This window comes from Phallusia mammillata, chromosome 3, assembly GCF_965637545.1.
Source record: "Phallusia mammillata chromosome 3, kaPhaMamm4.hap1.1, whole genome shotgun sequence".
Classification (NCBI taxonomy): Eukaryota; Metazoa; Chordata; class Ascidiacea; order Phlebobranchia; family Ascidiidae; genus Phallusia; species Phallusia mammillata.
The window spans coordinates 9,521,387-9,593,475 of NC_137254.1; the positions used below are offsets into that span (position 1 = coordinate 9,521,387).

Consider the following 72,089-nt stretch of genomic DNA (forward strand, 5'->3'; position numbering starts at 1 on the left):
TCACTTTCAAAAGTTTTCGTATTTATTTAATAATCACTAGAATAAACTCTCACTTTGTGATAAAACATAGGTCTAAGAAGCTTGATCTGTTCGGTTATCATACATAAAATATCTTGTTACAACAAACTGACACGCAACATCTACTATCGTGTTTGATGTTTTGACGTTCGTTTGCCCATGGGGTGCTGTGGCACGTTGAATTATCTTCGGTAGAATGACGTAAGTGACGTAATAAAGGTATTGTTTTGTATGGTGTGGTAATAATGGAAAAAGTGGGTTGAAATCAAGTTGTTTGACTGTTTTATTGCTTTTGTATGTTTTCAACATGTTATTGCTGATAAATATTTAATGTTAATCAAAAGGTTCCGCGACCCCCAGTAAAGCGGCAAAAGACGCCCACGGGATTCGCGACCTACGGGTTGAGAATCACTGTATTAAACAAACGTATTCAAAGAATGACCATTTGCGACCTTAACAACAGTGTTCACACGTACATTGAAAACTTTCCACAATTCTTCACTTGGGTCGTTTCGCAAAGACACTCATCGCTCTTGTCAGGACAGTCGATGACGTCATCACACACACTTGACGTTGAAATAATCGTGGGGTCGTTTATGCACTGGAAGCACAAACTGTGATTGAAGGTGACAGACGGGAAACCGCGAATATCTCTGCAAAAGAAAGAAAACCGTTAAAAATCCGGGTTAAATCACGTGGTTTTTCTATTATTTAAACATACCTGGGATCTTCCGTTAGTTTCTCGTCAACCGATGTGAAGCAGAAATCAGCTGAATCGTCGCAATCCTGAATGGTATCAAACAACAACTGCTGAGGCAACGTACACGTTTTGCCGTTTCTGACACATTTGAAGCCGTGTTCGTTTGCTCGGGGCAACGAAGGGCAGTTGTTACATGGATCGCCATCACACACTGATGAACGCTTCCAGCAAACCGATTCCGAACACCAAAAGTGGGAGGGGCAGAGATTCTCACAGAGGGAATTTCCATCACAGGGTACATATGCGGCACATGCGGCACTTTTTGTCAATGCACAGGAATTGTTGGTTGGATCCAGTATATTGTGACATACTCCATCAATATCGAAACAATCACATAGTATTTTTGAACTAAACAAATCGTATCTTTGCTACAAGAGTTTTCCGACAACAAATAAACAAACCTACCTCTTATGTTTTGATAGAAGTTGGAAGTTTTTACACATTTCCGGAACTTTTTCGTCACAACTACATTCATCGCTCATGTCAGGACAATCTTGGACGCCATTACACACACTTGATCTTGCAATGATCATTGAGTCATTTTCACATTGAAAGCAGAATTGATTGTTAAATGTGGCTAACGAAGATTGCCGAAAGTCTCTACAAACAGAGTAATAGTTATCCATTTCAACAAATGACCAATATATATTACAGAGATGTTTGCTTTTAAATTTGCTAAACGTGTGCAGATAAATGTGATGCGTAATTTGCTTCCAAAAAAAATTCACCTTGAAAACCAATGAATCTGCAGCTGTATATTATATATTGTACAAAGACAATTGTATTTCGCTATTATTAACATCATCAATGCCTGAAAACAATATAAAAAGGGATAAAACCCATAAATAAAAGCAAAAAATACAAAAATGCACATACACACGGACCAACCGCATAAAGCGTCCCTTTTGTCTTTCGTGACTGCATTTATGGCGCAGATAAACCACAAAAAAGGCGGGAGTAAGATTAGGAAACAAAACAAAAATAGCAAACGCGGTAATAAAAACGAAGCGATTGCAGTCATCGAACTGACAGAAGAACCATCGCATGATATTGATTGTGGCGCCCATCAAATTTAGCCATTTACTTTCAAAAACATCCAACTTTTCAGTGCGAGGTTTCTCTACAAAAACCACATTGTAACACTGTAAAATACACAACTTTGCTTTTGGAAAGTCGTAAATGTTTACTGTGGTAATGCTGAAGAAAGGCCGTTCTGTCACTCTTACACATAATTAAGACGTCCAGCAAACAGCTCGATGTGAGTTCCATCGGGTCGAAAGCTTATTTTTTGTTTGGCTGACATATTTCTGTTCCCAAGGACGTGGCAAAGTAGATGCCGTAGCTTCGACGTATATGCTGTAGCTTCCTTTTAGAAGGAACGTTTCGCTTCCCAAACTTGCGAATGCACACACCGGAACGAAAAACGAATTGTTTGGGTTACTTCCTTCGCCAACTGACAGGGAAAAGTTATTGAACCCTTTGGCGTGTATAGTGTACAAGCAACTCTTCACCATCGGCACTGCCTTGATGCGATACCAAAAGTTAGCGCACGACACAGAAGATTACGAAGCAGGTTCTTATATTGTTGCAAATGTGCCCGGAGCGTCACCACGCCAAAGCCAACAGAATAGTTTTTCCGGTGATGAACTTGCGATCGCAAGATTTCACTTACGTCAGCGACTTACGTTTTGAAGAAAACGCATATACGTTGCCACGTGTTTGGAATATTAAGACCAATATGTCATTCAAACAAAAAATTATTTTCGAACCGATGGAGCTTATATCAAGCTGTTTGGCGGACGTCTGACGTAAGTTTAGGGGCACTCCATCAGCACTACCACAATAAACATTTCCGAATTTTCACAAAAAGTTAGGTATTGCACAGTGTTACAATGTGGCTTTGTAGAGAAACCTCGCCCAGAAAGGTTGGGTGTTTTTGAAAATAAATGGTTAAATTCGACGGCGCCACAATCAATATTCGATGGTTCTTCCTGGAATTCGATGACTGCAATCGCTTTGTTTTTACTACCGCGTTGGCTTTTCTGTTTTGCGTCCTCATGACCTGGAATTGCACAGTTGCTTCACGTCAAAGCAAATTTTATTAATGTGAAAAGATTTACTGCGCAATTTGCTTATTATAGAATTCATGCGCTTAAGTAATAGTGGCGTGTATAGGATTTAGACCAAATTATAACAATGGTAGAACTCTGATTCGTATTTGTCTGTTTAAGCCAACCGTAAAATTTGCATTTAAACGATATAAGCATCTCGTATATATTTTTTATCAAAATTTGTGTGGAAAAAAATGTTAAACATACAATTGCCGTTTTTGACGATTTATAATGTACTAATTCGCTGAGCTGTTGACTCAAGTATATACGGTTATCACTTTAACAAATCTAATCGCTTGACGCTTCCTCGTATAGACAGTATGTTATTCGAAAGCGATACTAAACAAAACAAATATAGGACACAATTGACCTTACCTGGCTTCTCCATTTTCAGGAGTGAAACATAAATCAGAGCCATTATCGCAATCTTTTATTCCGTCCCACAGGAACATTTGCGGGAGTAAGCACATTCGGTTGTTTTTTACACATTTGAAGCCGTATCCGTTATTCCAGTGCTGAAACGCAGGACAGTCATTGCAGGGATCGCTATCACACACAGTCGAACGCTTCCAAGATGTTGAATTCGGACACTGGAAGGTTTGGCATATGCCGTCAGAAAGTGTTTTATTTCGACATGGAATGTCACCCTTGCAATATTCTTGTCTTCGTAGTGCGCACGCTTTACTTGCACTGTTAAGCGTGTTGTCGCAGCTGTAAAGAGAAATATTTTCAATTTAATGTGACAAATATCCAATTGTTGAATATGATTACTAACGAAATCCGTAACATTAATAAAAATGAATCTTAACATTGAATACAAATATAATCATCCTTATTCACTTCAAATATAACTGTTGTGCAGGATTGGTGTTTCATGAGTTATCGCAGCTTTTCAGAGTAGTGATTTAAAACACATGATGTGAAGATAATCATTAGATTTAGTGATAATTAACAAACAAAGTTTAGTTTTCTAATATCATTTAAAACTCTCCTTATTGGTTTACTTTCCACGTTATCGTCGCACTTGCAAATTGTATTTAGCAAAAGCTAAAAACTTGAAGATAATCAATAGATTTCAAAATGATTGACATAATAAATATGAAATAAAGCTTTTGTTGTTATGTCACTCCTATTTTCAAAACAAAAGAAGAAAATATTTTGTTTACCTGATGTAGGTTGATGTTAAGTTTTCAGGGTAGGTGGAAAATGTGACTTGTTTCTCGTCACTATTGTCATAGCATTGCCGATGTCCATTACAAAACCACTTTGCAAGTAAAGTTTCCCGACCATTTTCACATTCGAACACTGTAACAAACACAAACATTATCGCTGATTGTTGACATTGTGTTACATCACGGTGACAATAAACGTACTTTGAACCAGGCACCAAATTTCTAGCAAAAAATGTCCATAAGTAACTAGTAAGTAAGCATTTGATTTACTAGTTTCAAATTCAATGTTAATTTTTAAAACTGTTTTCATATAAAATGTCAGCACGTTGCGAAGAAACAGTTATATTGTTGTAAAGTAAATAAATCGAGTGCGTGTCAAGGAAAATGCACTGACATCATACCCCACGAGTGTCGATAATTTGCTTAACACTCTTTGTGGCACAAAGAGCACTTGGGTCTATTTAAAATATATTTCTGTAAAGATACTGAAGTTTAGGGCTGTTTGTTTTGTGATAGGGTTTTGTGCTAAAGAGTTAAAATCAAATGCAATTTCTTTTTTCATTTTTAACCTAAAACCTACTAAATTTGTTTCTAACACTAAACCTGTTTTACAGCTATTTTAATAATTTAACTCTTTGCGCTGCCTATCGGTATTTAGCAAAATTTCGGCTGATGTGAGTTCTGGTTGGGCGAAGGTGTTTGGCGGACTGTGGCAACTGTATAAACAACACTTTTATGATAGCATCTATAATAGCATGAGCAATATACATAATGTTTTCTATGGTATTATAAGAAATATTCCCACAATTATTACGCAGTATATGTGCATTGATCCACACACAAGCCAAGTTTTGAAATACGCATTTTACGAGAATTGCAAACAGCTGGACACAAAGGCAAAAAAAAGTAATTAAAATACACTTGGCCACAAAAATACTCCACGATTCGTTTTGTTCACTTCATCATGATGTTGGGATAATTTTTTTACAATGAAATACACAATATACGGATCAAGTTCAAGTTGTTCTGCAGACTAAGTTGATTTTATGTAAACTTACTTGGACTATGATTAAGTGATGTAGAGGGTGCGATGAACCATATCAGTATTGCAACAACAAACATCATGAAGAGATTTCTTAAGAAACAAACAAACATTAGCAGATGTTGTAAACATGTTATCTGTTTACTAGTCACTCAAATCACAGATTTTAATAACATGACTACATCATGCTGTCATCATGTTCAATAAGTCACTCACCTTCCTGTTGGCAGTGATGTTATTCTTGTTGATGTTTCAGTTACAAATCACCACACATTGTTTCCTAAAATGCTAAAAATAGCAGATAATTAATTAAAACAAAGTTTGTTGAAAATAGTTAAACTGTCAATTTATGTCGAGTTACGGATATTTTTAGTGTATTTGTTCTCATTTCTGCTACTCAATAAATGTTTTTATCTGTTTGTTGTAACACATTTGCGTAGTTTAAGATTTCGAAGGGCTTTAAATTATAAACAAATCAGTTCGTTAGTGGGCTGTTACAACTTTGTGGGTTGACTTATATTAGTTTAATTGTTTCAAAACCCGTTTACTTTCCTAAGATTATTATTGCTACTGCTTACGCAGAATATGTGTGAGACTGTGGTTGTTGCAGCGGCGATCATTGCAACAAGGTTTAGGCGGTTTGTTTTTTGAGGTATAGGCAAGACATTTTTCAATGTAACAAACCAACGTGTTAAGCTTAGCCTGGTCAGTTTTTTATTTTCAAATAGTGCGTAAACAATGTGGATTTTTTTTGTCTGTTACTATGACATCTCTTTCTTGCATGGAAAACTATACAAGGTTACACGGAAAAATCTAATTGAAATCTTTGAAGACCTAACTGACACTTAACGGCTCAAAAATAAATTGATTTCCAACAGATGGTGTAAAAATTTACGGAAATTTTGTCCACACATGAATTTGTGTAACCTGTACGCGTCTAAATCGACATAAACGTGTGTGTATAATCGCTAGTTGAGTTAAGGAGAAACAAACCAGTAAATGGATTCTCTAATACTTATATTGCTGATTCAGTACGACGAGTAATTTAAAACTGAGTTACGGTTTAGAATAAGATTAGAAAATTAAACTATTACAATGAGCACCATTTTAAAGACTTACATATTTTACAATAAATCGCCTGCATGAAAAATAGTCTGGAAAAAATTGTATATTACATTTGTTTTTCTTCACAACTTTTAAAACGTTGTTTAAAAACATTCATTAGCCTTGGTTTCACCATTTCTCAAATATATGTGCAATCAAGTCGTTTATCTAGACAGGATTCGTCTCGACACTTATTGGAAAAGCCGTCCGGGTTAAAAAATCGCTACTTATCTTGACGTTGATTCGAAACAACTGCCTTAAACTGTTATGACACTGCCAAAGCAATTAGCTCAAAGTAAACTATAAGCGACATTTTCCACAAATTTCACAAAACTGCGACATTGCAAAATACAACAGCTTACATCGGACAACGACTGCGGTTTCTGTGTAAATTATCTTAAGCTCTTTTTTATATCGCAAACGCTGAGGTATTTTGAAATCATATTTGCATATCTATTTAGCAATGTTTTTTATCGCCTAAAGTTTAAACCCTAAACGAACCACGATTGCTGCTGCATAGCATAGACAGGAAAGGACAATCAAAGGGCGAACGAAGGTGATCGTGATCAACGTTGCTTATTTCGCTCATAAAAGTACAATTAAGAAAATTACTCAAGTTTCTTTTGTGGTCAAATATAGCCGTCCTGACTTGCTTTCCAAGCGTTGTCGATACAACAAGAATCTTCTAAGAATTATATTATTGAATGTTCAGTAAAATTCACAAAAGAAAGCCACAACAGTACTCACTGCAAACACTTCCATCTTCTGCAGAAATTGTCAAGGATTTTTAGAATCATTTCAACAAGTTACGAGTCTTAGATGAGATTGAAATATGTTGGTCTAGCTTCTCCTTTTCAATGTAAAATAGGGATTTGTTTGTAAATATTTTTATAGATATTCATGACAATTTCAGAATTTGCTATAAATATCTTTGCTTTAAGCATTTGTCATTATGTATACTTATTGTGACATGTGTTGTTAATGAACATTTCGTTGCTTAATAATTGATTTAACCAACATTTACCAACTTATATACGTTTGATACTTTAAGATTCTTTTGTTTGTTTTTTTAAGGTTGTTAATTTTTTGAACATTATCATACAAGTTGGTCAATACAGTTCGAGATTTAAAAGACTTGTATGGACGTCGTATCATCTCAAGTAAGAGAGTTAGACTTCTATTACAACATTATAGCATTGCTTCAACACTTAGCACAGCGCAATTTAAAAGCTTAGTGTCAATAAATATGCTAATGAACGAAAGACCTCCGATTTACCGCATACTTATTTGCATATTGTTTTGGCGCAGCTTGGGACATAAATTAGGAACTACGAGAAGCTACTCACGCATACAGGAAACAATTATTAACGAGGCTGGGAAGGTGACATTGGTCACTGATGTTTACTGCTGTAACATTGTTCAAAATTCACTTGTTTCTGTTAAATTTGCCTTGTGAAGCGGAATGTCTTTTTGGCATTCTTGGTTAACTGTCGATTTCAATACAACTACCTAGAACTGTTTGTACAACATCATCTGCAATGACACTGCCTAAGCAATTAGCACAAAGTTAACTAAGAGCGACATTTTCCACAAATTTTACGAAACTACGACATTGCACAATGCAACAGCTTACATCGGAATAACGACTGCGGTTTTTGTGTAAAATGTCTCTTCCGTTCTTTCTTATGTCGCAAACGCTAAGGTATTTTAAAGTATATTTTTTTAGTACAAATTTGCATACCTTTTTGAGTACAAATTGAAATCGCCAATATTAACCACGATTGCTGTCCACAAACAGTAGATAACAATTAAAGGGCGAGCGAAGGTGATTATGGTCAATGTTCTTATATGTGTCTTAATATTACAATTGGAAAAAATAAGTCAAGAATTTTGTGTTGTCAAAACTTTCCTCCTCGTTATAGATATAGCCTTAGGGGTTGTCAATTTTTTCGTCTGGGAATCTTATATTTGTATTTACAGTAACATACATTTAAGAAAGACATAACATTACCCAAAGCCATGGTGGGATTCGAACTTTTGTCAGTCGATTCTATCACAAAAGTCATATTTTTGGCCGGTTTTGTTACAAAACGTCCATTGACAGTAACTAGTAATGCTAACCGGTTCGCTGATCTGATTAAAATACGTGAGACGGTTCTGTAGAACCGGTGCGAACCGACTGAATACCACCACTGCCCAAAGCCAAACAATTTCATCTTCTAAATATTATCAAGTATTATTAGAATCATTTCTAAATGTTACCAGTATTAGATGGGATAGAGATATGTTCGCATAGTTTGTATATTTGTCAACATTTGCTTTTAAGTATCATTTGTCATTGTATATCCTCAGTGTCGCACGTGAGGTTTATGTAACCGTTGTTTACTTCAACTTTTAAAATAAGTACAAGTCAGAAAAACGAATGTTCGTTTGGTCATTGGTCACTTCTCGTAACCAGAAGTTTAGTTTTCAGTGCTAAGTAACATTATTATATAAAATACACAACAGAACACAAATCGGACATTCTCAAATGCTTTGATTTATTTTTAATTGATGCATTATAACAAATTCTCTTCAGTGACAAACATAAAATAAAGTAGAAAATTACTCTTGTGATTCTGTAATTTACTTTCGGTCAGTGGTTCCCAACCTTTTTGTAGTCACGGACCCCTTTAATAAATTTTATAAGTCCGCGGACCCCCTAAGTAATTTAGTCTTGTTGTGTTTTTCGTTTCCTGCATTATATTTTCGCTTTTTAGGGCAGAATTTTAATCAACGGCCACAGTCCATCTCAATAACGTTCTGTACTGTTACAGTGGTGTAGCTAGGGAGGGGCCAAAGGGGACATAGCCCCTCCCAAATTTTTAAAGTTGTACATTGATAAACTTTAATTTAGTGTAGTTTCGTCCCTCATCATTGTGGTTTCGTCTCTCAACTATCAAAGAATATATTACCAAAAATGACTTTTGTCACCAAGTTGTAAGCCGAAACCCATGCTTTTTTATTTATTTACCGGTATGCAAACATGGAATAAATCAATAAAGCGTTTGGCTGTCCCGTCAAACCATAGTTTGGGAAGTCACGTTTTTGGTAAAAGCACGCCGAGCGTTAGCCAAAAGTTGTATTAAACCAGTGGTTCTCAACCAGGGCCCATGGCCCCCCATGCTGTGTTTCAGGGGGCCATGGGTGTAGATTCACCAGAAACACCTACTAAAAGTCATTTCTTTATAACTTTAATTATTCCCTAATTTAAATCGAGTGTTTCCCATACTATTTGTCTATATTGAGGTTTTTCACGATTACGGATTCTTGTTTACTTTATTCGACCTGTTTAAAGCCGAAATTAGTACCGAATTCCAACACGAGATCGCCATTTACATTTTTTTAGGGGTGTCACAGGTCCTGCAGGGTTACTTGAAGGGAGACACGAGGCCCAAAAGTTACTTTTAGGGGACCACGCCACTGTATTAGACAACAAATTGTTTGGCCCCTCCCAAAACTTTTGGCTGCCTACGCCACTGGTACTGTAGCAGTCAATGCAACAAAGAAATATAGTTTTTGGTGTACAATACTTGAAACAAAGCAATATACACTAAAAGTTATATTGTTCATGTGTGGTGTGATGTCACAATGGAGGTAACAATCACACAAAAAGTAAGTTTTCTTGATCCAAAGGTTTAATAACAGTCTGCACTTGTATGCGGGATGGTAAAAACTGTTTGGAAACTTAAAAATAGTGTACTGTTGGTAAATGGTACTAAGAATGTTTGCCTCTACGGACCCCCTAAAACCATCTCACGGACCCCTTAGGGGTCCGCGAACCCCAGGTTGGGAACCACTGCTTTAGGTGATTTCCATCAAAGCATTGAAAAGTTCAATTGAGATAAAGTCAAATTTTTGTGTGTGACAAAAAAGACCCTTCTCGTTTCGAAGATATTCCATGACGAATTCAGAACTTGCTTTCAAATATTTTATTATTGCATAATCTCAGTGTCGCATTTTTGGTTTATGAACGTTTCGTTCTCAATAATTAAGTTATATTAAAAAACATTTAAATAAATTTATACGTTCAATGCTTTGACAAAGTGAAATATTTTGCTTTAAAAAAACAAGATCAAGGCATTTTTGAAGATCAAATCGTTCTGTGCACCGGGAATAAAACAATACAAACATACCCGAATTTCAGCAATTCTGATTTTTGAAGAGATTTAATTATAGTTAACTCATAAATCGTCCTGTGCACCGGGAATAAAACAACACAAACATACCCGAATTTCAGCAATTCTGATTTTTGAAGAGATTTAATTATAGTTAACTCATTAGGAAAATTATTACAAAAAAAATATTATTATAAGCTATTTTCTTTTCTTCATCTTGGTTGTTACACTTCAAACATCATCATGCATGGAAGCCGTTCAGCATAGTTTAAGATTGACTTTTACAAAGATGGGTTAAAATTAAATGCAAGTTTTAGAACTTTTCCATCTCACAATCTAATACACCTTTGACCTCCGATTCACCGCGTACTTATTTGCATATATTTTTGGTGCAGCTAGTAAAGGAAATAAGGAACCGTGATTGCTGTCTCGTAACAGAAGCGAAGAGCAATTAAAGAGGATGAGAAAGTAATCGTAATAACCGATGTTAACTTCTGTCGTAAGCGTAGAAACTAGAAAAAGGCGGATGATATATGAAATCGACTGCAAAGAAATTTTCAATTTTATGTGTGCCTATCTTGTGGCAATCTCGTGTAGCAAACACAATGTGCCGTTTCACAAATTCGCAGTAAAATAACACAAGTTTGGAACTCGCTACGAAATAGTTAAATTTTTTGCAATATTTAGTTTTTTTAACAGTTTTTTAAATTATCTTAAAAGACTTGCAAACCATTTGTGCAGCCAATATGTTATGTGTTCTGTTAATGTGGAAACAATTTTCAATTTTTTCTCGCAAATATGGAAGCGATTCAAGGTTTTCGTGTGGTGCGTTACGTACTATTAAGTTACACCCGTATATATTCCAATGGAAAAACTTTTCTATTGTACATAACTATCTTTTGGGCGTAAAGATAACTTCGTTGTGGCCATGTAAAATATGTAGTATGTTTGTTTCAAATAAAATAATAAAACTCAAACTAATTCAGATTTTGTACAACGTTTTTCTGCAATGGGATTAAAACATATGCGTGTGACAATGTGTTTTTTCACAACAACATTTAAGTTTTGTATGTAGAAGTTTTTTAAGATTTTATTTATTATTACGGATTTCTATCGACTGTCATCCGCTATTTTGTCATGTGTGAGTTTAACATCTGTGATTTAAGCCAAGTGGACGAAAGTTGCATTAGATTTTCAAGCCTGTACTTCCGGCAATAGATGTTTTGCGCGAAGAGGTTTCGAAAATCCACATAATTTATCTGTGGAAAATTGTGTGTATTGCATATTTTGCATGCAAATATTTTTGTGTTTATCATTTTTGGGTAGTAAATCTTTAATGTATTTGTAAAACATTTTTTTAATCACAACATTATACACCAAGCTTGCTGCAACCAACAGCATAAAGCAATTGAGTCGCTTCCTTTCCAGAAATATGCTAATGAACCGAAACACCAATGTATCACAGACTTATTTGCATATTCGTTTGGCGCAGCTTAAGAAATAAATTGTGAACTATGATTGCACTCACGCAGATAGGAAACGACAATTAAAGATAGAAAAGGTAGCATTGGTTATCGATGATAATTGCAACTTTACAAATCAGTGCAAATCAGAAAAGAGAATGTTCGTTTGGTCATTTGCCACGTCCCGTAACAAAAACTATATTTGAATATTTAGAAACGTTATTATATGAAATACACAACAGAACACAATTCGTACATTAACAAATGCTTTATTATTTTCCATGCATATATTACCATAATTCTCTCCGGCAACAAATATAAGTTTTTGTTAAAAAATATAGTAGTCATTCTGTAAGTTGCATTGGGGGATTTTCATCAAAACATTTGAGTTTCATAGCCAAATGTTTTCGAGAATTTCATTCAAAATTACGGATTAGCTGATGACTGTCTGTTGTTTTGTCTTGTCGCATGTGTGATTTACGCAAATAGGCGCAAAGCGCCATAGGATTTTTAAGCCCGAATTTTCGACAATGTACGTTTTGCGCGCAAAAAAACGAATTAGCATGCACCGGTGGAAAAATGTGTGCATTTTTTTGCATGACAAATATTTGTGCATAACATCCTAGTGTTGCTAAATCTTTTAATATAAGGTATTTGTAATTTGTGTTAGGTCCATTTGCACTTCCTTAATTTTGAAAGCAAAGTTGTTACAGCAGTGATCAGCTTTTACGCACCAGAAAGCAAACAAAGGCACCCGAAACAAAACTGAACAACTTTCAATTATTGTAGAATTCAAGCCTCATGCTAATTCTACCTTACAGTCTCATGACTGGCAGAATAAGATAGCCGGTTTCAGATGCACTTTATTTTCAGTGATTTAAAACGGATTTTTGACCACCTTATTTAAATAGAATCAAAACGTCACAGTTACAAACAGTCCAAACAATTTACCTTGTATAACATAAAATTATCCACCTCAGCAAAGTTTAATACAACACCACAGACTTAGATACTGCTGAAACAATCACTGGGCTACACGTGCAGAGACAAGAAACCGAGAAAGCAGGACGCACATAAAGTTGGCAGTTATGTCGTCACAATGAACGTATAGGTCACGGGTTACAACGGCGGGAAAAGTTTTTGCTATTGGGGAGCGTTACTGTCCGTTACAATTATATTGAGCTTTATGCTTGTGATCAGTAATAAATCGGTTCAATTTGAATCGATCTCTGTTTGTATTTATGAAAAATTCTAACAAATGGATTTGTTCTCCAAACTAGTTTTTTGTTTTCACTTTTAAAATATTTGAAACATCATCTGACAAGCTATTGAAAACTGTTCTCAATTGCAAAATGGCTTTTGAAATTGAGAACAGTGTTTTCAATATAAGTACCTAGAACTGTTTGAACAACATTATCTGCAATACGCTGGCTCAACAATTGGCTTACAAAGTCAAATTAGAGCAACATTTTCACACAAATGTTACGAAACTACCACATTGCACAATACAACGGCTTACATCAGACTAAGGACTGCGGTTTCTGTACAAATAGTCTTTTCCGCTCTTTCTTATATCGCAAACGCTGAGGTATTTTAAAAACATATTTGCATATCTATTTAGAACCGTTTTTAATTTCCTAAAGTTTAGACTCTAAACGAATCGCGATTGCTGTCGCATAACATAGACAGGAAAGGACAATCAAAGAGCGAACGAAGGTGATCGTGATCAACGTTGTTTCTTTCTGTCGTAAAAGTACAATTAAGAAAATTACTCAAGTTTCTTTTGTGGTCAAATATAGCCGTCCTGATTTTGTAATTTGCGTTACAAGCGTTGTCGATACAACAAGATTCTTCTGAGAATCTTATTATTGTATGTTCAGTAACATTCACATAAGAAAGACACAACACTACTCACTTCAAACACTTCCATCTTCTGCAGAAATTCTCAAGGATTATTAGAATCATTTCTAGATGTTACGAGTCTTAGATGGGATTGAAACATGTTGGTCTAGCTTCTCCATTTTCAATGTAATTTTGGGATTTGTTTGTAAATATTTTTATAGATATTCATGACAATTTCAGAATTAGCTATAAATATCTTTGCTTAAAGCATTTGTCATTGTGTATACTTAGTGTGACATGTGTTGTTAATGAACACTTCGTTGCTTAATATTTGATTTAAGAAACATTTAAAAACTATATACGTTAAATGATTTAAGCTTTTTTGTTTATTTCTTAAGGTTGTTTTAAGGATTTTTTAAGGCTTGTTTATTTTTTTAAATTTTTTGAACATCATCATACAAGTTGGTCAATGCACAGTTCGAGATTTAAACGACTTTTGTACATGTGGTATCAACTCAAGCAAAAGAGGACTTTTATTACAACATTATATAGCATTGCTTCAACACTTACTTAGCACAAACCAATTTAAAAGCTTCCTGCCAATAAATATTCTAATGAATCAAAGACCTTCTATTTACCTCATGCTCATTTGCATATTTTTTTGGCGCAGCTTGGGAAATATATTAGGAACAACGATTGCACTCACGCAGACAGGAAACGATTATTAAAGCCGGTGAAAAGGTGACATTGGTTACTGTTGTCTAATGATGTAACGTTACTTCATTTTACATTCAAATTTTTTACTGTTTAGAGTTTCCTTGTCTTTGTTGAATTTGCGTTCCGAAGCGTTATGTCTTTGGACATTCTTATTTATCTATTTAGATAACTGTAGTGTTTTATAATATACCGGTTAACATCTTGTGTCGTCTGTTGCATGAACCGTTGTGTGCATTGTTATTCTACCTAGCGTGTGCTGATGGTGTGCTGCGTATTGTACAGCAACATTAATATATCTGAATACACTGTTGCTGCCAGGCATAACGTATTAACAGAATTTTTAGCTCTTCCGGCAGTTTTTTATTGTAATATGCCAACGTTTCGATGTCCCATACGAAACACCTTCATCAGGGTAATGACATACATTGCAAACACAAGTTATTATAAAGCGAAAAGGGCGGCGAAACACGCACAAAAAAGGCGATAGAAATAACGCAGTGCGCACCAATGGTCGTGTGATAACACCTGGCTCAATGGTGCAAAAGCGACCGATAAGTTATCGGCATTAGAACGTCCGTTTTAACGTTCATCGTGTTGGTGTGAGAATGTATGTTCCACGACTCCAGGAAACCTCGCTTGTGAAAATCGGTTTCTCTAGCTAACACCTGGGCAGCAGAGAAGTTTATGGTGTGACCGAGGGTAGTAGCATGTTGTGCTAATGCCGATTTTTTACCATCTTTTTTGGCTACATCCCTCTCGTGTTCTTTACGGCGCGTATTCAGAGATCTTCCCGTTTCGCCAATGTAAATCTCCTTGCACTGTTGACATGGGATCGCGTACACTACACCCCTTGCTGCGTTTGTATCAATGGGATCTTTGGGGTGCGACAGCATCTGACGTAGGGTGTTGACTGGTTTAATCCCTACTGAGACCCCAAAGTCGATTAACATGCGACGTATTACGTCTGTTAACCTAGGAATGTATGGCAAGGTAACAAATGTACGCTCTTTGGACTGAACCTTTTTCCGAGCACCCGTGGTTTTTCGGTCACGGAGGATCCAGTTCGGGTAGCCATTTAACCGCAGGGCCTGGTGTACCCTTCGTAATTCGGTTTGGAGCATTCCGGGTTCTGTGGTCAACCTTCGGGCCTGATCTGTCAGCGATTTCACCACAGCTCTCTTGTGGTGTAGAGGATGGTGAGACGTGAAATGCAAGTAGCGCCTGGTGCTCGTTGGTTTGTGGTACACTTGCGTGGAAAGTCTCCCGTCTGTTGCCTGTAATACTTTTCCTTTCCCAACTGCGGAAATACGTTGATTTAAGACATACGATTGTGAGACACAAGATGCACCTTTTTTCAACCATAGGTGCCTTAGGGACAATGTGTTGCCTCGGTCGCTTCGGTTCAAATCGCCTCATAATTCGGCAGCAGGTAAAAAGATAATGTGGAAGTGTGGAATGGCGTTTATTAGGCTGCGTATAGGCCTTTCCCACCAGCGAATCAAGGAATCAACCGCACAGTCCCAAGAGGTATTTCTCAGATTAACGGCTATTCTTTCGGATCATGACTTGCGTCGTTTTGAGAGGTACGTCCCTTCGGGTGATGAGTTCCTTCGGCGTCAGCTATTAAACAACAACGAACGACATCTCAATTCGATTGCGCCAAGGATGAAGGAAGATGTAAATGCAACCGGAAAAAGGAATTGGGTCATCAACCTGTCGCATTATCAGCCGAATGATGTGGAACTAAAGGTTTTACAACTTGGAACGAACTTCGCAACGGCACCAAGAGCAGTTCCTGAGGGGAGTATGTTAGCATGTGTGGAGAAGGGAATTTATTCGCTGCCGATGCACGTCAAGACATTGATACAGAGCAAGCTTGTTAACTGCATGAAGAGTCACAAGAGCATTCCCTGCAACCTTACAGCAGCCGATCAGCGTGCAATAAAAAGTATCAAAGCTAATGAAGACATCACCATTCTACCGGCAGACAAGGGTAACAGTACTGTTATTCTAGACCGCAAGGAGTATGATGACAAGATTTATAAGCTTTTGCGCGATTCTGATACCTACAGGAAATTGCCACGTGACCCGACCAGAAAAACGGAGCAAGTTCTCAACAAATTTGTTTCTATCTTACATAAAGAACGGAAATGCATTTCGGATGCAATGTTTCATCAGTTGCACAGCACCGATGGTTCTGCCCCACGACTGTACGGACTGCCAAAAGTCCATAAAACAGATGTACCCCTTAGGCCAATCGTGTCTTTTGTTGGAAGCCCGACTTACAACCTTGCGAAATACCTGGCTCGACTATTGGCGCCCTTGGTGGGTAACACGGAATACACGGTAAAGAATTCTGAGGAGTTTGTTAAAGCAGTCACAACGCAACGGCCACTGGATGAAGACGAAACGTTGGTTTCGTTTGACGTAGTCTCGTTGTTTACCAACATACCAATTGACCTGGCACTGGGAATCGCTAAGTCAAGACTGCTGGAGGACTACAGCCTTAAAGATAGAACCAAGTGGTCATGCGAGGACATTCATCTTGGACTAGAGATTTGTTTGCAGCAGACTTACTGCACATTTAGAGGCCAGTTTTACAAACAAGTGTATGGCACGGCCATGGGCTCTCCAGTGTCGGTGGTGGTTGCCAATATGGTCATGGAGTCGGTGGAACAACGCGCTCTCCAAACGTTTACCACACCACCACGATTCTGGCAAAGATATGTGGATGACACGTTCTGCATCATCAATATTAGCCAGGTTACAGCGTTTCTAGATCACTTAAACAACGTGCAACAAGGGATCGCATTTACCATGGAATTGCAAACTAACAACCGGCTTCCCTTTCTGGATGTGGAGGTATTGCAGGCAACAGACGGGAGACTTTCCACGCAAGTGTACCACAAACCAACGTGCACCAGGCGCTACTTGCATTTCACGTCTCACCATCCTCTACACCACAAGAGAGCTGTGGTGAAATCGCTGACAGATCAGGCCCGAAGGTTGACCACAGAACCCGGAATGCTCCAAACCGAATTACGAAGGGTACACCAGGCCCTGCGGTTAAATGGCTACCCGAACTGGATCCTCCGTGACCGAAAAACCACGGGTGCTCGGAAAAAGGTTCAGTCCAAAGAGCGTACATTTGTTACCTTGCCATACATTCCTAGGTTAACAGACGTAATACGTCGCATGTTAATCGACTTTGGGGTCTCAGTAGGGATTAAACCAGTCAACACCCTACGTCAGATGCTGTCGCACCCCAAAGATCCCATTGATACAAACGCAGCAAGGGGTGTGGTGTACGCGATCCCATGTCAACAGTGCAAGGAGATTTACATTGGCGAAACGGGAAGATCTCTGAATACGCGCCGTAAAGAACACGAGAGGGATGTAGCCAAAAAAGATGGTAAAAAATCGGCATTAGCACAACATGCTACTACCCTCGGTCACACCATAAACTTCTCTGCTGCCCAGGTGTTAGCTAGAGAAACCGATTTTCACAAGCGAGGTTTCCTGGAGTCGTGGAACATACATTCTCACACCAACACGATGAACGTTAAAACGGACGTTCTAATGCCGATAACTTATCGGTCGCTTTTGCACCATTGAGCCAGGTGTTATCACACGACCATTGGTGCGCACTGCGTTATTTCTATCGCCTTTTTTGTGTGTGTTTCGCCGCCCTTTTCGCTTTATAATAACTTGTGTTTGCAATGTATGTCATTACCCTGATGAAGGTGTTTCGTATGGGACATCGAAACGTTGGCATATTACAATAAAAAACTGCCGGAAGAGCTAAAAATTCTGTTAATTAATATATCTGGTTTAATCCCGAAAAGCGTGAGTGAGACGCTACAATAACAATTCTCAGATTTGTAACTTGCATGACTGTGCCTTGCATCACGTTGTTTTTACGCACCAGAAAGCAAACAAAGACACCCGAAACAAAACTGAACAACAATAAAATATATTATGCGTAAATCTGTGCCCAGTACTTTGGACAACAGTTTCTCCGTATTATTTACTACTGCTTTGCGTACCCTTATCTGCAATATGCCGTAGCGGCGTGGGGCAGCGGGTACGCTGCATCAATTAAAACTCTCAACACTAAACATAACAAAATTTTGCGAGCTATTACTCGCAGCACTGACTGATGTTGCACAACCCCACTATATCACGACTTGCGTCTTCTAAAATTTAAAGACATTTACAAACTTGAGGTAGACAAACTAGTGCATGCGTTTCGTACTGGCACACTACCTTCCACATACAACTCCCTGTTCACACCTATTGCGTCAGTGCACTGTCACAAAACCCGAAGGGGTGAAAACCAGAACTACTTTCATCCACGCGTGAACACTGCTTTCGGCACAAGATCAATTTGCCATCGAGGTCCAAAAGTATGGGAAGAATTATCACACGATATCAAGTCTCTGCCACGCTTGTCCTCCTTCAAAAAACAATTTCGTTTCTATTTATTAAGGCAAATTGACCCCTCAACAACTGAAACACCTCCGTGCCCTCGCTCATACCGGAGTTCAAATAATGCAGCTTGTTCTCCCATACCAAAATTTCCCTAGTCTTTGTTTTTCATTTGTGTTTTTTTGTGTGTTTCAGTTTTATCTTAGAGTGCTTTTACTTTTTTTATTATTTTTTATCCTATAGTTTTATACCATTTAACTAGATAACTTTGTCACATACAAAAGAACAAAAAAATGCCGTAGGATTCGGTCTTTTCAGATCAGCTATCCGGGTCGAAGACAAGCAGAACCTTCCACAGCGAACAACATCAGAGATCTCGCCAACGATCTTACAAAAACAGAGGAGAAGATGCTCGACAAATTTCTCATCGTCGTTAAGGACACTGTCGATGGGACACCCAGATCTACCTACGGGATCACACGAAACGTTCCGACGAACCAAGCTGGTGTTTCCGTTCAGGCGGGTTTCATTTGGCCAGCAGAAGCCGCGGGTTCAACCTCCGTCTCATGCAACCGGACATACTCCGCCAGGCTCGTGAGATCGGTTGCGATCCTACGACAGAACATATCCAGAAAACGAAATTCAACCTCAATTCAAATAACATGACACTTGACTCGATAACCTTTGGTTTTTTATCGCCTAAAGCTCTAAAGTTTGTGGTTTTCAACTGGTGATCCATGGATCACTAGTGGTCCAAGATAACTTTTGGGGTGGTCTTCAGGACGTCCACTAAATTTGGTGATAAACTAGAGATGACTGCATATCACACCATGAAAGAATTTCAAAGAGTTAGCTGTTAATAAAAATCTATCTCACTTCTTAAAAATCGGTGTAAAGGATTATAAACATAATTATGTTTCAAGCCCAAATGGTGTTTCATATGCCTACTTCATTTTTGCTAAAAAATGAAATGGTCTACGATATTATTTTTACTGGGCCGGTGGTACATGACCCGAAACGAGTTAAGAACCACTGTTCTAAACGAACCACGATTGTTGCTGCATAGCATAGACAGGAAAGGACAATCAAAGGGCAAACGAAGGTGATCGTGATCAACGTTGTTTATTTCTGTCGTAAAAGTACAATTAGGAAAATAACCCAAGTTTTTTTTGTGGTCAAATATAGCCGTCCTGATTTTGTAATTTGCGTTCCAAGCGTTGTCGATACAACAAGAATCTTCTGAGAATTATATTATTGAACGTTCAGTAAAATTCACATAAGAAAGTCACAATAGTACTCACTTCAAACACTTCCATTTTCTGCAGAAATTGTCAAGGATTATTAGAACCATTTCAACAAGTTACGAGTGTTAGATGGGATTAAAATATGTCAGTGTGGCTTCTCTTATTTCAATGTAAATCGGGATTTGTTTGTAAATATTTTTATAGATATTCATGACAATTTCAGAATTTGCTATGAATATGTTTGCTTTAAGCATTTGTCATTATGTACACTTAGTGTGGCATGTGTTCTTAATAAACACTTCGTTGCTTAATAATTGATTTAACCAACATTTACCAACTTGTATCTGTTCAATAGTTTAGGATTCTTTTGTTTATTTTTTAAGTTTGTTAATTTTTTGAACATCATCGTACAAATTGTTCAGTTCGAGATTTAAAAGACTTTTATGGACGTCGTATCAACTTAAGTGAGAGAGTTAGACTTCTATTACAACATTATAGCATTGCTTCAACACTTAGCACAGCGCAAGTTAAAAGCTTAGTGTCAATAAATATGCTAATGAACGAAAGACCTCCGATTTAACGCATACTTATTTGCATATTCTTTTGGCGCAGCTTGGGACATAAATTAGGAACTACGAGCAAGCAACCCACGTGTAGCGTTTACGACACTATTGTGCAATGTTTATGGAAACTATTGCATGCTATTTCGCAATAACGTTTCACACCACGAAATGGAAATGTTTACCCTCATTTCTGCATAGACTAATGTTTATAGTTCCGGTTCTATGGTAGTCATAAGCTATTTCCAGCCATTTTTCGGGTTCCAGAAAGATCTAACAGTAAACATAGTGTTTATTCCCTTATGACACATATTTCCGTCGGTATTTGCAATGTTTCCGCAGTTGTGATTCGTATTAGAACGCGACGTTTCCACCCTGTGAATAAGCATATGGTGTTCACCAAAAGGCGCTATGGCACTATAAATTACATGGCTACCTTAAAATAAATAATATAAGTAATATGAGAAAAAGAATTCGTACACCGGCCAATGTTTCACATTGTTATATAAGCGTAGACTTTGATGTTTTCGCCCTTCTATTTGTGGATTCTATTTGTTCCTGCTATATCCACCGGGAAAGCGGCTATTTGCGGGGGATTTTTGGCTTCTATTTTTATCCCATGTGGATGTGTAGCTGATTTGGACGTTCGCCTTTAACGTTATTCAAGAATACAAAGAAAGAAGGGACATATGTGTGGCTGTTAATCAGTCAGCTGTTATTGAGATGCAAAGATCAGACTCACCAAACAATTTCCAATGAATATCATTGTTCACACCGTAGCGGTCCTTCACAGGCCGCCATTGAGGCAGGCGTGCCCACAAAGTGGTGCCCACGAGTTGCTACAGATCTTCCGAACTCAACTCCAGCGCAGGCAGATGTCACTTCAAATTGGTACTTTACGAGCAAGGTTCGGACAGCACGTTCAAAGCGATGCCCCGAACGGTTCGAACAAGACGTCATTTGGACAAGGGTTACTCACAGAGTGCCCTGACGGTCGACCGAACTTGCCAGAGACGTTTCGAGCACAACCAGACATTTTAGTTATGTGCAACGCCACTGACATCCCAATGGAATCAGAAACAAAAGAGGAGGAAGAAATCGACTACCAAGGTCACGGAAATGAAATTCACGCGGTCGCTCCGACTGACATCTTTTCCTCTGTTAAGTAAGTTCGTGTGAAATCTGCATTTGACAATTTTCTGTGTTGTAAAATATATATTTTATTCGCTTAATAACACTTTTCAAGATAAATTAGTTATGTTTATTCATCGATGTATGTTGCATGTTAAGCTGTGTGCGTGTATATAACTTATAATTCAGTAAAAATTGATATATATTTTTGCTAGTGTCAAACTGTAAACGTGTTCTTCGGTGTGTCTCACCGTCAATTTATGTTTCACGTTTTATGTCAACGGTTTGTCAAGCCGGAAACGTTCTTGTTTTGCCACGAACGCTGCATGATATGTATTGACTCCCTGACTTGAGCTGTTTAATAAGATCACACATTTTCCACACTCAAATATTACATGTAAACGACCAACCTGTCAAAAACAAGTGAGCTCAGTTACGCTGGGGACAATTGCCCAAACCCAAGAAAACAAGCATCCTAACCGAAACACGACGTCGTTCTACGCCATATTTGTCTGCATGGTGCATACCACTTCGAGCATCGAGCTCCATCTGTTTACAAGTCTACAAAAAGATATTTCGAGCAACAAGCTCCAACTATTTACAAGTCTACAAAACGATATTTCGAGCAACAAGCTCCAACTATTTACAAGTCTACAAAAAGATATTTCGAGCAACAAGCTCCAACTACTTACAAGTCTACAAAAAGACATTTCGAGCAACATGCTCCAACTATTTACAAGTCTACAAATTATGAGCTAAGAGCTCCAACTACTTACAAGTCTACAAAAAGACATTTCGAGCAACATGCTCCAACTATTTACAAGTCTACAAACGATATTTTTGAGTCCTACATTTACGACTCAGCCTAAACATGAAGAAGACAGCTGTCAGACATCTTATACTTTCAATGCCAATCTACACAAATAACGGCATTACTGGCTGGGGCCAGTGCACACATTTCCCCAAGCCAGATATTATCCTACCTGAAGGGAAAGCCCACAGCAGCGATAACGCACGGCGACATACTCTTAGAGACCGCTTGTACCACATCAAAAATGCATTGGTTGCGAAGTCTGCGAATAAAGAATAGCAATTACTTTGCTACAAGGCCTCTTTTCGAAAAAGTTCATACTGGCCATGTGAACATCGACGAAAAGACCTACCAACTTTATGACCAGAGTAATGTTTTCCCAGACCTAGTTTACAAGGAAACATTTCGGGCCAACCGAATGTTCACTTTCAAAGTTCATAATACTTATTACTTATTCGTCAACTATACTCTTGCAAGAGTCGAAACCAATATCCAGCTACTTTCTCCTATTATCAAGATGATAAATGAATCTTTTCAATCTTATGATTTCGTAGAAGCGGCCCAGCTTCTTAAATATATACCTAGTGAAAATCGAGCATTATCGGACGTTCTAGCCGTCCTTTCAAGCACTCAACTAAACAACGAACGAATGAATATCTTCTTCGATTCACAAACTAACCTTTCCACAGAAGGGGGGATTGATGACAAGGTTCTGCCGCAAAATCTTCTCAAGTCAGCTTTCATCACCCTTTTATCTTCTGTGACCAGTCCTGCTGCAAATGCATTCCTCTCCTTCCTCGTTATCCAAGCTTTGTTCTGGGGAATAGCCTTGTCCCTGTTAACATTAAAGCATCTTTTTCAACGTATTCAACCTATAGCAAGACCAAAAATCAACCAGGCAGTTGCAGAATTACAACGCCGCTGGAATTTACGTCATCAACAACAAAACAACGATGACGACACGAATGGACAGTTTCAGGAAGCGATTAACACAGAACCAGAAGCCTGAAATACTGTTCCCAGACTAGTTGCTGAGCGAACAGCATATGTTACACTATACTATATTAAACATTTTACACATTCAGCTAAGTCTGAACGTAATATTACTCTAGCCTTTTGGCAGATCATACCACAACACATTAACTTTAACGTTTCACGTTTGTCTTTCTGCTAGAATAGTCAACCAAAATTTGCTTAAGGAAAACCAATATATATATCTTATTCGTGAATATTACTAACTTTGTTTTTGCATGACAATTTCTTTTTGCATGTACAAATGTTTCTTTGTTTTCGCCTTTCTCATTCAAGTGCAGAAACCCTTATTGTGTCTCCACTACAAAAATATATAATCAATGCTTGTATATAAGGCTAAAAACTCAAAATTCGAAACCTGTGGAGATTTCAATAACACACATTACTTGTTGTATGAATTTGCATTGTATTTTTCCGCCCATTCCTTTTTAACAATAGTGTAAAAGCAATATATTTATACAAGAATCGCATATACTTATAAAACAAAAAAAACAAAAAAAAATATATATATATATATATATATATCATAGCTATCAAACCGCATTATAATCGATAAAACATTCTTGTGTGCAATTTTATCAAATTATGTTTCGCCAGTCTATACTTATACATTATATTCTCTGTTTCCACCCTTGTTTTGACGACGTTTATTATTTTCCGTACGATATTTATTCTAAGAGCCGAAGAGTCATACCCTTATTGACAAGATATATAATTGTTATGTTCGTTTTTCGTCTTTAATTGTGCATATTTTTCCCAACGTATAAATCCCCACGTAACAGCACCTACCGCCATCTATTGACCAATCTCTCTTGTCGCGTGTCGCTAACAACCATTAACATTGATAAAATGTGTTTTTCATTCAAACACATTGTGCACCCTTTTTGGGGGGGAGCTTTTGTAGCGTTTACGACACTATTGTGCAATGTTTATGGAAACTATTGCATGCTATTTCGCAATAACGTTTCACACCACGAAATGGAAATGTTTACCCTCATTTCTGCATAGACTAATGTTTACAGTTCCGGTTCTATGGTAGTCATAAGCTATTTCCAGCCATTTTTCGGGTTCCAGAAAGATCTAACAGTAAACATAGTGTTTATTCCCTTATGACACATATTTCCGTCGGTATTTGCAATGTTTCCGCAGTTGTGATTCGTATTAGAACGCGACGTTTCCACCCTGTGAATAAGCATATGGTGTTCACCAAAAGGCGCTATGGCACTATAAATTACATGGCTACCTTAAAATAAATAATATAAGTAATATGAGAAAAAGAATTCGTACACCGGCCAATGTTTCACATTGTTATATAAGCGTAGACTTTGATGTTTTCGCCCTTCTATTTGTGGATTCTATTTGTTCCTGCTATATCCACCGGGAAAGCGGCTATTTGCGGGGGATTTTTGGCTTCTATTTTTATCCCATGTGGATGTGTAGCTGATTTGGACGTTCGCCTTTAACGTTATTCAAGAATACAAAGAAGGAAGGGACATATGTGTGGCTGTTAATCAGTCAGCTGTTATTGAGATGCAAAGGTCTGACTCTCCAAACTATTTCCAATGAACATCATAGTTTACATTGTAGCCGCCATTCACAAGTCGTCATCGAGGCAGGGCGAGCTACACACGCATACAGGAAACACTTATTAACGTGGCTGAGAAGGTGACATTGGTCACTGATGTTTACTGCTGTAACAGTACTTCAAATTGCAATAAATTCAATTTTTTTACCATTCAAAATTCACTTGTCTTTGTTAAATTTTTCTTGTTAAGCGGAATGTTTTTTTGGCATTCTTGGTTAACTGTTGATTTCAAAACAACTACCTAGAACTGTTTGTCCAACATTATCTGCAATGACACTGCCTAAGCAATTAGCACAAAGTTAACTAAGAGCGACATTTTCCCCAAATTTACGAAACTACGACATTGCACAATACAACAGCTTACATCGAAATAACGACTGCAGTTTTTGTGTAAAATGTCTCTTCACTTCTTTCTTATGTCGCAAACGCTTAACGTATTTTAAAATGTATTTGCATACCTTTTTGAGTACAAATTGAAATCGCCAATACTTACCACGATTGCTGTCCACAAACAGGAGATGACAATTAAAGGGCGAGCGAAGGTGATTGTGGTCAATGTTCTTTATAGTTGTCTTAATATTACAACTGAGAAAAATAAGAATTTTGTGTGGTCAAAACTTCCTCCTCCATATAGAAGATATTGCGTTTGGGGTTGTCGATTTTTTCGTCTGGGAATCTTTTATTTGTATTTACAGTAAAATTCATTTAAAAAATACATTACATTACCCAAAGCCAAACTCTTTCATCTTCTTTCATCTTCACATATTATCAAGGACTATTAGAACCAATGTAAAATGTTACAAGTATTAGATGGGATAGAGATATGTTGGTATAGTTTGTACTTTTGCCAAAATTTGCTTTTAAACATCATTTGTCATTGTATGTTCTCAGTGTCGCACGTGAGGTTTATGCACAATTTGTTGCTTCATGGTTGTATTGGAAAACATTTATATACGAATGTACTTTCGAAGATCCGACAAAGTGCAATAGTTTAACTGTGGCATTTTTAAAACATATTTGCACATCTATTTAGCTTATTTTTAATCGCCCTAAACCAACCACGATTGCTGTCGCATAGACAGGAGAGGACAATTAAAGGGCGAACGAAAGGGCGAAATGTTTATTGCTGTCGCAAAAGTACAATCGAGAAAAATAAGCAAAGTTTCTTTTGTGATCAAAAAAAGTCGTCCGCATTTTGGACTTTGGGGCACAAGCAAAGCCGATTTTACAAAAATCATCTGAGAAATATATTATTGTATGACCAGTAACATTCAGATAAGAAAGACACAACAGTACTCATTTAAACACTTCCAACTTCTGCATAAATTATCAAGATTTGTTAGAAGTTTCCGTTTACAGTGTCGTTTTTGGTTTGTTTGCAAATTTTTGTAGATATCCGTGGCAAATTCATGGCAAATTCAGGATTTGCTATGAATATCATTTGCAATGGTGTATTCTCATTGTGGCATGTGTGGTTTGTGCACACTTCGCTGCTTAATAATTGATGTAAGAAACATTTAAACTAATGTAAGTTTATTGCTTTAAGCTTCTTTCGTTTATTCCTTTAGGTTGTTAACATAATGAACATCATCATACAAGTCCGTCAATATAGTTCTGTATATAAGCTTAAAAGTTACTTTTGTAATATCCACTCTTTTATTACAACACGATACGTCAAGTTCGCTCCAACCAACAGCACAACGCAATTGAATAGCTCCCTTCCAATAAATATGCTAATGAACCAAAGACTCGGATATACCGCATACTTATTTGCATATTCTTTTGGCGCAGCTTGAGAAAACTTGAGAAAAGAAATTGGGAACTATGATTGCTCTCACGCAGACAGGAAACGACAATTAAAGATAGAAAAAGCGATGCAGTTATTACCTGTCTTAAGCAAACGTTTTCTCGCTTTGGTGTGCCGCTTAAAGTATTTAGCGACAACGGGCCACAATTTTCCTCCCGTGAATTTAGATGTTTATCGCAATCTTGGGACTTCTGTCATTTAACATCAAGTCGCCATTTTCCGCAATCTAATGGACTTGCGGAAAGGACGTTACAAACCGTTAAAAATCTGTTGCCAGTGGCCAGGACTTTGATTTGAATTTGTTAATTAATTTATCGTAGTTCGCCTTTACAGTGTGGTTTATCGCCGTCACAGTTGCTCATGGGAAGGCAAACCAGACGTAATTTGCCTATTTGTGAAGGAAAGCTTAGGTGTCATAATTTACCCAAACGCCCTTTTTATGCCGAAAAAACAGTACAAAAACGTTATTTTGATGTAGGTTCAAAACCATTAAGTGTTTTAAAGCCTGGTACCCCTGTAAAACTGTTTGATTTTCTTCGCCGCACGTGGACAGAGGACGGAGTTATTGACAGGATTTTGTCACCGCGCTCCTATATCGTTCGTACTCCTGACATTGTACTTTATCGTCGTAATCGTATACATATTCGCCGCAACATTAAATCCTCATCTCAAACGTCTTCTCTGTTGCAAACGTTACCTTTATCGCCGCTTTATGTTTCTGATAATTGTGAAATTGTTCGCAACTTTAATGTTCCGTGTCGTTCCAAAAGAAAACGTAAACCGACGAGACGACTAATTGAAGAAATTTAGACTTGTGTATTTTTCGTTTTTATACTAATGTTAGTTTTCTCCTTTTGTTTCATCGTTTTCATGAAGGGAAGATGTAATGTATATTGCGCCACCTTGTGACGCATTAAGTATATCGTCCCGCCTTGTGACGACCTTGCCGCATGCCCATATAAAAGCGTGCGTTTAACCTTTACCGTCATTCGAAGTGTCTTGTAGCTGTGGGCTTGCTGTGTCGCTGTTTCATTCAATACACTGTTGTTTACTGCTGTGACATTACTTCAAGTTACATTAGATTCAATTTTTTACTCTTCAAAATTCTATTGTCCTTGCTGAATTTGCGTTCCGAAGCGGAATGTCATTTTGATATTCTTGTTTAATTGTTAAGGTAACAATCCCTGTATTTGTAACATGCATGGCTATATCTTGCATCACTTAAAAATTACCGAAGTTGGCCTAAACTGTAACACAGGTCAACAAAAAAATATTTTTTTACTGGTGCCAGTAATGTTTTAACTGATTTTGACTATTTCTACTGCTCTGATTTCAAAAATGCAATCGATTTATCTGTATCACGTCTAGTTTTTCTGTTATGGTACATCCACGTTTGAAAAAAAAAATCAATGTGTAGTGAAACTGGTTTTAAGTAATGTATGTGGAATTAATCTTATTGCAGGAACAAAATTTCTAATTTAATTTTAAATGTAACAGTTGGACACTTCTGACAAACAAAATTAAACACACACAAAAAAATGGTTTCAAATTTTTAAGTTGTCAGGTATATCGGGTATAGGCCTACTCATGTACTTCTGTAACTTTCGGAAATGACTGGCAGGAATATCTACACCGTTTAATTGACCAACAGTAATTAGCCAGGAACACATTATTCCACCTTCCCTAAAACGTTCCATTTCACTGATATCCTGTTGGAACCTTTCAGCTTAATTCTCATCATTTATATCCCCTAACGTATACGTTTTGGAGAAAGTGTAGCTTACTCCTTTTCGTACCCAATTTTCAGACCGCTTAATAACTTAATTATGTGCTCTTCTAGTAATTTTAGTCCCTTTCTACTGTTTTTGTCCATTACTGCAATATTCCAATCAATATTAGGTAAGTGGAGCCCATTGTTTGTCCTAAACCCCCAAAGCCACTTCAAAGTGTGCAAGATATGCACATTTGATACTGATCTTTTTTTTTCATTTGAGTTGTGTTGTACGGGTATTCACCAATAATGTAGCGTAAAACATCTTGGTTATTCAAGGAACACTTCATACATGACCTAGCCACTATTAATTTTAGCTTTACCACCTTGCTTAACTAGTCGGAAAATCACTCCATAAAACATGTATAGTTTAAAGTTACCACTAGCCTGCACCAACCATTTTTAGACAGAGCATAAGCATAGAACACATATATCCATGCTATGAAACTAACTACACTGTAGGAAATTGATGTGTATAATGCAACAAAACTTTAACAAACACATTAAAACGTGATTTTAAAGTCATTTAATCAATACAGTCATAAATTATGATTTTGTAAATAATTTAAAAATTTGATCTTATTGAAGAAAGCCGTAATGATTTTGGAAATCAGTACCCCAAAATTAGTCAATATCAGTTTTATCATTGAAGGCACCATAAATTGTGTTGGCCAGTGAATCAGTCATAAAATCTTTAAACGGGATGTGTACACGGTGGAAAATAAATAACTATAACTGTAACTCAACTGCTCACTATATGCTCTCTGGAAATACTTAGAGGTTGTTTTGCTGTATCATAGTTTCACGAACGTTCATCTCCAATATTTCGGTCAAGTAGAACACAGTTGTTCGATTTAAATCTTTGATGCGATATGTTCCATAATACGATAGGCACAAGACGACCGATTTTAAGCTTCGCGTATCAGACAAGTAATGTGGAATCGAGATTGGATATAGCCAGGGTTGCCATCGACTTGAAACCAAAAATAAGGACAACCGAAAAATTATATATTCATACGAAACAAAACAAATGTTTTTGAACAAATCTTTGTATTTATACCAGCCGTGACTTATCATATGCAATATTTTGGCCACAAACAATCTGTTCCAGTTCCTCCTTGTTCGTAGAAAACGCTATGTGCATCTCACAACAGCCCAAGTCTAGGTTTACTTTTACTTGTAGCAGGGATTTGACCAGTAAGTATTTGAAAAAATAAGACAAAAGAAGGACTCAAGTCAAAAATAAGGAAAATTCTTAGAAATAAGGACAATGAACTTTTCTAAGACACAGCCCTTCAAAATAAGGACAAATCTTAGAAATGAGGACGGTATGGCAACCCTGGATATAGCTATACAATACAAAACTGTAACACGTTCTAATAATGGTTTAAAAGCGTGGCATCAAAGTTTAACCAAAACAGTTTCTGATTAAAAACTTTGCAAACAGTTTGGATAGCATTTTTGAGATATTTAGTTCAGCCAAAAACGATTTTTATGGGGCGAATGGTTTTGCTGTGCGAATAATGAGAATGTTTGGGATCATTTAACTCATCGGATAAAACTGAAGGTTTGCAATCCGTTTCTGGGTACGGTTTCAAGTTGGCTTGTTATATTCGCTGTTTTGTCTCTATCCGTTCGTGAGCTAGAACGACTTTTTCTATAGATCGAGAGGTTGTGCTCCGAGAATAACAAAAATGTTCGTTTCTTAAGTCGACTCGACAAACGTGTCAATTGCGGTCGTGTTTGAAGGTTAGTTATTGAAGAAATTTGTTGCACAGCGCAATTTGACGTTTGGATACGGATCTGTTCATAAGTTTAATGGTGAAAATAACGGCCCAAATAGACGTAAAAAGCGACATGCTTTATTGTTCAAACGTTTCGGCAAATGATCACTGATGATGGCATGAGCATTTTCCGTAACGTTTGAACAATAAAGCATGTCGCATTTTACGTCTATTTGGGCCGTTATTTTCACCATTAAACAATTTGACGTATTACGCGAATAAATATACTCACTTTTGACGCAACAAATAAGTTTAAAATTGTATTGAAAGAATGGTACCTAAGTGTTTGGTCCGGTTGTATTGGGTTTACCAATTGCCCTCTAACGTCTTCGGCCTGGAGAGTGTGCTGATATCGTATACCTAATAAAAACAAATACACGGTATTACTTGCAAACTTAAATCTTTTTTATCCACACAGGCTCAGTGGAAAACTCACCGAAAGTCGAATCACAAGCACCGTTTCCTGCCTCGTATGCAGCAAATGTCAGTTTAAACCAATGCGAATCGATTCGCAACATAGTAATTTACATTCATAAATATTTCTCGCAATAAGGAGAAATCTCTGTTGTCCTTCGCATTTGGCGGCATAGCGAGGCGAATCTTTCAATTTAAGCCTAATTTTTTACCTTGCTGTGGCAAAAACGTATAAACAGCAAACAAAAAGAACTGGTCTAATACTGCACAAGAAATTTTTTTTTCCCAGCGCATGACATTTCCAATATTGCAGAAACCGCTAGACATTTTGGACAACATTTTTACTTAGACCTATCTTTGAATAAAGTAGAAACCGTTTGCGCTTAACATAAATCTCTTGATGGAATGATGTTTATCTCAGCGTTAGGAACAAAATGTATTGTAATGAACCAACGTCATAAGATGTTTATAGTTATTATTATCATAAACCTCACCCCCACCCCTTCTAGCCCGAATGATCACCAGTTTCGAAAAATTTAGTTTCAAACTATATCTGTGCACTAAACCATAATGCTCGTTGCGTACAGGGCTTGAAACGTCTAAAGCTCGTTTTCGAACAAGATTGGTGTGGTCAGGCATGACTCTTGTCACATGCATGAGTGTATACACTTAAAGTGGGGTTTCTAACCAGCTTCCTGCAGTCAATAACAACGCTGACAACACACAATGGTTTCCTTCTGTTAAAAGGAACCTACTTTCGAATATTGCAGCCGTTTGCACCAAATATCGCTGCAAAGTTTAAACAAACAACTTGTCTACCTTGCAACAAAACTGGAGCATGAAAAAGGATCACTTGTTGACCCATAGTAAACTCGTCTGGCGTGTGGGTTCCTCGAGGTCTATTGTTGGGTGCGTTCAGTTAATCACGTGACCAACGAGACCAGGATATCAAGATAACTAATTTCCTTATGGCGGAATGCTAACAACGTTAATCATGCAATAATTGATTTATTTATTTATTTTTGTTTATTTTTTAAATGATAACAAGAGGTAACATTATGGTTGGTTTTTGTAAATGCCAAGTTTGAAAAGGGCGAGATTCTCCATTTGGTATCAGTTCCATGTGACACTCGTAACCGTTGAGTTTTTATCAATGAAAACTGCTAGAGTTCTAAATACAACGCCACAAATGCAACGTATTTGCAAGAGACAATCATGTAATAAATGACGAAATGTTTTTTTTAAATGATTCCACTCGGTGTCTCTAGAGAGCTATTATTATCAAATTATTCACGAAAATTGTTGTGTTGAATCCTTCCTGTTTGCCGAACAAAATAGCACCATATTTTACATGCAAATTTGTCATATTTTACATGCACGTATTTAAACGTGTTTATCCAAGCGAGCTGCAATCATCTATAGCACTTCGTCGTATTGCATTGTCTGCCTAAATACGAATGCGTTGACCAAACAATCGTCGTGCAGACAACCATTGCTCTCTGGAACAAGCATAAATGGACATGTTTGAACCGGGTTTCCCAATGAGTATTGTATAATCTGCGAAAGTGCCTGTTAATTGCATGTACTTAATTACTTGTCAGATATAAAGCATGACAATGCCTTTTTAAATGCAATATGGTGTTGTTCTATGCTTTTCCACTAGATGTCTAAACAGAGCTAACTAAATCAAATTTTGAATGAAAATTTATGCTTTGAATCTGTCTTTTTTCTATTTGATGCCGAACATAACACGAGCATCATGTAGTTTACCGTAGCAGTTTACTACACACAAATTCAACAGGGTATATTTTCTAATCAAAATTTCTGCAATCATTCATAGCCCTTTATGGCTTTGCATTGCATTTTATGCTTAACTACAAAGGCGATGACATAACGATCGTCGTGCAGTCAACCATTGCTTTCTGTTACAAGCATAAATGTAAATGCTTATAGCGCGTTTCCCATAGGTTACGTGTGTTTTGTCATCGTGCCTATTTATTACATAGGCTTAATCGCTTGGCCAATAGTTGTGCTTGTAACGTGCACGACTATGCACGTACAAAACCTTATTGCCTATTTTTTTCAAAAAAACGTAGTCGCTATTAACGTTTTTTTAAACTTTATTGCAAAAAAATGACATTAGGATGTTCTTATGCCAGGTGAGGATAATTAAAAAAATTAAACTAAAAAAAAATCTTAGAGCCAAACAACTATATACTCTAAAAAATAATTTATTTCGGTCAAAACAATCTTATTGAAAATGAGCCTATATTCACCTGAAACAAATTACATTACTATGAATAGGGTGACTTGTGTTCTTGTTTTGTAGAAAAAAAGTATTGTGCAAAACAATACCTGTTTATGAAAAAAATTAAGATCTTGCGTGACATGATGTGAGATTTTGTGTCATAAATAACTCTGAGCCGTTCGGTTTGAATTTTTGATGCGGAACAACAGACATGAAAATATCAATCATATAATTCGAACGGAAATTTCCAGACTCAGGAATATTTATTTCCAAAATATATCAATATCAGCACTTTTTTATTGCTGCAACAATTTAGATACCGTTACAACACAGCATCAACATTTCCGAGTAATGGTTCATTTCAAACATTTGTGCATTTAATTTTGTTCACTTTTTATTTCCGATTAACTGATCGCCACAAACTGAAATTTGAAACAGATTAAGTTTTATCGGATTTAACTACAACTTTGCAGGTTGTTTCAGACTACAATTAAAAGTTGGCTTGTGGCAACATTTTGTTTCTAAGTTCCTTTTTGCTCATCCGATGAGACCATAATTTTGCTGGCAGTTTTTGACTATATTTCTAGCTTTGAAATACATTTGATTTATCTAAGCACCCTCGTGTTTTATAGCCACTTAGTTTTATCAAGAGCGACTTTCCTGTGTAAAGCAAACGGTCCAATTGCGGGCATATTGAGAATTTTGTTCCTCATTTCCGTTTGACTGTTGGCAAAAGCTTGCAATTGGCCAACAGTTTGTAGCTGTAATTTAAAGTGGACTAGAGCAAACCGTTTAATTTTACCTAAATTCGATCGTGTTTGAGAGATAGTTAGTTATGCCAAGAGGTAGTTTTTTATTGCCGGCGTCGTCGTGCTATGCAAACAATGAGAACGTCCGTTCTTGATATTTTTTTCATCCGATGAATGAAAAGAACAGCATTTTGCACACAATTTTCGACCGCAATTCCCAGTTGACTTGAAAAAAACGTTTTTCTTTATCCTAGTTTTTTTTTTTAAAACGTTTTTCTTTATCCTTTAATTTTATCCTAGTTTGTTCGTGTTTAGGTTCAACAAGTTACGGTAACAGATCGGTTCGTTTGTGTTCTGAAACCAATTCCAAGCTGCTCGTAATAAACGTTTATTTTTATGTCAGTTCGTTCGTGTTTTGAAACTAATAAAGTATGTTGACAGCGATGGGCTTCTGTCGCGTTAACGGTCGTGTATTGGGAAATAATTATAATGTTAGTTCAGTTTTGTTAACCTGAACAAACTAAAACTTTGCGAGCAGTGTCTGACTTCTATTCCAAGCTGGCTTGTGTAAACCGTTTAATTTTGGAAAGAACAATTTCTATTTAAGTGGTAATAACTTCTCAGTTTCTTTTGACAGATAACACCAAACCAAAATGTGCAAACTGTTTCTGACTACAATATCAAGTTTATTTGTGAAGACTGCTCAAATTTATCTCCATCCGTTCGTGCTTTACAGATAGTTACAATCATGAGAATGTCCGTTTATCTTTTTTATCCGCTGATTGGATGAAACTTAAATTTGCAAGCAGATACTGGCTACCATTTCTAGTTGGTTCGTAAAAGCTTTAAGTTAAATCTAGTCCGTTTTTAAAACCAGTTTGTGATGGAAAGAACGACCATTTACTAACGGGCAATTGAAACTAAATCTTATTTCAATTAGAAAACTGGTTAATTTTCTCAGAGAGACTTTCTGCGATAGTGCAAACGGTCTTACTTGTTGTTCGATGACAATCTCTATTCTACTTTTCTTCACACTTTGATGAAACTACATTTTTGTATTTTTCTGCCAGTTCAGTCAATCTTTAAACGTTTTTTTAGTATTGCGGTCGTGCATTTCGTAAATAGATACCCATAGCCCCTATATATTGCTTCTATTTCATCACACAGCCATTTTTATTAGCTCTTTAAATGCACAACCATGCACGTACAAATTCTACAGGCACCTGCTCAAAAGTTTGAGACCAAATCATTCGTTATCGCGCAGTGTTTTCGTTTCGTTGTGACGTGCTTGCGTTTAATTCTTTTGTCCTTGGTTTATCGTTCACTGTACTAGTCGCATTCAGTGTTATTTACCCCAATGAAGGCGACCTGTATAGGACGTCGAAACGTCGGAATAAAAAATACTTCCAGAAGAGCTTTATAAAACTTGAAATTCTTAATATATATTGTTTCCTTTTTCAGTAGATTTCAATTCTTCTAAACATCTCAGTTGACAAAACGAAACATAAAATTATGTAAATAAAAGTAAAACAAACAAAAGTAAATCAAAAAGATAAAATCAATGACAGTATAAAAATTATACATGTAAGTTATATGCTTGTGACAAAATTATGCGATAGATGGTGATCTTTTTGGAAAAATCATCTAAATAACATGTATTTATGTAGATTAACTTTCTTGCGTGAAATGGTGTAAGATCCTGTACAATATTTTAACCCTGAGACGTTTGACTGAGAATATTGTAGACGGAACAAAGATTAGGAAGTGTCAATCAGATATTTTACACAGTTTCTACAATTGTTACGCCTTACAATATGTGAGCGAATTTCATTTCTTGTATGTTTGACCAAATTAATAATCTCGTGACAAACTTTGAATATTTTTTACTGAGTGATTTTAAGTCAAACTTGCTTTACTGCTTATATTTTATTTTCCATTACCAACCATGTATCCTGGCGGTTCTCGTTTCAACACAACATCAACATCAACATTTCTCAGAACATATTTTATAAGCTCTATATTTAATTGTTTATTTTTGTATATAACCATTAGACGGATTCATTACTACATGGTGGTGTCGCTTATAAATGCACAGCGCACTTGTCGCTACTATTTCTTAGCAAGTGTGCAGAATACAACCTTATTGTAGACTATTTACCGAGACCCTGACATGCCCGAACACAATGGCCGGCAGCTGCAGCAACAGTTTGGAGTAACTTCTCACAACTTATGGTTTCTGACCTAATTTTGTCCGTGCCAAACTTAATCACTCACTAAGTTCTTAATGCTCCCATGTGATTATCTAAAGACATATTTATTTCAGAAAAGGTTTACTTTCTCTTACCAAGCATGCAGAATAAAACCTTATTGTAGACTTGTTTAATAAGACCCTTGCATGCACAAAGAAGAAACAAAATAAACAAAGTAATGCTCCATCAAGGTCTGTTCCACATATCCAAATGTTCTCAATACTTTAAATCAAAATGTATTCGCTTTTGTCCTTGTTCTGCAAATCTATCTTAACACTTGCGCTTTATCTTGTTTAATATATTTTCAGATTAGCATTGAAGAATGATTGATCATTTTTGATTTGTGTCTCGATCCGCTTGTTGTGGAAAGTCATTCTCTTCAATCCGCTCATTTGGAATTTTACTAAGTTAAGTGTAGATGTTGATACTAATGTGTTTGTAGCGTATGTGTGGAAAAAAGTAGTTGACAATCCGTTCATTAACAAAAACGATCCTCTTTTTGAATTACAAGTTTCTTTAAGGGCTATAGCAAAATATTGAACTAAAAATGATAACCTGTCGATGGAGCCACGTTTGTAGCACGCCAGGCTGCAAAATGCGTTATACCGAATCAAGCGGGTGTTTGAAGCATGTTCATGTGACAAGACGTAGGCAATGTGTACTAAACATAGCGTGCACACACGAAAATAAACTTTGTGTATGTAAACAACTGTTACATCTTGTTTAAATATGCTTGTACTTTACGAAAATATGCGTTTAATGCAACGCACAGTTCACAAAATGTCGTTAATCTAAAAAAAAACTCGTTTTATATGTATCCATATTAAAGTTACAATCTGTTTCTGCAAAATTCTCAATATAGTTTTTGTCTAACCGTAATCATGAGTAATAAGTAAATAAGCGGTACTATAGTCGCAAATAATTTCTTTATCGTTAACTTTTGTATTGGTTTAATTGCGTTGTATTGTTCAGAGGATGTCGATAAAACGCACTGTGTGTAAACTAACTAGAAAACCAACATGTATTGTACTGTTACCGAAATATTCTGACTGCCCCAAATTCAATCCAGCAATTTATGGTGGCGATCTATCCTTTAACAAATAAGCCACAATAGCCTTGTCAATCTGCTATAAGCCTCAGGATTGCCTTCCCAGTTTTGTAAATCTCCTATAACACTGCTCTTATGGCTTACCAAAAAAGGTCGAATCGGCCTAACACTGGTTTTACAAAAAGGGCATCGCGCGGTTAGTATATTCTGTAATGCGCATGTAGAGTTGCAACGAATTCAATACCTCAGGTCTATACACAAAACTTACACAACGCATCAAATCAAAGCAATCGAAAATCACCGTTCACCGGTCACCTCTCAGTAGAACATGCACCCTGTCGTTTTACAACAAGTGTCAACCGGCTTTAGCCATTGGGCTGTTGACAAATCATAGGACCACACAATTTATTGAAGGCTACCAAGTACATGCATAATTGATGTTTCAAAAATGACAGTGCAACTAAAACGAACAGTGAAACAAATCAAATGAGTTTGCAACATTACAACATTAATTGAAAATTAGCGTAAACATAACGAAATGATGCTGGTGGCGCTGAAAAGAAAACATAAGAAAATCACATTTGAAAGTAAACATATTAATGAAATATTATTATACAGAACACAAGTGAAGCATACGCCAAAATAAACAAATCAAGATACAGCTTGGTAAACAAACAAATCAACTAGATAAAGACAAATGTGCAGTGTTCTTTGCAATTGAAATGTAGAGTAAATAATTTCGCCACAGTGATAACATGGATGTAGAAAATCTTGTTTTGTTCACATTTAGCCAAAATTCAGGTTTTGCACTTACAGCATTTGTATTTGCAAACACTTGCAGCATTCAGCATTTGCAAAAGAACACACGGACACAAATATAAATGACATGATAATTTTCTATTTTTTGACGAGCGGGATAGGGGAAATGTCAATTAAAAAAATATATATATAAAGAAAAAACAATTTGAAAAGTATAAATAGACTGTTAAATGACACAAATTGTCAGTTGAACCAGTTTAGCAAAGAAGACAAGTCAGGCTATTTTAATTCTTAACATTTAACACAGTTTAGGTCAGGGCTTCTCAAACTGTGGGTCGCGACCCCAATTGGGGTCGCGTAATATAATTTTTGGGGTCGCGAAACATTATGGGTTATTATGTTAGTCACAATAAATGGTATACGTGCGTACATTTATTGATTAAACATAATTCCCGTGTATGCAAACTGCTCTAAACACATTTTGTAGAACTTAAAAGAGTATTACCAGCCTATTAGCCATATGCGCCAGACTTTTTTTATGCCTATTGTGTGCAAACAATGCGAAAAAGCAGATACCACAAGCGTCACAATATAGATTATGACGTCATAAAAACTAAGACTGTCATTCTGTGTCAAGTTAAAAATTAATTTAGGCTTTTTAGGCGCCATTAGATGATATATATATAAAATATAAGTATTTCTTTACATCATACCCATCAAGGGGTCGCGTAGAAATTTCTGTTTTAAAATGGGGTCGCAGAGCAAGAAAGTTTGAGTAGCCCTGGTTTAGGTTACTTCAACTTTTAGTGCTCTTTTCTTACACGAGGTTAACAAAAATATTAGGACTGTAGGTTAAAAGGTGAGTGACTTATTAAACATATTGAGAGCATTATGTAGTCATGTTATGAAAATCGGTGATTTGAGTGACTAGTCAACAAATAACTTGTTCGCAACACCTGCTTATGTTTGTTTGTTTCTTTAGAAATCGCTTCATGATGTTTGTTGTTGCAATCTTCATATTGTTATTTGCACCACCTACATGGTCACGGGGTAAGTGAAACATTATATCAACATATTCTGCAGAATAACTTTTAATTCATCAGTTAAATTAAATTTTTATTATAAACAAATGCATCCTAGCATCATGATAAAGTAAACAAAACCAATCGTAGAACATTATTGTGGCCAAAGTGTGTTTAATTGCTTTGGTTGACACTAGTGTCCAGCCTTTTGCATATCTCTCTAAATGCGTATTTCAAAACTTGGCTTGTGTATGGATCAATGCACATATACCACGTAAGGTGATATTTCTTATAATACTATCGCAATTATTATGTTAATATATTGCTCAAGATATTATAGATGCAATCCTATAAGCGTGGTTTATACAGTTACCGCAGTCTGCCAAACACATTCGCCACACCAGAACTCAAGACAGCCGCAATTTTGCTAAACACCAATATGTAGCGCAAAGGGCTGAATTATTGAAATAGTTGTCAAACAAGTTTACTGTTGGAAATCAATTTAGTAGGTTTTGAATTAAAAAAAAAATATTATTGCAATTGTTTAAAACAAAACTCTATCCCAACAAAACAAACAGCCCAAACCTTGGGTATTATAACGGAAGTATATTTTTAAACAGACGCAAGGGCTCTTTGTGCCACCTATAGTGTTAAGCAAATTATTGACTCACGTGAGGTATGGTGGCAGTGCATTTTTCCTACCAAACACACGATATATTTACTTTACCACAATATAACCATTTTTCTCAACGTGCTGACATTTTATATAAAAACAGTTTTAAAAGTTTACATGAAGTTTTAAACTAGTTAATCAAATATACGTACCAGACATATTTGCATATTATTGATTTTGTGATAAAATTTAGAAAACAGGTTATTGGTACGTTTACTGATTGTCACTGTGATGTAACACAACTTCAACAATCCGCGATATTGTTTGTGTTTGTTACAGCGTTCGAATGCGAAGATGGTCGAAGCTCTTTGTATGCATGGGGGTTTTGTAGTGGAAAGCAGTCCTGCCATGACGGAAGTGATGAGAAACAAGTCACATTTTCCACCCACCCTGAAAACTTAACATCAACCTACATTAGGTAAACGTTACATTTTCTTGTTTTGTTTTAAAAAAAATAAAGTGACGAAACAACAAAATCATTGTTTCGTATTTATAATATCAACCATTTAAAAATCTATTGTTATCTTTAAACTTTGAGTTTTTAATCAATACAATTTACAAGTGCGAAGATAACATAACAAGTATACCAACAGCAACAGTTTTAAATGATAAGAATAAACTAAATTTTGTTTTTAAATGGTAACCAAATCTTACCATTATCTTCACATCATATATTTCAAATAATTACCCTGCGATAAATCTTGGACACCAATCCTGCACAACAGTTATATTTAAAGTTAATAGTGATGAATATATTTGTATGCCATGTTTAGATTCATCGATATTAATGTTACGGACATCGTTAATCATCATATTTAATGGTTGGATATTTGTTGCATTAAATTCATAATATTTCCTCTTCACAGCTGCGACAACACGCTTAGCGGTGTGAGTAATGTGTGCGCACTACGAAGGCAAGTATATTGCAGGGGTGACATTCCATGTCGGGATAAAACACTTTGTGACGTCATATGTCCGTCCCATTTCCGATGTCCGAATTCAACTTGTTGGAAGCGTTCGACTGTGTGTGATAGCGATCCCTGCAATGACTGTCCTGCGTTTCAACACTGGAATAACGGATACGGCTTTAAATGTGTCAAAAACAACCGAATGTGCTTACTCCCGCAAATGTTCTTGTGGGACGGAGTAAAAGATTGCGATAATGGATCTGATTTATGTTTCACTCCCGAAAATGGAGATGCCCGGTAAGGTCAATTGTGTTTTATTTTTGTTTTTTTAGTATCGCTTTCGAATAACATACTGTATACGAGGAAGCGTCAATCGATTCGATTTGTTAAAGTGATAACCATATATACTTGAGTCAACAGCTCAGCGAATTAGTACAATATATAGCGTCAAAAACGGAATATGTATGTTTGATCATTTTTTCCACATAAATTTCGACAAAAATTATATACGAGATGCTTATATCGTTTGATTGCAAATTTTACGGTTGGCTTAAATAGACAAATACGAATCAGAGTTTTACCATTGTTGTAATTTGGTGTAAATCCTACACACGCCAAGCGCATATTTCCTATAACAAGTAATTTGCGCAGTAAATCTTTTCACATTAATGAAATTTCCTTTGACGTGAAGCAACTGAGATAATTCAAGGTCATATGGACGGAAATTGAAAAAAGCAAACTCGGTATTAAACCATCGCCTGGATATTGATTGTGGCGCCGTCAAATTTAGCCATTTATTTTCACAAACATCCAACCTTTCTGGGCGAGGTTCCTCTACAAAAGCCACATTGTAACACTGTGCAATACCTAACTTTTTTTGAAAAGTCGGAAATGTTTACTGTGCTAATGCTGATGAAGGGCCCCTACACTTATATCAGAAGTCCGCCAAACAGATCGATGTAAGCTCCATCGGGTCGAAACCTTCTGACATATTGCTCTTCACATTCCAAACACATGGCAACGTATGTGCGTTAACTTCAATCGTAAGTCGCTCGCTGACGTAGGTGAAAAAATCTTGGTCGTGATCGCAAGTCAGTCCGAGGAAAAACCATTCGGTTAGCTTCGTCGTGATGACAGTACAGTTCATCTTTACCAAAATATATGATTCTGTTTCGTAATATTCTGTGTCGTGCGCTAATTTGTGGTAAAGCATCAAAGCAGCGCCGATGGTGAAGGGTCGCTTCTACACTCTACACGCTGATGTTCAATTGCCTTTTCCTGACAATTGGTTGCAAATTGTTGGTGAAGGAGGTAGCCCAAACAATTCGTTTTCGTTCCGGTGTCTGCATTCGCATGTATGGGGGCGAAACGTTCCTTCTAAAAGGAAGCTACAGCATATACGTCGAAGCTAAGGCATCTACGTTGACACGTCTTTGGAAAGAGAAATATGTCAGCCAAACGAAAAATAAGCTTTCGACCCGATTGAACTCACATCGAGCTGTTTGGCGGACGTCTGAATTATGTGTAGGGGTGACAGCACGGCCCTTCTTCAGCATTCCCACAGTAAACATTTACGACTTTTCCAAAAACAAAGTTGTGTATTGCACAGTGTTACAATGTGGCTTTTTCAGAGGAACCTCGCACAGAAAAGTTTGATGGTTTTGAAAAGAAATGGCTAAATTTGATGGGCGTTAAAATCAATATCAAGCGATGGTTCTTCTCTCAGTTCGATGACTGCAATCGTTTTGTTTTTAATACCGCGTTTGCTATTTTCGTTTTGTTTTCTAATCTTACTCTGGCCCTTTTTAGTGGTTTTAGCAGCGCCATAAATGCAGTCACTAAAGACAAAAGAGACATTTTTATGCGATTGGCCTCTGCGTATGTGCATTTTTGTATTTTTTGCTTTTATTTATGGGTTTTATCCCGTTTTTATATTGTTTTCAGGCACTCATGATGCTTATAAAAGCGAAATGCATTTCATTTCGTGAAACATATACAATTCAGCGGTAGATTCATTGGTTTTCAAGCTGAATTTATTGAAGCAAATTGCGCATCACATTTATCTACACACGTTTAATAAATTCAAAAGCAAATATCTCCGTAATTTATATTGGTCTTTTGTCAAAATGTATAACTATTACTGTGTTTGTAGAGACTTTCGGCAATCTTCGTTGGCCACATTCAACAATCAATTGTGCTTTCAATGTGAAAAGGACTCAATGATCATTGCAAGATCAAGTGTGTGCAATGGCGTCCAAGATTGTCCTGATATGAGCGATGAATGTAGTTGTGATAAAAAAGTTCCGGAAATGTGTAAAAACTTCCAACTTCTATCAAAGCGTAAGAGGTAGGTTTGATTATTTGTTGTTAGATATCACTTGTAACAAAGATACGATTTGTTTAGTTCAAAAATACGATGTGATTGTTTCGACATTGATGGGGTATGTCACAATATACTGGATCCAACCAACAATTCCTGTGCATTGACAAAAAATCAAGTATGCGATGCATATGCACCATGTGATGGAAATTCACCCTGTGAGCATCTCTGCCCCTCCCACTTTTGGTGTTCGGAATCGGTTTGCTGGAAACGTTCATCAGTGTGTGATGGCGATCCATGTAACAACTGCCCTTCGTTGCCTCGAGCAATCGGACACGGCTTCAAGTGCGTCAGAAACGGCAAAACGTGTACGTTGCTTCAGCGGTTTCTGTTTGATGCGATCCAGGATTGCGACGATTCAGCTGATTTTTGTTTCACATCGGTTGACGAGAAACTAAAAGAAGATCCCAGGTTGGTTTAAATGATAATGACTTAAAGCGATTTAACCAGAATTTTTAATTGTTTCCTATGTTTTACAGAGATATTCGCCGTTTCCCGTCTGTCACCTTTAATCACAGTTTGTGCTTCCAGTGCATAAACGACCCCACGATTATTTCAAGGTCAAGTGTATGTGATGACATCATCGACTGTCCGGACAAGAGCGATGAGTGTCTTTGCGCAACGTCCAAAGTGAAGAATTGTGGAAAGTTTTCAATGTACGTGTGAACACAGTTTTTAAGGTCGCAAATGGTCATTCTTTAAATACGTTTGTTTAATAAAGTGGTTTTCAACCCGTAGGTCGCGAATCTCGTGGGCGTCGTTTGCCGTTTTACTTGGGGTCGGGGAACTTTTTGATTAACATTACATATTTATCAGCAATAACATGTTGAAAACATTTAAACCACTTGATTTCAACCCATTTTTTTCCTATTATGACCACACCATACAAAACAATAGCTTTGTTATGTCACTTACGTCACTATACAGAAGATACATTAACGCAAGTACCACAGCACCCCGTGGGCAAACGAATGTCCAAACATCAAAACACTTATAGTAGATGTTGCGTGTCAGTTTGTTGTAACAAGATATTTTATGTATGAAAAACGAACAGAGCAGCAAGCTTCTTATACCCTTTATTTTATCACGAAGTGAGAGTTTATTCTAGTGATTATTAAATAAATATGAAAACTTTTGAAAGTGAGTCACAAGTTACATTTGGTTGCTAAAATGGATCTCGACATGAAAAAGGTTGAAAACCACTGGATTAATATGTGGACATAGTAAATGTTTGTGGTAAAAAATATGAATATGTTTAGTGGTAATGAGAGTGTGGAAGCCGATTGTTCAAACTCAACAACAACCGACACCATTCTTAATGGCGGGTGGGCTTGTTACAGATCTGGGGTAAGCATATAAGTTGTGTTATATTGTTTTATGCTCTGGTTTTAGATGCTAATCTGTCCACTTGAATGCAGTACATAATTGTTGAATTAGTAGTTATATAGGAGCATGCGTGGATGTAAGTTTACGAAAAAAATAAAGTTGTCTGAACATTTTTGCTACCTTTTTTGTGGACATAATTCTCATATTGGATGTCTAGCAACAAAAAAAGAAAACAAAACCAGTAATACAAACAAAATAGTTAACGGCGGAAGAAAAAAATTAAAAAAAAAATTAAAAAAAAAAAATTGTTTTCGTTTTTGCGCTAATTCTCAGCGTGGATTCTAATCTTTCCGCTTTAATGCGACAGATAAACATAATGTGTGGGATAACTTAGTTGGGACACGCCACGCAACGTAAATAACCGAATAACACATAACTACCACGATTTATGCTTCAGAGTTTTAAACAAATGTTAACATTGCTACAAAATAATAAAATTCACGATGCTGATAGAAAATTGGCAAATGTAAAATTGATTAATTTGTCCCAATCTGATAAAGATTAATCTTAAAATTTTGTTTTTGGTTTACTAATTGCTTTTTCGCGCTTATTTCGTATTAAATATTCAAACCAAGCAAACTAGATTTTAAACTGGTGACAAGGGTTTCAAATTCCACACTGTTACGATGGTAAGAAACTAGCGCGACAAGAAAATCTCCTTATCACTTAAATGTTGATTTGCGATTGGTTTGTATCTTTATGTTGGTCGAAACTACAACTTGATCAAATGTATTGCTACAACTTTATCAAATGTTTTGTTTACTTATTAGATTGATTTTTATTGTTTTATTTTTCGTTTCGTTGCTTTTGATGAAGTTTTAGTTTGATAATTTGCGATTTTACTGAGTTTGCCATATTTATATACATTTTATTATTGCTTGTTTTTTATTAATTTCGGATCACGATAAAGTTGTAAGTCGAGCCGAGCTTTTTCCATTTTATTGAAACTGGTGTGCTGATAACTGGGTGATTTCCCCAACTTAATTCGAGCACGACATTACACTAGGCCACATAACTGTAGTAATTTTACTTTCGTTGTTATAATTTTTGGTACTGTTTCGAGCTTAATTTTAACATTTTTTTCTGTTTTGGTCAAATTTTAAGGACTCGTTATTCCTTTGGATCAAGAACGACATTTTATAATAAATATATTTTTTATGCTTTCATTTTGCGCGTCAAATTAAAGTAAAACCACTGTTAATACAAGCTTGTTTGTCACAACATATGTAAGGTAACATGTCTGTGCTGTTTTATTGACAAAATCGTTTTGCATGTTTCGGTTGGAAGGGAAGAAATCCAAACAACAAACTCTTGTGCGACGGGAAAGTAGATTGTCCATATGGTGCTCGGTACGGTAGTCGAATCTTCCAAAACGATGAGAATCCTCGTCTTTGCAAACATCGCAAACATTGTTTCACGACCGATGGGCTACTCAACATTCCTCAATCTCAAGTTTGCGATGGCGTCATCCAATGTAAAGACGGAAGTGACGAAACTGCATCCGAAATACCAAAAAAGTATCTTTCAAGAGTTTGCGACGGTTTTGTCCACTGCAAAGACAAGAGTGACGAACAACCTGAAAATTGCACAAAGCAGGATAGATTCATTTGCCCAGCATTGAATGGAGCTAAGGTATGCTGTTTTGCAATGTAATGATTTAAGATTAAAATGTTCTTGTTTCTGTTTTTAGGTTTCCATAAGCAACACAGAAATGTGTGATTTCACTATAAACTGCGATGATCAAAGTGACGAAAAAAACTGCACGAATGACGGAAGGTTCTATTGCGAAAACAAACAACCACTATTTGTTAAAAAGGAAAAAGTATTACTACATTAAATGACTAATGGGTAATACCAGTTTTCATCATAAAATTGTTGCAAACCAACAGAAATTCAATGGATTTGAAGATTGTTCTGACTGGAGTGACGAATGTCCATCAAAGTCGACTAGAACAGATGAGAACATTTTCTCCTCGCGATACGAGCTAATTGCTAATCCATTTTTACGAGCTGTTGTGTGGATCATGGGCTTCCTTGCCATATTTGGAAATTTGGTATGTTTAGACTTGTTCTACTTATACCGCATGAAATACAAAATAATAATGACATAGGAAGTATTACGTCTGAATTTTGCATTTACATCACAGGTCGTCATGGTTACGGAAGCAAAAACTCTGATGACAACAGAATCACAAACGGCTGCATTTCGCACCAACCATCTTCTTGTTCTCAATCTTTCTGTTTCTGACCTGCTCATGGGAGTTTATCTGCTCATGCTGGGCGCAGCTGGTGTTCACTACTCTGGAAAATACTGCGCCAATGACCTTGTTTGGAGGTCAAGTGGAAGTTGCACTACAATGGGAATATTGGTTTTGCTTTCCAGCGAAACATCAGTATTTACAATGGTTCTGCTGACATCATTTCGGCTCTATGCTGTAAAATACGTGAGTAATACAGTTGTATACATGTGCATCCATGGTTTATTAAAATTATTTTTGCAGCCTTTCAACGCATCTCTACACCCGAAGTTTAAAGTTGTTATCCTTTCCATTCTATTGTCGTGGTCAATTTCATTTACTCTGGCATTTATTCCTCTCACATCCCAATTCCAACATTTGTTCGAAACCAAAGCGTGGATGAAGGAAAATCCATTTTTTCAAAGTGCTACTGTTGACTTTTCAAGTAAGATTTTGTCATCTATTCAAATCATAGTTATTTATTGATTCGGTTAAAAATGTTGTATTTTGTGTAGGCATGGAGAATTTCATGAAGCAGTTTGTAAGTTTTCAACACAATTTCACTCATAACGATTCCCAGCAGCATGAAACTGCAATTGGAAAGCTAGAAAATGCTTATTCCTGGACGGATTTTGTGGATGTTCTCAAAGATGATAACTACGCTGAAATGTTTGACATTGCAGGATATTTCGGGTATGTGGTTGCAATACTGATGGGTTACAAAGTATTGAGTATTTTAATACCTTAATATATTATTTATAGATACTACAGCACCAACAGCGTTTGCATCAGCAAACTTTACGTAAAACCAACAGAGAAGGCTTGGGCATATTCACTTGGTATCATCATACTCAACTTCTTGGCTTTTCTATTTGTAGCAGTGACGTACATTTGGATTTACAAAAAGTCAACGTCCAGTGGCAGGAAAGTGAATGAGGGTGTGAGAAACCCAAGATCAGAGAAACAAAGCCAAGGTAAACCTAATGAGATGTGTTTGTGTATGAAAGCAAAGCAGTAAAACTATTTTGCGTTTGCCAGAAATGCAAAAGAAAATCATCCGACTGATCTTCACCGATTTCTTCTGCTGGATTCCAATTTCGATCATGGCTTTTTTGAACTTCGGTGGAACAACTGTACCTCCAGTGATCTACGCAGTTTCGGCTATAATCCTACTTCCCATCAACAGCTCCCTTAATCCTCTCATCTACTCAAACGCACCGAAAATGCTCTATGATTATATTCGAGAGCGTTTGCGTGAGTTTCGTCCACGTCAACAGCCAGAGGTCGACCGACGAGTGAACGTGATAGTAGTGGACGAAACCCCACTTTAAATGATACATGACCATGTGGTAGGATTGACCAATCGGACTTGTATACCAAACTGACAATATCTTGTGAGCCATGTACATATTCATTTTGGTGTGTTTACTGTTTCATTTGCTGGAAAATGTTTTACTTTTTTAAGATGATTTTTTCACGTTGATTGTTCCTTTGCATTCCTGTGCGAAAACCAACTTGTGGTAAATTGTTTGAACCGTGACTCTTAATAAAATGTATATACGTTCTGAGTTAATCTGTGAATAGGTTTGGCAGTTTGCAGGTTTCAGACCGTCGGGTTTCTTTTGATTTATCTTTTGTAAATGTATTCATATCTCTTCTTCTTACAAAGAACTTGGCAGGATTTAGGTTTAAATTACTGCCTAAAACATATTTGCGACAATGGTACCAGCTTGTTTTGGACATAAACAATATAAGTCAAAATTGTCTTGCAAAACTCACTGTAGCATTGATTTCGATATTTATAGATCAGGGATGGCCAGACCTGCCATCACAAAACTTAGTTTTAAAAGAGCCGTAACACAAAAAATCAAAAACGAATTTATTCACTTACACTGAAGTGTACGCTATTAAATTATGATTATTGTTTTGTGGTGATACTGTGAGTCTCCACCTGGACTGCAGTGTGTTTGAAATTAGGTTGATATGATGGGAAAGTTTTTTGTTTAGCTTCGTAATGACGTTTAAGGTTGCTAGTTTTGTAATGATTGAGCTACGCTTGGCAGATAAGACACGCAGGTTTAAGCTTTTATTGCTAGTGTAAGCCGCAACACAATTGCAAAATGTTTCTAATGTCAGCCCTGGCTTACAACTCAAATCTGACAATATATTTGACTATACAATGCAAAAGCTAGCACGCTGCTGTACAATGATGTACAACGGTTATTAAATAGAAAAACAAACAGGAAAATTCCTACAGGTATTTACTACAATCTGATGCATGCTCACATTTGTTACAGTGATCAGTCCAAGCTCCCAGATGCTTTTCACACGTTATACATCATTTATGACTAGACGAAGCATTACATCGAATCACAGCTGCATAGCAGAGTTGAATAAACGACCGCCATTTTTGCGTTTGGATTGGGCCTGACGTGCTATGTTTAGTTTAAAACACCCGCTTGATTCGGTATAACGCATTTTGTAGGCCTGATGGGCCACGAATTTGGCTTCATCGTAACGTTATCATTTTTAATTCAATATTTATGTTACTAAAGATATGTCGTAAATCAAGAGTGGATCGATTGTGTTTATGCATTGATTGTCAATTGATGTTTTTTCCACACATACGCTACAAACACATTATTATCAACATCCGCACTATATTTAGTAAAATTCCAAATGAGCGGATTGATGTGAATAACTTTCCACAATAAGTGGGCCGATACACAAACCGATCAATCACTCTCCACTATTTTTCAAACAAATGAAAAAGCGCAAGAGTTAACATGGATTTGCAGAACAAGGACAAAACGAATACATTAAGATTTAAAGTATTGAGAACATTTGGATTTGTTCGTCAGACATTGCTTGGAGCATTACTTTTTGTTTTATTGTTTTTGTGTTTCTTCTTTGTGCAGGGTCTTGGTAAATTGGTCAACAACAAGGTTTTATTCTTGCTAAGACAAAGTAAACCTTTTCTGAAATAAATATGTTTTTAGACCATCACATGGGAGCATTAGGAACTAACTGAGTGATAAAGTTTGGCATGGACGAAATTAAGTTGGAAACCATGAGTTGAGAGAAGTTATTTCGTGCTCTTGCCGTAGCGTCAAGTGCGCTGCCCGTTGTATAAGCGACACCACCATGTAGTAATGAATCCGTCCAATGGTTATATGTGAAAATCAAAATTAAACATAAATCAAACGAGAACCGCAAGGATACACGGCTGGTAATGGAAAATAAAATATGAGCAGTAAAGCAAGTTTGACTTAAAATCACTCAGTAAAAAAGATTCAAAGTTTGTCACAAGATTATTAATTCAAACATACAAGAAATGAAATTTCGCTCACATATTTTAAGGCGTAACAATTATAGAAATTGTTTGGAAATATCTGATTGATACTTCCTAATCTTTGTTCCGTTTACAATATTCTCAACAAAAGGTTTTAGGGTTAAAATATTGTCCATGATCTTACACCATTTCACGCAAGAAAGTTAATCTCCATCAGTACGTGCTATTTAGATGATTTTTTCAAAAAGATCACAATCTATCGCATAATTTTGTCACAATCGATCGTATATAACTTACATATATGATTTTTATGTCATTGATTTCACCTTTTTGATTCACTTTGGTTTATTTTACTTTTATGTACACTATTTTATGTTTCTTTTTGTCTCCTGAGATGTTTAGAAATATTGAAATCTACTGAAAAAAGTAATTATATATATTAAGAATTTCAAGTTTTATAAAGCTCTTCTGGCAAGTATTTTCCGACGTTTCGACGTCCTATACAGGTCGCCATCATAATGGTAAATAACACTAAATACGACCAGTGCAGTGCACGGTAAACAAAGGACAAAAGAATTAAACGCAAGCACGTCACAACGCAACGAAAACATTGCGCGATATCGAATGATTGGGCCTCAAACTTTTGAGCAGGTGCCTTAGGATTTGTACGTGCATGGTTGTGCATTTAAAGAGCTAATAAAAAATGACTGTGTAATGAAATACAAGCAATATATAGGGGCTATGGGTATCTATCTACGAAATGCACGACCACACGCGATATAGAAAAGCCATCGATCGTTTGTATGAAAAAGAAGTACGTGATGGTATGCATTCATGTCATTGGACAGTTGTTTAAATAATCGGGAGTTAAGGGCTCGCCCTTTAACGAAATTGACCATTTTAATTGTTTGATGAAAAACTTCACGTAATGGAGCAGGGATCGTTTTAGAAGCCAGCGCATGATAATGAATCATACAGTGAATACTATTCACATTTGGACTTGATTTACTTCCTAACATAGCTGGGGCTCCCTCCGTGCAACACCCACATAAGTTTTTCCACAAAATTGAAAGAAGAATCTTTTTTTCAAATATGTCAACAGCCTTCGTAGTTGTTTTGAGACAGGTACAAAAAAAGCTCCTTTTCAAATGCGTGTGCAAATGCGTAATTAACAAATACCATTAACTGGGAACACGATGCCACATCAGTAGATTCATGCAGTTGAATCGAAAATTAGCCAAGTTTATCATCTTAGCGAAACGGAAATGACAAGCGAACACTTCCCAATTTTCATGAGCAGAATGGTTAACGCCATAGAAGGAGGTCGCATTTAGTAAACCTTATTGGCTACAAAACACGGTCAAACGCACCTAAAATTAAACGGTTTTTACAAACCAACTTGGAATTGCAGTTAGAAAATGCTCGAAAAGTTTCACATTGTTCAGTTTAGCGAAACGGACTAAACAAGTGAGCGTTATTCGTATTTTCGTAGGTACTGCCGACAAACCGATAGAATAGTTCGCTTTCTGCATGTTTATTAGCTCTGAAACACGAACAAACAGAGATAAACGTTTTTGTTTTTTTGCAAGCAAACTGGGAATCGCGGTCGAAAATTGCTTGCAAAATGCTGTTCGTTTCTCTCATCAGATGAAAGAAATATAAAAAACGGATGTTCTCATTGTTCAAATAGCACGAAGACTCCCCGAATAAAAAAACTCCCTCTTGGCATAACTAACTATCCTTCAAACAGGAACGGATTCAGATAAATCTAAACGGTTTTCTCAAGTCAAATTGAAAATGAAGTAACAAACTGCTGCCAAAGTTTCAAGTTGCTGCCAACAGTTAAACGAAACTGAGAAGCAAACATTCTCACTATCTGTGCAATTGGACCGTTTGCTTTACATAGGAAAGTCGCTCTTGATATAACTATGTGGCTTTAAAACACGAGGGTGCTGAGATAAAATCCAACGTATTTCAAAGTTAGAAATATAGACAAAAACTGCCAGCAAAATCATGGTTTTATCGGATGAGTGAAAAGAAATTTAGAAACGAACTGTTGCCACAAGCCAACTTATAATTGTAGTTTGAAACAACCTACGAAGTTGTAGTTAAATCCGATAAAACTTTATCTGTTTTCAGTTTGTGGCGATCAGTTAATCGGAAATAAAAAGTGAACAAAATTAATTGAACGGATGTTTGAAATGAACCATTACTCGGAAATGCTGATGTTTTATTGTAACGGTATCTAAATTGTTTGCAGCAATAAAAAAGCGCTTACATTGATATATTTCGGAAATAATCATTTACGATCCTGGAAATTTCGGTCCGAAATGCATGATTGACATATCCATGTCTGTTGTTCCGCATCAAAAATTCAAACCGAACGGCTCATAGTTTATTTCGGGAATTATTTCGGAAATAACTTAGAATCTCACATCATGTCACACAGGAATTTAATATGCCACATAACAACATATTGTTTTGTACGACTATTTTTTTTATACAAAACAAGAACCAGTCACCACGAAACTATAGTAATATTCCTGCGGTCTGTTTAAGGTGAAAAAATTTATTATGCTCAAATTGTTTTTCGGGCAAATTGGATTAGATTTATAGCGTAATCATTGCATTCTTGTGTTGTGTTTCACAAACATTAAAGTATTTAAATCGTAAAACTTTATTGAAACGCAATTATTGAAATGTCAATATACATCATGTTGAAGTATACGACTTGTTTGGAACCCTCTGTAACCGTGTACATTCATGCTTGTACTGTAGAGCAATGGTTGACCGCATAACGCTTTCGTATTTAGGCATAAATTGCAATGCAATGTAATGAAGGGCCATGGCAGATTACAAAAGCTAGCTTGGAAAACAAGCGTCTAATTTTTGCAGTTAAGCTCTGTGGTAAACTGTATGACTTTTGTGTTATGTTCGGCTTCAAAATTTATGAAGACGGAACCAAAGCAGAAATTTCCATTTACAATTTGATTTGAGTAGCTCTGTTTAGACGCCTAGTGACAAGGCATAAAGCAATTAAAACGACATTGCTATGCATTTATGCCATAATCGTTGCTTACAAAATGAGATCTCATAACTTTGTTGTAGTTATATACTTTGTTGTGTAAGTGAGTTATATTTTAGTCGTGACTCAAGAACGGCGACCAAAGATATTGAATTTCGTCCGTCAATGGGCTCATCATGGTTAATAGAACAGTTTATAAAACCTGCGAATAATGATAAAGTTTCGAATGCAAATGTAATTTGGGGTAGCTTGTAAGCATAATTAATGCATTCCTGTGTTGGTATATTAGAAACCTTTTGTTATTGAAATCCTAAAATCACTTAAAATATAACTTAATTAAACTGGTTTGTAACGATATTTAGCGATTGGTAGCAAAGGTCATAGTTTGGTTTGTCAAGCTAGATCCAATCCCGATTCCACATTATTCGTGTAATACGCGAAGCCTATAATCGGTGGTCATGCGCCCATAGTATTGCCAAACAAATTTAACGCATAACATCACGGCACACAACCTTACATGAACGTTTTGCGCGCAGTGGGCTGTTAAAAAACTTTGAAACCAGTTAAAAACGAATTGGAGCATTTGTCAAAAAACATTCCCACTTGGATATACATATATCTGTTGGTTATGTAGAGAAGTAATCAATTAACTATAAAACAGATGTTTAAAGTTATTCATTACAAGGAAACTGTTATGCTGTTTTGAAACGTAGCAATGTCATTGCAAGTGCAGTAAGCAAAACACAATTTGTAACAGATTAGAAAATGTTGAATGCAGCAAAAATGCACGTGACTTATTTTGTTTGTTACACATGTTTACGATTCTGGTACTTTTCCATGGTAAATATATGATTAAAATTTCCTGATGGTTGTTCCGCATCAAACATTCCAAATCCAAAGGCTCCGCGTTTTATTTCGGAACAAATTCATTTATAATGACGAGTAATGAAACATTTACCGAACTATTATTACGCACAAGAACAACAAAATATTCCAAAATTTCCCATTAAGTTTTCGATTGACGCTTCCTAAACGTTGTTCCGCTTCAAATATTGCCAACCTGACTGTTTAGGGTTTAATGAAAGCAGCGGATCTCACAGCAAGTAAAGCAAGACGTTAATTTTCCACAAAAGAACAAATATTGCTTTGTATTCAATTAAAGTTTCCTTGTATGTTGGGAGTTTGCTGGTTTCATTATTCGCTTCTTCAAAGAAATATACTATTTGACAATGTATGTGATTTTACGTGGACGCTTTTATCTCTTTCAGCTATGATTTGTGTGTTTTACTTTGATCCCACCTGGTAATACGTTTAAGTTGGTGCATGTAGTGTGCAGTTGTTGTTGAAGTTACTCACTTTTTAAGGCACGAAAGCAATAAATAGCACCACAACTGGTGAAATTAATTTACATTTTAATGTCTAAAGATATGATTATGAGATTGCAATACCCAAATCACATTTTTTTACAAAAAACTTGGTTGGAAATGTTAAAATCGTCCACATTGTTTTTCAAAATGAGCAAAAAGACTTAGTACGTGCATGTAACAAGTACAACTATTGACTAAGAGATTGTGTCCATGTAATAAATAGGTATATTTGCAGACTACACGAAACACGTTTTCTGCATGACGATTGGTCGAAACGCTTACGTATATGGTTATACAACGCAATGCAATGGAGGACTGTGACCGAATGCACAAGGCTCGCTTGGAAAACAAGCGTCGAATCTTGTGCCTATAAATGTTCTATGGTAAACTGTATCACCCTTGTGTTAAGTTGGGCTTCATGAAGAATAAAGACGGAATCAATACAAAGTTTCTATTCAAATTTGATTTGAATAGCTCTATTTAGAAACCTAGTGGAAAAGCATAGAACAAAACCATATCACTTTTAAAACGACATTGCCATGCATTACATATCATTGTTGCTTACAAAATGGGATCTCATAACTGTGTTGTGTATGCAAGTTATACGGTACTTCTCACTCAAGAACGGGGATCCAAGATATTAAATTTCGTACGTTAGATGGGCTCATCATGGTTAAATTAACAGTTTAAAAAAAATTAAATATTCGAATGCCACTGCAATTCCCGAGTAATTTTTAGAACAATTAATACATTTCTGAAGAGAGTTCACACTGTTTCGACCTATAAGGTTTCATCAGTGCAGCTGGTGACCGAGAGATCGGCCGTATTGGCTAGTCTGCAGCTTATCATTTATTGGCTCCATGCTTTCACATTAATACATTTCTGTGTTCGTATTTTATAACCTTATGTTACTAAAATCACGTAAAATATAACTTCACCACATTTTTTGGAATTGGTAATAATTGTCATAGTTTTGTTTTGTCAAGCTATATCCAATTCCGATACCACATTGATTGTCCAATACGCGAAACCTGAAATCAGTCGTCTTGCGCCCATGGTGTTAAAAACATTTTAACGCATCGCTTTACGGCACGCAGCCTCACATGAATGGTTTGCGCTCAGTGCGCCATAAAAACATTTCTGACCATTTCAAAATCAAATAACGGGTTTAACAAAAGAAAAGGTACCTAGTGAGAAAGAATTTCTAAAACCTTTCGTCATTTTAAAAGACATTATTATCCATTACATGATTGTTACTTGCAAATAGTGGCGTTGTATATAGTCACCAAGCATTCGGTATGACGCCTTTAATAGGCCTGGCGTACTATCAATTCTGTATAAGTGTGCTTTAGGGCTGATCACAGCTATTCATCTATGTCTTTTCAAAAGGTTCGAGTCCTAGGCGTTACCGCGAACAAACCCGGTCAAGGTTTTTGTGTCTCTGTATGAGTCAGGTGCCATGGACTATTCAGTCAAGTTTTTGGCCCAGTACTACAAACTAAAACCGAAATTGAATGGATTTATTTATGTTCAATTAGTGTCGGATATTTGATTAAAAGTTTGGTCACAGAAAGTCAGTAGAGAGCAATGAAATCGAATTCGGGGAACAAATCACACTGTGTTATGGAACAACGATCACAATGGAGGGGGTTCAATATTTCTTAGGCAACGTGCAACCTGCAGTTTAGATTTGCTAATATGAAAGCCCACAGTAACCCACAGAAGTTCAAGTTACAGAAGCACAAAACATTCTGCTTTTTCTTACATTATATTTTCTTTTATATTATTAGTTCTCTCTATGATATTATTAGGTCATTAACATATGGAAACAACAAGTAAAATACAACAATACTGTTAAATGGAGGTAATTTGCACCTCCTTTCAATCTTTTAATACGGGGAACTTAATCAGGAGTGCATGTGTCCTTAAGGGTATCCAAGGACTGGTTTACTAACAGAAAAACTGTCTTCACATGCTTTGATATTTCTGCTGGTACCAAGTGTTTGATGTCAATGACTTATTTGACTAATAGAAAAAACTGTTTACACATGCTTTAATATTTTTGCTGATATCAATTATTTGCTATAAATGACATAATTCACTAATTGAAAAACTGTCTTCATATGCTTTTATATTTCTGCTGGAAGCAGATGCTTGCTATAAATGACATATTTTGCTAATGGAAAAACTGTTTTCATATGATTTTATATTTCTGCTGGTGCAAAGTGCATGTTGCAAATGACTTACATCACTAATAGACAAACTTTCTACACATGCTTCAATATTTCTGCTGGTACCAAGTGTTAGACATATATGACTTACTTGTCTAATAGAAAAACTGTTTTCGCATGCTTTAATATTTCTGCTCGTACAAGTATTTGCTGTTAATGACTTGCTTCATTAATAGAAAAACTGTATTTACATGCTTCAATATTTCTGCTGGTCCCAACTGTTTGCTATAAATGGTATAATTTACTAATTATAAACTCCCTTCATGAGCTTTAATATTTCTGCTGGAACCAAGTGTTTGCTGTAAATGACTTACTTCACTAATAGAAAAACTGTTTTCACATGATTTAATATTTCTGGTGATATCAATTATTTTCTATAAATGACATGATTCACTAATCGAAAAACTGTCGTCATATGCTCTAACATTTCTGCTGGAACCAGATGTTGGATATAAATGACATAATTCACTAATTATAAACTCCATTCATGAGCTTTAATATTTCTGCTGGTACCAAGTGTTTGCTGTAAATGACTACTTGACTAATAGAAAAACTGTTTTCACATGCTTTAATATTTCTGCTCGTACCAAGTGTTTGCTGTTAATGACTTGCTTCATTAAGAAAAAAAAGTGTCTTCACACTGTTTAATATTTCTGCTGGTACCAAGTGTTTGCTATAAATGACATAATTCACTAAAGATAAACTGTCTTCATATGCTTTAATATTTCTGCTGGTACCAAGTGTTTGTTGTAAATGACTTACTTCACTAATGAGAAACTCTCTTCATGTGCTTTAATATTTCTGCTGGTACCAAGTGTTTGCTATAAATGACATAATTCACTAAAGATAAACTGTCTTCATATGGTTTAACATTTCTGATGGAACCAGATGTTTGCTACAAATGACATAATTCACTAATAGAAAAACTGTCTTCATATGCTTTAATATTTCTTCTGGTACAAACTGTTTGTTGTAAATGACGTACTTCACAAATCATAAACTCGCCTCATATGCTTTAATATTTGTGCATGTACCAAGTGTTTGCTATAAATTACAAAATTCACTAACGATAAACTGTCTTCATATGCTTTAATTTGTAGGTCATTTACAACAGTTGGTACCAGCAGAAATAACAAAGAATGTGAAGAAAGATTTTCTGTTAATGAAGCAAGTCATTAACAGAAAACACTTGGTATGAGCAGAAATATTAAAGCATGTGAAAGCAGTTTTTCTATTAGTCAAGTAAGTCATTTGCAGCTAACACTTCGCACCAGCTGAAATATTAAAGCATATGAAGACGGTTTATCATCAGTTAATTATGTCATTTATAGCAAATACTTGGTACCAGCAGAAATATTGAAGCATGTGTAGAAAGTTTGTCTACAATTGAAGTAATCATTTGCACCAAACACTTGGCAGTAGCAGAAATATCAAAGCATGTGAAGACAGCTTTTCTTTTTGTGAAGTAAGTCATTTGCAGCAAACACTTGGTACAAGCAGAAACATCAAAGTATATGAAGACAGTTTATCATTAGTTTTTGCTGGTAATGGCTTGCTTCATTAATAGAAAAAACTGTTTTCATATGCATTAACATTTCTGCTGGTAGCAAGTGTTTGCTGTAAATGACTTGCTTCATTAATAGAAAAAACTGTCTTCACATGGTTTAATATTTCTGCAGGTACCAAGTGTTTGCTATAAATGACATAATTCACTAAAGATAAACTGTCTTCATATGCTTTAATATTTCTGCTGGTACCAAGTGTTTGTTGTAAATGACTTACTTCACTAATAGAAAAACTGTTTTGACATGATTTAATATTTCTGGTGATATCAATTATTTTCTATAAATGACATGATTCACTAATCGAAAAACTGTCTTCATATGCTCTAACATTTCTGCTGGAACCAGATGTTTGGTATAAATGACATAATTCACTAATTATAAACTGCCTTCATCAGCTTTAATATTTCTGCTGGTACCAAGTGTTTGCTGTAAATGACTACTTGACTAATAGAAAAACTGTTTTCACATGCTTTAATATTTCTGCTCGTACCAAGTGTTTGCTGTTAATGACTTGCTTCAATAATAGAAAAAACTGTCTTCACATTGTTTAATATTTCTGCTGGTACCAAGTGTGTGCTATAAATGACATAATTCACTAAAGATAAACTGTCTTCATATGCTTTAATATTTCTGCTGGTACAAAGTGTTTGTTGTAAATGAATTACTTCACTAATGAGAAACTCTCTTCATGTGCTTTAATATTTCTACTGGTACCAAGTGTTTGCTATAAATGACATATATATCTAATGATAAACTGTCTTCATATGGTTTAACATTTCTGATGGAACCAGATGTTTGCTATAAATGACATAATTCACTAATGATAAACTGTCTTCATATGCTTTGATATTTAGGTCATTTACAACAAACACTTGGAACCAGCAGAAATATTAAAGAATGTGAAGGCAGGTTTTCAATTAGTGAATTATGTCATTTATAGCAAATACTTGGTACATACAGAAATATTAAAGTATTTGATGACAATTTTTCTATTGTTGGAGTAAGTCGTTTGCAGCAAACACTTGTTGCCAGAAGAAATATTAAAGCATATAAAGATAGTTGATCATTTGGTATCAAATGTTTGCCGTTAATGAGATAAATAACTAATGATAAACTGTCTTCATATGCTTTGATGTTTCTGCTGGTACCAAGTGTTTGCATTAAATAACTTACTTCACAAATAGAAAAACTGTATTTACATGCTTTGATATTACTTCTAGTGCCAAGTGTTTGTTGTAAATGACTTACTTCACTAATGATAAACTCTCTTGATGTGCTTTAATATTTCTGCTGGTACCAAGTGTTTGCTATAAATGACACATGAAACTAATGAAAAACTGTTTTCATATGCTTTAACATTTCTGATGGAACCAGATGTTTGCTACAAATGACTTAATTCACTAATTGAAAAACTGTCTTCATATGCTTTAATATTTCTGCTGGTACCAAGTGTTTGTTGTGAATGACTTACTTCACTCATACAAAAACTGTCGTTACATGCTTTAATATTACTGCTGTTACCAAGTGTTTGCTATAAATGATATAATTCACTAACGAAAAACTCTCTTCATATGCTTTAATAATTCTGCTGTAACCACATCTTTTCATTAAACGACATAATTCACTAATGGGAAAACTGTCTTCATATGATTTAATATTTCTGCTGGTACAAAGTGTTAACTGTAAATGACTTTCTTCACAAATAGAAAAACTGTCTTCACATGGTTTAATATTTTTTTGATATTTTTTGCTTTGATATTTCTGCTGGTACCAAGTGTTTGCTGTTAATGAGTTATTTCACAAACAGAAAAACTTTGTTCACATGCTTTAATATTTCTGTTTTTACCAAGTGATTGCTATAAATGACATAATTCGCTAATGATAAACTCTCTTCATATGCTTTGATATTTCTGCTGGTACCAAGTGTTTGTTGTAAATGACTTACTTCACTAATGATAAACTCCGATTTTATGCTTTAATATTTCTGCTGGTACCAAGTGTTTGCTATAAATGACATAATTCACTAATGATAAACTGTCTTCATATGATTTAATATTTCTGCTGGTACCAAGAGTTTGCTACAAATGACATAATTCACTAATGATAAACTGCATTTATATGCTTTAAGATTTTTGCTGGTACCAAGTGTTTGCTGTAAATGACTTACTTCACTAATAGAAAAACTGTCTTCACATGGTTTAATATTTCTGCTGGTACCAAGTGTTTGCTATAAATGACACATAAAACTAATGAAAAACTGTTTTCATATGCTTTAACATTTCTGATGGAACCAGATGTTTGCTACAAATGACTTAATTCACTAATGGAAAAACTGTCTTCATATGCTTTAATATTTCTGCTGGTACCAAGTGTTTGTTGTGAAAGACGTACTTCACAAATCATAAACGCGCCTCATATACTTTAATATGTCATTTATAGCGAACACTTGGTACCAGCTTAAAGCATATTAAGGTAGTTTATCATTTGGTATCAATTGTTTGCTATAAATGACATATTTAACTAATGACAAACCGTCTTTATATGCTTTAATATTCCTGATGGTTCCAAGTGTTTGCTACAAATGACTACTTGACTAATAGAAAAACTGTTTTCACATGCTTTAATATTTCTGGTGGTACCAAGTGTTTGCTCTAAATGACTTACTTCACTAATGATAAACTGTCTTCATATGCTTTAATATTTACAAATTACCCCTGGTACGAGCAGAAATATTGAAACATATGAAGACAGTTTATCATTAGTTAATTATGTCATTTATAGGAAACAGTTGATACCAAATGATAAACTACCTTGATATACTTTTATATTTCTGCTGAAACCACATGTTTTCTGTAAATGATATGATTCACTAATGGAAAAACTCTCTTCATATGCTTTAATATTTCTGCTGGTACCAAGTGTTTGTGTAAATGATATAATACACTATGGAAAACACTGTCTTCACATGCTTTAATATTTCTGCTGGTACCAACTGTTTGCTACAAATGACATAATTAACTAATGATAAACTGTCTTTATATGTTTCAATATTTCTGCTGGTGCCAGGGGTAATTTGTAAATATTAAAGCATATGAAGACAGTTTATCATTAGTGAAGTAAGTCATTTAGAGCAAACACTTGGTACCAGCAGAAATATTAAAGCATATGAAGACAATTTTTCTGTTACTGGAGTGAGTCATTTGCAGCAAACACTTGGTTCCAGCAGAAATATAAAAGCATGTAAAGGTAGTTTACCATTTGATATCAAGTGTTTGCTATAAATGACATATTTAACTAATGATAAACCGTCTTCATATGCTTTAATGTTCCTGCTGGTTCCAAGTGTTTGCTACAAATGACATAGTTCACTAATGATAAACTTTCTTCATATGCTTTAACAATTCATCTGGTACCAAGTGTTTGCTACAAATGACATAGTTCACTAATGATAAACTCTCATCATATGCTTTAATATTTCTGCTGGTACCAAGTGTTTGCTGTAAATGACTACTTGACTAATAGAAAAACTGTTTTCATATGCTTTGCAATTTCTGCTGGTACCACGTGTTTGTTGTAAATGACTTACTTCACAAACAGAAAAACTGTCTCCACATGATTTAGTATTTCTGCTGATACCAATTACTTGCTATAAATGACATAATTCACTAATGGAAAAACTTTCTTCACATGTTTCAATATTTCTGCTGGTACCAGGGGTAAGTTGTAAATGACTTACTTGACTAATAGAAAAACTGTCTTCACATGCTTTAATATTTCTGCTGGTACCAAATGTTTGCTGTAAATGACTTACTTCACAAACAGAAAGACTCTGTTCACATGCTTCAATATTTCTGCTGTTACCAAGTCTTTGCTATAAATGACATAATTCACTAATGATAAACTGTCTTCTTAAGCTTTAATATTTCTGCTGGTACCAAGTGTTTGTTGTAAATGACTTACTTCACTAATGATAAACTCTCTTCATATTCTTTAATATTTCTGCTGGTGCCAAGTGTTTGCAACAAATGACATAATTCACTAATGATAAACTGTCTTCATATGCTTTGATATTTCTGCTCGTACCAAGTGTTTGCTGTTAATGACTAACTTCACTAATAGAAATACTGTGTTTACATATTTCAATATTTCTGCAGGTACCAAGTGTTTGTTTCAAATGAATTACTTCACAAACAGAAAAACTGTCTTCACATGATTTACTGTTTCTGCTGGTACCAAGTGTTTGTTGTAAATGACTTACTTCACTTAAAGAAAAACTATCTTTACATGCTTTAGTATTTCTGCTAATGCCAATTACTTGCTATAAATGACATAATTCACTAATGGAAAAATTTTCTTCGCATGTTTCAATATTTCTGCTGGTACCAGGGGTAAGTTGTAAATGACTTACTTCACTAATACAAAAACTGTCGTTACATGCTTTAATATTACTGCTGTTACCAAGTGTTTGCTATAAATGACATAATGCACTAATGATAAACTCTCTTCATATTCTTTAATATTTCTGCTGGTGCCAAGTGTTTGCAACAAATGACATAATTCACTAATGATAAACTGTCTTCATATGCTTTGATATTTCTGCTGGTACCAAGTGTTTGCTGTTAATGACTAACTTCACTAATAGAAATACTGTCTTTACATATTTCAATATTTCTGCAGGTACCAAGCGTTTGTTGTAAATGACTTACTTCACTTAAAGAAAAACTATGTTTACATGCTTTAGTATTTCTGCTAATACCAATTACTTGCTATAAATGACATAATTCACTAATTGAAAAACTGTCTTCATATGCATGTATATTTCTGCTGGAAGCAGATGCTTGCTATAAATGACATATTTTGCAAATGGAAAAACTGTTTTCATATGATTTTATATTTCTGCTGGTGCAAAGTGCATGTTGCAAATGACTTACATCACTAATAGACAAACTTTCTATACATGCTTCAATATTTCTGCTGGTACCAAGTGTTAGACGTATATGACTTACTTGTCTAATAGAAAAACTGTTTTCGCATGCTTTAATATTTCAGCTCGTACAAGTATTTGCTGTTAATGACTTGCTTCATTAATAGAAAAACTGTATTTATATGCTTCAATATTTCTGCTGGACCCAACTGTTTGCTATAAATGGTATAATTTACTAATTATAAACTCCCTTCATAAGCTTTAATATTTCTGCTGGAACCAAGTGTTTGCTGTAAATGACTTACTTCACTAATAGAAAAACTGTTTTCAAATGATTTAATATTTCTGGTGATATCAATTATTTTCTATAAATGACATGATTCACTAATCGAAAAACTGTCTTCATATCCTCTAACATTTCTGCTGGAACCAGATGTTTGATATAAATGACATAATTCACTAATTATAAACTCCATTCATGAGCTTTAATATTTCTGCTGGTACCAAGTGTTTGCTGTAAATGACTACTTGACTAATAGAAAAACTGTTTTCACATGCTTTAATATTTCTGCTCGTACCAAGTGTTTGCTGTTAATGACTTGCTTCATTAAGAGAAAAAAGTGTCTTCACACTGTTTAGTATTTCTGCTGGTACCAAGTGTTTGCTATAAATGACATAATTCACTAAACATAAACTGTCTTCATGTGCTTTAATATTTCTACTGGTACCAAGTGTTTGGTATAAATGACATTTATATCTAATGATAAACTGTCTTCATATGGTTTAACATTTCTGATGGAACCAGATGTTTGCTACAAATGACATAATTCACTAATGGAAAAACTGTCTTCATATGCTTTAATATTTCTGCTGGTACAAAGTGTTTGTTGTAAATGACGTACTTCACAAATCATAAACTCGCCTCATATGCTTTAATATTTGTGCATGTACCAAGTGTTTGCTATAAATTACAAAATTCACTAACGATAAACTGTCTTCATATGCTTTAATTTGTAGGTCATTTACAACAGTTGGTACCAGCAGAAATAACAAAGAATGTGAAGAAAGTTTTTCTATTAATGAAGCAAGTCATTAACAGAAAACACTTGGTATGAGCAGAAATATTAAAGCATGTGAAAGCAGTTTTTCTATTAGTCAAGTAAGTCATTTGCAGCTAACACTTGGTACCAGCTGAAATATTAAAGCATATGAAGACGGTTTATCATCAGTTAATTATGTCATTTATAGCAAATACTTGGTACCAGCTGAAATATTGAAGCATGTGTAGAAAGTTTGTCTACAATTGAAGTAATCATTTGCACCAAACACTTGGCAGTAGCAGAAATATCAAAGCATGTGAAGACAGCTTTTCTTTTTGTGAAGTAAGTCATTTACAGCAAACACTTGGTACAAGCAGAAACATCAAAGTATATGAAGACAGTTTATCATTAGTTTTTGCTGGTAATGGCTTGCTTCATTAATAGAAAAAACTGTTTTCATATGCATTAACATTTCTGCTGGTAGCAAGTGTTTGCTGTAAATGACTTGCTTCATTAATAGAAAAAACTGTCTTCACATGGTTTAATATTTCTGCAGGTACCAAGTGTTTGCTATAAATGACATAATTCACTAAAGATAAACTGTCTTCATATGCTTTAATATTTCTGCTGGTACCAAGTGTTTGTTGTAAATGACTTACTTCACTAATAGAAAAACTGTTTTGACATGATTTAATATTTCTGGTGATATCAATTATTTTCTATAAATGACATGATTCACTAATCGAAAAACTGTCTTCATATGCTCTAACATTTCTGCTGGAACCAGATGTTTGATATAAATGACATAATTCACTAATTATAAACTCCCTTCATCAGCTTTAATATTTCTGCTGGTACCAAGTGTTTGCTGTAAATGACTACTTGACTAATAGAAAAACTGTTTTCACATGCTTTAATATTTCTGCTCGTACCAAGTGTTTGCTGTTAATGACTTGCTTCAATAATAGAAAAAACTGTCTTCACATTGTTTAATATTTCTGCTGGTACCATTTGTGTGCTATAAATGACATAATTCACTAAAGATAAACTGTCTTCATATGCTTTAATATTTCTGCTGGTACAAAGTGTTTGTTGTAAATGAATTACTTCACTAATGAGAAACTCTCTTCATGTGCTTTGATATTTCTACTGGTACCAAGTGTTTGCTATAAATGACATATATATCTAATGATAAACTGTCTTCATATGGTTTAACATTTCTGATGGAACCAGATGTTTGATATAAATGACATAATTCACTAATGATAAACTGTCTTCATATGCTTTGATATTTAGGTCATTTACAACAAACACTTGGAACCAGCAGAAATATTAAAGAATGTGAAGGCAGGTTTTCAATTAGTGAATTATGTCATTTATAGCAAATACTTGGTACATACAGAAATATTAAAGTATTTGATGACAATTTTTCTATTGTTGGAGTAAGTCGTTTGCAGCAAACACTTGTTGCCAGAAGAAATATTAAAGCATATAAAGATAGTTTATCATTTGGTATCAAGTGTTTGCCGTTAACGAGATAAATAACTAATGATAAACTGTCTTCATATGCTTTGATGTTTCTGCTGGTACCAAGTGTTTGCATTAAATAACTTACTTCACAAATAGAAAAACTGTCTTTACATGCTTTGATATTACTTCTAGTGCCAAGTGTTTGTTGTAAATGACTTACTTCACTAATGATAAACTCTCTTCATGTGCTTTAATATTTCTGCTGGTACCAAGTGTTTGCTATAAATGACACATGAAACTAATGAAAAACTGTTTTCATATGCTTTAACATTTCTGATGGAACCAGATGTTTGCTACAAATGACTTAATTCACTAATGGAAAAACTGTCTTCATATGCTTTAATATTTCTGCTGGTACCAAGTGTTTGTTGTGAATGACTTACTTCACTCATACAAAAACTGTCGTTACATGCTTTAATATTACTGCTGTTACCAAGTGTTTGCTATAAATGATATAATTCACTAACGAAAAACTCTCTTCATATGCTTTAATAATTCTGCTGTAACCACATCTTTTCATTAAACGACATAATTCACTAATGGGAAAACTGTCTTCATATGATTTAATATTTCTGCTGGTACAAAGTGTTAACTGTAAATGACTTTCTTCACAAATAGAAGAACTGTCTTCACATGGTTTAATATTTTTTTGATATTTTTTGCTTTGATATTTCTGCTGGTACCAAGTGTTTGCTGTTAATGAGTTATTTCACAAACAGAAAAACTTTGTTCACATGCTTTAATATTTCTGTTTTTACCAAGTGATTGCTATAAATGACATAATTCGCTAATGATAAACTCTCTTCATATGCTTTGATATTTCTGCTGGCACCAAGTGTTTGTTGTAAATGACTTACTTCACTAATGATAAACTCCGATTTTATGCTTTAATATTTCTGCTGGTACCAAGTGTTTGCTATAAATGACATAATTCACTAATGATAAACTGTCTTCATATGATTTAATATTTCTGCTGGTACCAAGACTTTGCTACAAATGACATAATTCACTAATGATAAACTGTCTTCATATGCTTTAATATTTCTTCTGGTACCAAGTGTTTGTTGTAAATGACTTACTTCACTAATGAGAAACTCTCTTCATGTGCTTTAATATTTCTACTGGTACCATGTGTTTGGTATAAATGACATTTATATCTAATGATAAACTGTCTTCATATGGTTTAACATTTCTGATGGAACCAGATGTTTGCTACAAATGACATAATTCACTAATGGAAAAACTGTCTTCATATGCTTTAATATTTCTGCTGGTACAAAGTGTTTGTTGTGAAAGACGTACTTCACAAATCATAAACTCGCCTCATATGCTTTAATATTTGTGCATGTACCAAGTGTTTGCTATAAATTACAAAATTCACTAATGATAAACTGTCTTCATATGCTTTAATTTGTAGGTCATTTACAACAGTTGGTACCAGCAGAAATAACAAAGAATGTGAAGAAAGTTTTTCTATTAGTGAAGTAAGTCATTTACAGCAAACACTTGGTACCAGCAAAAATCTTAAAGCATACAAAAACAGTATATCATTAGTGAATTATGTCATTTATAGCAAACACTTGGTACCAGCAGAAATATTAAATCATATGAAGACAGTTTGTCATTAGTGAATTATGTCATTTATAGCAAACACTTGGTACCAGCAGAAATATTAAAGCATAAAATCGGAGTTTATCATTAGTGAAGTAAGTCATTTAAAACAATCACTTGGTACCAGCAGAAATATTAAAGCATATGAAGAGAGTTTTTTATTAATGAAACAAGTCATTAACAGCAAACACTTGGTACGAGCAGAAATATTAAAGCATATGAAAACAGTTTTTCTTATAGTCAAGTAGTTATTTGCAGCAAACACTTGGTACCAGCAGAAATATTAAAGCACATGAAGACAGTTTATCATTAGTTATATGTGTCATTTATAGCAAAACTTGGTACCAGCAGAAATATTAAAGCATGTGAAGAGAGTTTATCATTAGTGAACTATGTCATTTGTAGCAAACACTTGGTACCAGCAGAAATATTAAACCATGTGAAGTGAGTTTTTCTATTAGCGAAGAAAATCATTTACTACAAACACGTGATACCAGTAGAAATATTAAACCATGTGAAGACAGTTTTTCTATTAGTGAAGTAAGTCATTTACAGCAAACACTTGGTACCAGCAAAAATCTTAAAGCATATAAAAACAGTTTATCATTAGTGAATTATGTCATTTATAGCAAACACTTGGTACCAGCAGAAATATTAAATCATATGAAGACAGTTTATCATTAGTGAATTATGTCATTTATAGCAAACACTTGGTACCAGCAGAAATATTAAAGCATAAAATCGGAGTTTATCATTAGTGAAGTAAGTCATTTACAACAAACACTTGGTACCAGCAGAAATATCAAAGCATATGAAAAGAGTTTGTCATTAGCGAATTATGTCATTTATAGCAATCACTTGGTAAAAACAGAAATATTAAAGCATGTGAACAAAGTTTTTCTGTTTGTGAAATAACTCATTAACAGCAAACACTTGGTACCAGCAGAAATATCAAAGCAAAAAATATCAAAAAAATATTAAACCATGTGAAGACAGTTTTTCTATTTGTGAAGTAAGTCATTTACAGTTAACACTTTGTACCAGCAGAAATATTAAATCATATGAAGACAGTTTTTCTATTAGTGAATTATGTCATTTAATGAAAAGATGTGGTTACAGCAGAATTATTAAAGCATATGAAGAGAGTTTTTCGTTAGTGAATTATATCATTTATAGCAAACACTTGGTAACAGCAGTAATATTAAAGCATGTAACGACAGTTTTTGTATTAGTGAAGTAAGTCATTTACAACTTACCCCTGGTACCAGCAGAAATATTGAAATATGCGAAGAAAATTTTTCCATTAGTAAATTAGGTCATTTATAGCAAGAAATTGGTATTAGCAGAAATACTAAAGCATGTAAAGATAGTTTTTCTTTAAGTGAAGTAAGTCATTTACAACAAACACTTGGTACCAGCAGAAATAGTAAATCATGTGAAGACAGTTTTTCTGTTTGTGAAGTAATTCATTTGCAACAAACACTTGGTACCTGCAGAAATATTGAAATATGTAAAGACAGTATTTCTATTAGTGAAGTTAGTCATTAACAGCAAACACTTGGTACGACGGGAAATATCAAAGCATATGAAGACAGTTTATCATTAGTGAAATATGTCATTTGTTGCAAACACTTGGCACCAGCAGAAATATTAAAGAATATGAAGAGAGTTTATCATTAGTGAAGTAAGTCATTTACAACAAACACTTGGTACCAGCAGAAATATTAAAGCTTAAGAAGACAGTTTATCATTAGTCAATTATGTCATTTATAGCAAAGACTTGGTAACAGCAGAAATATTGAAGCATGTGAACAGAGTCTTTCTGTTTGTGAAGTAAGTCATTTACAGCAAACATTTGGTACCAGCAGAAATATCAAAGCATGTGAAGACAGTTTTTCTATTAGTCAAGTAAGTCCTTTACAACTTACCCCTGGTACCAGCAGAAATATTGAAACATGTGAAGAAAGTTTTTCCATTAGTGAATTATGTCATTTATAGCAAGTAATTGGTATCAGCAGAAATACTAAATCATGTGGAGACAGTCTTTCTGTTTGTGAAGTAAGTCATTTACAACAAACACTTGGTACCAGCAGAAATTGCAAAGCATATGAAAACAGTTTTTCTATTAGTCAAGTAGTCATTTACAGCAAACACTTGGTACCAGCAGAAATATTAAAGCATATGATGAGAGTTTATCATTAGTGAACTATGTCATTTGTAGCAAACACTTGGTACCAGATGAATTGTTAAAGCATATGAAGAAAGTTTATCATTAGTGAACTATGTCATTTCTAGCAAACACTTGGCACCAGCAGAAATATTAAAGAATATGAAGAGATTTTTTCTATTTGTGAGGAAGTCATTTACAGCAAACACTTGTTTCCAGCAAAAATATTAAAGAATGTGAAGACAGCTTTTTCTATGAGTGAAATTAGTCCTTTACAACCAATACTTGGTACCATCAGAAATATTAATGCATGTGAAGACAATCTTCTTATCAGTGAAGTAAGTCATTTGCAACAAACACTTTGAACCAGCAAAAATCTTAAAGCATATGAAGACAGTTTATCATTAGTAAATTATATCATTTATAGCAAACAGTTGGTACCAGCAGATTATTAAGGCATGTGAAGACAATTTTTCTATTAGTCAAGTAAGTCATTTACAGCTAACACTTTGTACCAGCAGAAATATTAAATCATATGAAGACAGTTTTTCCATTAGTGAATTATGTCATTTATAGAAAAAAGTGGTTGCAGCAGAATTATTAAAGCATATAAAGAGAGTTTATCATTAGTGAAGTAAGTCATTTACAACAAATACTTGGTACCAGCAGAAATATCAAAGCAAATGACGACAGTTTATCATTAGTGAATTATGTCATTTATAGAAAACACTTCGTAAAAGCAGAAATATTAAAGCATGTGAAGACAGTTTTTCTGTTCGTGAAGTAAGTCATTTACACCAAACACTTGTCACCAGCAGAAATATTAAAGCATGTGAAGACATTTTTTCTGTAAGTGAAGTAAGTCATTTACAACAAACACTTGGTACCAGCAGCAATATTAAAGCATCTGAAGAGAGTTTATCATTAGTGAACTATGTCATTTGAGCAAACAGTTTGTACCAGCCGAAATATTAAAGCATATGAAGAAATTTTACCATTAGTGAATTATGTCATCTATAGCAAACATCTGGATCCAGCAGAAATATTAACGCATATGAAGATAGTTTTTCGTTTAGTGAATTACCTCATTTATAGCAAACACTTGGTACCAGCAGAAATATTAAACCATGTGAAGACAGTTTTTTCTATTAATGAAGCAAGCCATTAACAGCAAACACTTGGTGCCAGCAGAAATGTTAAAGCATATAAAGATATTTTATCATTAGTGAATTATGTCATTTGTAGGAAACATTGGAACCAGCAGAAATATTAGAGCATGTGAAGACAGTTTTTCTTTTATTGAAGCAAGTCATTAACAGCAAACACTTGGTACGAGCAGAAATATTAAAGCATGTGAAAACAGTTTTTCTATTAGTCAAGTAAGTCATTTACAGCAAACACTTGGTACCGGCAGAAATATTGAAGCATATGAAGAGATTTTGTCATTAGTGTACTATGTCATTTGTAGCAAACACTTGGAACCATCAGGAACATATAAGCATATAAAGACGGTTTATCATTAGTTAATTATGTCATTTATAATAAACAGTTGATACCAAATGATAAACTACCTTTATATGCTTTTATATTTCTGCTGGTACCAAGTGTTTGCTGTAAATGACTTACTCCAGTAATAGAAAAATTGTCTCCATATGCTTTATATTTCTGCTGGTACCAAATGTTTGCTATAAATGACATAATTCACTAATGATAAACTGTTTTTATATGCTTTAAGATATCTGCTGGTACCAAGTGTTTGCTGTAAATGACTTACTTCACTAATGTAAAGACAGTTTTTCTATTAGTGAAGTTAGTCATTTACAACAAACACTTGGTACGAGCAGAAATATCAAAGCATGTAAAAACAGTTTTTCTATTAGTCAAGTAAGTCATTCACAGCTAATACTTGGTACCAGCAGAAATATTAAAGCACATGAAGACAGTTTATCATTAGTGAATTATGTCATTTGTAGCAAACACTTGGTAGCAGCAGAAATATTAAAGCACATGAAGACAGTTTATCATTAGTTAATTATGTCATTTGTAGCAAACAGTTGGTACCAGCAGAAATATTAAAGCACATGAAGACAGTTTATGATTAGTGAATTATGTCATTTGTAGCAAACACTTGGTAGCAGCAGAAATATTAAAGCATATTAAAAGAGTTTATCATTAGTGAAACATGTCATTTGCAGCTAACATGTGGTTACAGCAGAATTATGAAAGCATATGAAGAGAGTTCATCATTAGTGAATTATGTCATTTATAGCAAACACTTGGCACAAGCAGAAATATTAAAGTATATGAAGAGAGTTTATCATTAGTGAAGTAAGTCATTTAAAACCATCACTTGGTACCAGCAGAAATATTAAAGCATATGAAGAGAGTTTTTTATTAATGAAGCAAGCCATTAACAGCAAACACTTGGTACGAGCAGAAATATTAAAGCATGTGAAAACAGTTTTTCTTATAGTCAAGTAGTTATTTGCAGCAAACACTTGGTACCAGCAGAAATATTAAAGCACATGAAGACAGTTTATCATTAGTTATATGTGTCATTTATAGCAAAACGTGGTACCAGCAGAAATATTAAAGCGTGTGAAGAGAGTTTATCATTAGTGAACTATGTCATTTGTAGCAAACACTTGGTACCAGCAGAAATATTAAACCATGTGAAGTGAGTTTTTCTATTAGCGAACAAAATCATTTACTACAAACACTTGAT

General features: G+C 35.3%; 1 protein-coding gene and 1 pseudogene across 1 annotated transcript; both read left to right on the forward strand.

The window, feature by feature from the left end:
- The first annotated feature begins 15,826 nt into the window (after positions 1 to 15,826).
- Positions 15,827 to 19,480, forward strand: LOC145219455 (uncharacterized). Its single transcript, XM_080086820.1, has 2 exons — positions 15,827 to 17,866; positions 19,133 to 19,480. The coding sequence occupies exons 1-2, from the start codon at positions 15,827 to 15,829 to the stop codon at positions 19,478 to 19,480; spliced, it is 2,388 nt and encodes a 795-aa protein (XP_079942946.1).
- A 1,078-nt stretch (positions 19,481 to 20,558) lies between these two features.
- LOC145218209 (uncharacterized) lies at positions 20,559 to 24,066 on the forward strand (annotated as a pseudogene).
- Positions 24,067 to 72,089: the final 48,023 nt, after the last annotated feature.

Excerpts from the sequence above, each read along its gene's own strand:
- LOC145219455 (XM_080086820.1), top strand. The coding sequence starts at position 15,827 with ATGTGGAAGTGTGGAATGGCGTTTATTAGGCTGCGTATAGGCCTTTCC. Across the intron at positions 17,867-19,132 it reads TAAACTTCTCTGCTGCCCAG|ATCAGCTATCCGGGTCGAAG; the intron begins GTGTTAGCTAGA and ends CGGTCTTTTCAG.